This window comes from Xenopus laevis, chromosome 2L (assembly GCF_017654675.1).
Source record: "Xenopus laevis strain J_2021 chromosome 2L, Xenopus_laevis_v10.1, whole genome shotgun sequence".
Lineage (NCBI taxonomy): Eukaryota > Metazoa > Chordata > Amphibia > Anura > Pipidae > Xenopus > Xenopus laevis.
The window spans coordinates 156,397,952-156,470,040 of NC_054373.1; the positions used below are offsets into that span (position 1 = coordinate 156,397,952).

At 40.3% G+C, this 72,089-nt stretch overlaps 1 protein-coding gene across 2 annotated transcripts; it reads left to right on the plus strand.

Annotated features, from left to right (window-relative positions):
• Positions 1-32,960: 32,960 nt before the first annotated feature.
• On the plus strand, positions 32,961-51,793 carry krt80.L (keratin 80, type II L homeolog). Of its 2 annotated transcripts, XM_018247595.2 has the most exons (10): positions 32,961-33,077; positions 33,334-33,706; positions 35,222-35,430; positions 41,263-41,323; positions 44,024-44,119; positions 44,987-45,151; positions 47,075-47,200; positions 48,980-49,200; positions 50,566-50,606; positions 50,684-51,793. In XM_018247595.2, the coding sequence occupies exons 2-10, from the start codon at positions 33,443-33,445 to the stop codon at positions 50,728-50,730; spliced, it is 1,230 nt and encodes a 409-aa protein (XP_018103084.1). In that variant the 5' UTR covers positions 32,961-33,077; positions 33,334-33,442; the 3' UTR covers positions 50,731-51,793. The 2 variants fall into 2 exon arrangements, with proteins under 2 accessions (XP_018103084.1, XP_018103083.1); XM_018247594.2 differs by lacking the exon at positions 32,961-33,077 and having other exon boundaries at positions 33,117-33,706.
• Positions 51,794-72,089: the final 20,296 nt, after the last annotated feature.

The window sequence follows — 72,089 nt, forward strand, 5'->3', positions numbered from 1 at the left end:
CATCTTAAATATTTTAGCCCCCTCCTCTCCCAAACCTTGGTGAACTCAATATCCTACAGTTATGTTCACATGCACATTTTGGACACCAATGGTCAAAGGATATATGTCTAGCCATATCTACATTCTGTTATACCTTGTTATATGATATAGAATATCAAACAACAATTATCTATTGTCTTTCCAAGTTTGGACTGGGCTGGGGGACACAGAAAAAAATCCAGTGGGCCCTGCCGAGCCAGACACACTCCCGCTACCGTCCTATTGCCTCTCAAGTAAGCGCGGGGGAAGGGGTCAGGATGCAGCACTGTGAGTAGGACCCAATTACTGAGGTGGGGGCCCTGGGCTTACTTTCTTTGCATTAGTTATGCTCTGCTGGCAAAATGTTTGGCACTGTAGCCTGCATATTTTTTGAGACTGAGAGAGGCAGATCTGTTCTGTACCCCATCTTCATCCATTTGAATAAGATCGGCTTGCATGCAGTCACAGACATTTTCAGGCAGACATCCTCTCCACTTTGACGCGTATGACTTCATACAAGCAGAATCAGTTCAAATTCAGATGGGGCATGGAGTGGATCTGCTTCTCTCAGCCTGAAAAAATATGCAGGCTGAGAGCAGCGGCGTCAGTGCTCTGTGTACTCTTGACCTAAGTTTCTTTGCATGGGACAACCAGACATGAGTTTGCAGTGAATTTCCGCATTTCGCCGCCAGCTAAAAAATTTTGTGAAACTGCGGCAAAAAATTTACGGTGACAAAAAAAAAATTGGCGTTCGTCAAAATTGTTGCGGGCATAAAAATTGTCACGCATCAAAATTATTTGGACTCCCATTGACTTCAATGCGTTCGGACAAAATAGTCGTGTGTATAAAAATTGTTGCTCGCGTCAAAATTGTTGCGCATCAAAATTATTTTGACGACCATTGACTTCGATGCGTTTGGCAAATTTTTCACCCGTTTCGTGAATTTTTTTGCTGTTTGGGAAATTTTTCGGCAAAGCGAACAGATTAGCCCATCACTAGCTCTGTCCTCTAGTGAGGATCTTGGAGATAAGTATATAATCTGAATCAAATAGGCTTGGTGTAAGTAAGCTCTCAGTGTGATTTACAAAGATCTGAGACTGACTGCTTCCCTTTGTTTGTATGGCTGAGGAGTGTATTACGAGGGATGTCCAACCACTTGTCCAGTTATTGGGAAACGACAGATACAGTATGAAGCCACAGATTGAACACAGGTCCGGACTGAGAATTAAAATAGGCATTTCAGGTAAACAGAGGCCCTATCAGCCCACATAGAGGCTCAAACAGCCCCCACCAGCTCACTAAATACTGACTTTCTATGGGACCTTACAGCAGCCCCTCTGGCATTTGCCAGAACCCACAGATTGCCAGTCTGGGCCTGAATGAACACTAGTGTGCTTAAAAATATCTGGGAATGGTACTCATGATGGATAGTGTGTACAGTGTCACTAAGGTGGAACATGAATAGGACATTGACTAAACAATAATTGAAAAAAAGTCTCACCCCCTGTATGTAATACATGGCACTAAGTTTGCCGAGGTGCAGCAACCCATAGCGAGCAATAAGCTAATTGCTGTTAAATAGGTGACCAGTAGAGTTACCTGTGTATGTGTTTATAAATACTTGGGAAAGTCATAACAGAGCATAACGAATATAATAATGTTATGTAAACATCTCTTTTATAAAATTATTAATCAATCAATAAATCAATCAATAAGAGCTTAGATGGTTGTAATTCACAAGTGAGCGTCAGCTGTTCATGATTTGAAATTCCCAGTATTTCCAAAAAATGTCCCCTAGGGAGCACATGACTGGTGAGTATACTACACCAGCTACTGACTGAAGAGTTTCTCATACAATTGAATTAAATGGATTGCAGGCATCAAAATGCCACAGACTTGTTGTTAATACAGGCCCCGTAATGCTACAGGCTCTTATACAAGGAATTTCTATCATCCATGCTACCGAACCTTGATTTATAAACATGGCAAAACATTGCTTTTAACGTTGGTTACAGAAATACTGTAGTAAGAAAAAATGCAGAGTATGTGCTCCATTCTCTTCCGAGTATTATACAAGGTCCATACGCCACTATGTTGTCCCGCCTGTCCGTGCAGCACCTGTAGGGTGACATTCCTCTCATCTCTTTTACCTTTCAAAAAAATCCAACCTGTTAAGGTTTAAGTAGGCAGAAAAAAAAGTACTATATGAAAGGGCAGGGCACCTTCAATAAGCCAGTTATTTTGCTGCTGGCAAAAAACAAAAGCATTTGCATCTGATCAGATCCCGAATCTCCATTGCTACTGAATTACAGACTGTGCAGGTTTTTTCAGTGGAAATTTAGTTTATTCCATTCACAACCAGCCTATATACTTTGCATTACTGTAAATGAATCTTTATGTATTGATTTTCTTCCTTGTTTAAAGGAGAAGGAAAGCTCCAAGACAGTTTATTGCCAACAGATTAGCCACAATAGTGCAAGCTAGAACGCTATATTTATTCTGCAGAATGCTTTACCATACCTGAGTAACAGCGCTAGACACTGTCTCTGTTTGTTTAGGATAGAAGCTGCCATATAAGCATGGTATGACATCACTTCCTGCCTGAGTCTCTCCCTGCTCACTCATAGCTCTGAGCTCAGATTACAATAGGGATGGGAGGAGGGAGGGAGAGAGAAGCAAACTGAGCATGCTCAAGCCCTGCCCTGGAGGTTTATGCTGAAAACAGGAAGTCAGATACAGAAGCCCATGTGTAAACGATAGAAGGAAAGAAATGCTGTGTTTCTTTTGACAGAGGAATCAGAGCAGCATTACATGAGAGTTTACTGGTGTGTTTATATAGACCTTTCTGATAAAGCTTACTTACTTTTAGCCTTTCCTTCTCCTTTAAACATGGGCCTTTTTTGCAGGCCTTATAAATGCACACAATTTATTTGCCCCCTACCCATGAAAAAGAACTCATGGGACCTGTGCAAGTGCAGAATTCTATAGAACCTAAATCTCAAGTATTGTCACTACAGCTATATATAAATAAAGCACAAACTTGCATCTGGTTTTGGCCCAGCATTTCCCCTGCAGATAAGAAATGGTGCTCAGACTTTTCAAGTTTAAGCCCCCTTGGAAGGTACATTTTTGTGAAGGGTCCCCCTAAGTTACATTGGTGTATTATCCATCTCCAAGGTTATTTATTGCAGCAAATAAGTGTTCATGCCAAGTCTCACCTTAACTGAACTTCTAGCTGGGCTTTCAGGGGTATCTAGGACAGCAACCAGGCTTTGTTCCAAAATCTCTCCCTTAGGGCAGCGGCACACTGAGCATTTTGAATGCAAGCAGAGGGAAGCAGATCCGCTGACATCCACTCCTTGGTTTATCCCCATTGACAGGCATTGCATAGCTCTGTGTGAAGATACATTTAGTGGATTTTTGCCTGAAAATGTATACTTTTATGTCTCCACTCCAAAATCTGTTCAGTGTAGCTTCAAGCAAGCCAAACGCATGCCTGTCAATGAGGCCTTTGTACTAGCTTATCCAAGGTCCCTGGAGTTCCCCTTTTCTTCCGACTTGTAAAAACTCATTCTCGTCCAAGTATAAAGTCTGTGCAGTTTTTCAGTAAATTTGAGTCAAAGCTCAGGTAAATAAGCACATAGCAAAAAGGATATTATGGTGTAGTATGTTATATAACATGGAAAGCTTTTTTCTCAGTTCCAAATATCGCTACCCTGCAGCATTCTGGAAACCATAAAATATGTGTTGTGTAGTCAAACTATTTGAATGTGTTCTATAATTACACTGCTTAAGTTCAGCACGTGTAACTCTCAGGTGGGTACAGGCACAAGCGTTTTTTAGCATGCCGGGTTCAGACCCATGTGGCATTAGCCTAATTGCGTCTTAGACTAAGCTGCCCCAGCTACTGCTCTAGGCCCACTTAAAGGAGAAATATACCCTACAAATAAATATGGCTAAAAAAGCCATATTATATATAATGAACTTACTGCACGAGCCTAAAGTTTCAGCTTGTCAATAGCAGCAATGATCCAGGACTTTAAACTTATCACAGGGGGTCACCATCTTGGAAAGTGTCTGACACTCACATGCTCAGTGGGCTCTGAGCAGCTGTTAAGAAGCTAAGCTTAGGGGTCATCGCAATTTATCAAAGCAGAAAATGAGGTTGGTCTGTAATATAAGCTGATGCTACAGGGCTGATTATTAAATTCTGATGCTAGTTGCACTGGTTACTATGCTGCCATGTCATAATTGTCGGTATTAATTACTAATCAGCCTTTTACTGTGACATTTCTATTCTATGTGTACTGTATATTGTGAGTGGGTCCCTAAGCTCAGTAAGTGACAGCAGCACAGAGCATGTGCAGTGAATCAGCAGAAAAGAAGATGGGGAGCTACTGGGGCATCTTTGGAGACACAGATCTTTATTGCCTTGGGCTGGTACAGAAGCACAAAACATAATGTACAACATTTCTAGCCCACTTCTTCAGTTAAAGGAGAAGGAAACCCCCTGGGCGCAAAAAACCCTCCCCTGTGTTGCCCCCCCTCCCCCCTGGCCTACCTGTCCCGCCGGGCAAATGCCCCTAACTTGTTACTCACCCCTCTGCGCAGGTCCAGTCGACAGAGTTCACAGGCGCCATCTTTTCCCAAGCCGTCTTCTTCCTGCTTTGACTGGCGTTTTTGGTGCATGCGCAGTAGGAGCTTTTCACCGGTACGGATCTACTGCGCATGCGCCAAAAGTCACAAAGTGAAATCGGAAAATTTTGTGTCTTTTGGCGCATGCGCAGTAGATCCGTACCGGTGAAAAGCTCCTACTGCGCATGCACCAAAAACGACGGTCAAAGCAGACGGCTTGGGAAAAGATGGTGCCTGTGAACTCCGTGGACTGGACCTGCGCAGAGGGGTGAGTAACAAGTTAGGGGCATTTGCCTGATGGGACAGGTAGGCCAGGGGGGAGGAGGGAGGGGGGCAACACAGGGGAGGGGGGAGGGTTTTTGCGCCCAGGAAATTTCCTTCTCCTTTAAGCTTTAGTTCTCCTTAAAGGACCCAGCCTCCTGTTTACTGTTTAAAAATCTGCAACCCTTGAGCTGCTCTTGAGCTACCCACTATTAGCTGAAAGGCGTTGGAGGAGGATTCAGTGACTTTCAGTTTGCCAACGCCTACAAGGCTGTATGGTTTCCATCTTCCCATAGATTCTGCTCAGACATTAAACTATGACAAATATTCTAATCGATAAAAGTATACAGAAACTGATAGAGCAAATTTTGCTGAAATGTGTTGCAATTAATGATATTTCCTATCAATATAAAATATGGTAAATGTTATCAAATAAAGGTTCAAATTATAGATCTATTATCCCATTATCCTTATAATGAATAATAAGGGGTTAGCAAAATGGCAAAATGCTAAAAACAACACTTGTTCTAATGAATCACTGCAGGGAACCCTATCATTTGCTGTCTGCCATTCCTCATGGTCTGTGACCGAATGCTGAGCAAAACAGAGTGAGGGATAACGTGGGATAATGACTGGTTTGAACCGTCACTTGTTGGCAACAATTTCCTAAGAAGGACCAGTTTTACCTGCAAGTCTGGACATTTAGTGAGATATTTTAATGGATAACCATTAAAAAAAATCAGCCCATCCTTAACAGTTACTCAGAAACACAATTTTGGAATTCCTCATATTAAAAAAGTATGGAATTCTGGCATGTACCAATTACAGGTTAGAATGCATTTACACCAGAAATAGAATAACATCTAAACAATAAATCACAAAAATGGAATGTGGCGACCGTTGTTTATGTATTTCTCTACCTGCTGAAATAAATAAAGAAAAGATTTATGCTATTTCTATCAAAACATGTTTTTTTAGTTTTTTTATTGTTTTGCAATGTAGGGCAATGTTGTACCTTCCTAGGGACTTTTAGTAGAGATTGATCACCAGTTGTAACCTTTTGTTTGTTGTTTTTTTTTTGGTCTTTTTTGTCTGTGCGTAAATAGTTTTGACTGGAATAGGGCCAGTGTATAGCCTACATGTCCACAGGGCTAAAACAAGCCTCTTGCTCTCCAGAGCATTAGAATATTTACAATAAAATGTTTACAGCGCCAACTCACAGCTCCAAAAAACAACAGATAGTCTGAAACTGCCTCTGTATGAAACTAAGGTTGTACATCCAAATTACAAGGGCAGCAAGGCCTACCAACAAAGCCGTAATTGTCACTAACTAAACTACACAACTACAGGTATAGGAACCGTTATCAGGAATCCCGTTATCCAGAAAACTGCGACTTACGGAAGGGCCCATCTCCCATAGACTATCATTTATCCAAATAATCCAGTTTTCAGGTTGATTTCTTTAGTCAAAAGTCACATTTTCGATATTTGTTATACCCCGACCATGGAAATAGCTCAAATCCGAAAATACACCATCTTAAACCTGTCAACGCCATGTTGGAGTCAATGGCAGAGGTCCCTTGAACCATTTGGAGTTGTTTGCAGCCTTCATGATGTTCGAGTTTTTTTCGGAGGCTTTTGCCCGAAAACTTGATCAATCCAATTGATTCGATTTTTTGGGTTTTCGCAACTCGAACTCGCTGAATTGTTTTTTCTTAAATAAGGAACCATTCTAGTTGTGAGTTCATTCAAGGTATAAAAAATTCTAACAAAAGAATAGTGAAAGGATGCCATAGACTGCAGAGCTCTGCTGCGTTAGTGCTTTATTGTACACACCATAAAAAATTCTAACATTCAACCGTTGATAAATAACCCCCTTAATGTACATTAGTATTTTGAATAGTAGATTTTTTGCATCAGTATCACTAAATTATTTTATATTAGACTTAAGGTATGAAGATACAAATTGTGAAAAGATACGTTATCTGGAACCCCCCAGGTCCCAAGCATTCTGGATAACAGGTTCCATACCTCTGCTTCCTGTTAATGTTTTATTTTTCTCTTCATGTAAGCTTTTATTTTAGATTTGGTTTTGAGTCCACTACATACTAAGCCATGATTTGGTATTACTGAAGTTAAGGACCAACAATGCAATGTACAAGTTTTTGCTTGTAAACAGAAAGGGTCAAGGCAAGATTTACACAGAAAATGACAGGAGATTATTCCATATTTGTACTAAGACTGTTATTGCAGTTTGTATCATAGTCCTGTCTCTTCTGAAGCTAATGCTGAAATGATCAAAGCTAATAGAAGTCAAAATATCTGCCTTTATTCAATACAAAACAAACCCTCTATAGTTGAGATTTAACTCTGCAGCTATATGGGGGTTATTTAACAGTTTAGGTCCTAAAGTATTTTTATTCATACATAATAGGTCTTGAATTGTATTCAAGGCTACATCATAGAGGAAATGGGGAAATCAGCCTTTTTGTTCTTCTTTCACTATGTTGGATCACCCTAGACCTCATATTAAATGATATTTAGTGGTCCCAGCACTTGGTGGAAAGTGTGAGTAAAAAAGTGTTCCAGGGACAATATTGCTTGGATGGAAAAAGATTAAGATAGAAAGTCATCTATGCTCTCACATGTCATTTTAGACAGAAATCACATATTTTATCCATAATGCAGTGTTTTTTCCCCATAATTCCAGTGCTGCTCTAGAGCGCACATTCAAAACATTGTTTGCATCCAAGTCTGGAGCAACTACGTAGGGTTGGAACCCTGGAGCTACTGCCAGGGTGGTGCCTGTCAGGTCTGCACTAAGAATCAAAATAAACCCTGGCATTTCAGGTACACGGAGGCCCAAACAGACCAATTAATAGAGGCATATGGCAACAATGGTGGTAGTTTCAGGATTCCCCAGACTTAATGGCACATTTGTAAGTGATATATCTCAGGTCTGGAAAGGAAACCAAAATAGGCCCTGGCATTCCAAGTACATAGAGGCCCTTAAATCCTTAAATCTTAAATCAGCCCCTCTGGCATTTGCCAGAACTAGAGTTGCCACCTTTTTGAAAAATCTTTACCGGCCAGGGAAGGGGGCGTGTCCACGAGGTGGAGGATCGTTCTAAAAATGGGTGGGGTTGTGATGTCACGGGGCGACATAGTGCTGTCACTGGGGGCGTGGCCATTACATCAAGGGGCGGGCCAGAGTCGTGGCACGTGGAATAGGTAAGTATCTTTTAGCTATAGAGGGAAGAAAAGGGTGGGCTGAGGGTGCATCGGAGGCAGGCCGGGAGCAGTTTGAATGGTGATCACAAATTTACCGGCAGCTACATTGCTGGTAAATTTGTAATACCTGCCCTGGCCTGGGCTGGTTTTTTACCGGCTAGGCCGGTGAAATACCGGCCAGGTGGCAACCTTAGCCAGAACCCACAGATTGTCAGTCTGGGCCTGAGCCATTGTATAATATAACTGTGATAATCCTTTAACTGTGATAATCATTTAACCAGTGTTACACTATGATTTTATGCATAATAACTATAATTCCTTTTATAATTCCTTTAATGAAAGCTCTTATGTTTAAGTGGGAAACTGGGAAGCATGCAAGCCCTAACTAACGCATTTAATGATCCATTTATACGGTGCACAAGTTTTTGGAAGGGCCTGTCTTTTCCTTCCTCAAATGAAAAGCCTGGCTGTCCCTGCTTCAAAGTCTGTGCGGTTTATGTACCAATCAATTAACCTGTCATGGAAAAGACAATTTTATTTTCAGATGAGTAAAAGTAATTGTTGAGAGAGATACATTTTGTAGACAATGGCAACAGCTAAGTTGTGGTTTTGTATAAATGATATGCTAGGTAATAGCAGCACTTGGCCTGAGCATTCTGTACAGCATTCCTGCTTGGTAGGAACAGGGCGAGCAAGTTGGGCGACCGAGTTGTTATCTGTCAACCTTATCTACTAATTAGTGCATGTTGTCTATGCATACTATTGGAAAGTGCAGTTAAGTTAGTGTAATTATTATTTATTTACCAACAAAGGCAAGATAATTAACTTTCTTAGGATGACACAAAGAAATCCGGCATTTGCATTCAAAAAATGTGTGGATTCTAAGTGAAACTCAATTTCTCCACGCTGAATTTTCTTACTTCACTTGTTGTTCTGTCTCTATGAGGAGAGAAAAAAATCTGCCTGACTTGCAAGTTGCAGAAAATTGGAGTTTACAAAGGGTATGGCCCTCACACATTTAAATGAGATGCTATGTAGAGTAAATTAATTAATTAAGTAACTGGTAATAAATGTTGTATATATATTCATTTCCAACAAAATATTTGAACCTATTAATCAGAAAAATGCCTAATATAAAGACAAAACTTGCCAAATGTGACAAAAGGCGATTTAGATCCAACAGGGCAGTTACAGGCTATTATTCTGCTTATAAAGTCCATCTTTACTCCCAGCTTGAACCCCAGCTACTAGGGTGCTTCTGGGTCATATCTCAGACATGAAAATCCCAATGTGTCCTCACTGCCAGACTAGAATGCCAAAAATATGGGAAGCAGAAACAGAGCAAGCCAGGCCGATCGTTGAGATAGCATTTGAGATTAGTGATGGGCGAATTTGCGCTGTTTCGCTTTGCCGAAAAATTAGCGAAATTCGCGAAACGGCGAAAAATTCGCGAAACGGCGCCGGCGTCTCATTTTTGACGCCGGCGCCCGTTTTTTTGATGCCGGCGCCCGTTTTTGACGCCGCGAATTTACGCGGGCGTTTTGCGAATTTATTCGCTGGCGGTGAAACGCGAATTCACGCCTGGCGAATAAATTCGCCCATCACTATTTGAGATCAGATCACAGACCATTATTTAGCAAAATCAGGCAAGCGACAAGGATAGGGTAACCCTGAGCATTCTTCACTGAGATTTCATGGATTATTCACCCGGTACTCAGTACAGAGTGCAGCATCCAGGGGAGGCGATTCCTTAAAGGGATGCTGTCATCAGAAAACATGTTTTTTTCAAAACGCATCAGTTAATAGTGCTACACCAGCAGAATTCTGCACTGAAATCCATTTCTCAAAAGAGCAAACAGATTTTTTTATATTCAATTTTGAAATCTGACATGGGGCTAGACATTTTGTCAATTTCCCAGCTGCCCCTGGTCATGTGACTTGTGCCTGCACTTTAGGAGAGAAATGCTTTCTGGCAGGCTGATGTTTTTCCTTCTCAATGTAACTGAATGTGTCTCAGTGAGACATGGGTTTTTACTATTGAGTGTTGTTCTTACATCTACCAGGCAGCTGTTATCTTGTGTTAGGGAGCTGCTATCTGGTTACCTTCACATTGTTTTTTTGTTTGGCTGCTGGGGGGGAAAGTGGAGGGGGGTGATAACACTCCAGCTTACAGTACAGCAGTAAAGAGTGATTGAAGTTTATCAGAGCATAAGTCACATGACTTGGGGCAGCTGGGAAATAGACAAAATGTCTAGCCCCATGTCAGATTTCAAAATTGAATATAAAAAAAATCTGTTTGCTCTTTTGAGAAATGGATTTCGGTGCAGAATTCTGCTGGAGCAGCACTATTAACACTAAGGGGCTCACTCTTGTACTTACACTCTATGTGGTCTTTTATGACCCAACACATTTATGGTCACCTTCAGGTCAGGCTGGCACAGTTCTGGCAAGGATAATTGGAGGAGCAGATGATTCGTGCACCCATCAAAGTTCAGTCAAGTGGCTGTTTCCTGTTATCACTGACCATTTACCAATAATTGGTCATTTATGACTGATGATTATGGTATTAAGACAAGGGTAAGATAAGCAGAATTACAACAGTGATTAACTGCCCCAAGAAAGCAACTCAGGCACAATGAACCAACTCTAATTCCCTCATTAGACCACAACTACTAACAAATGTGTCAGTTACTTGGCATCCACTTGGCCAGTCACACAGACATTTTTGTACCTTTTGAAACCTTCCATTGACTGAAGTTCCATCAAATTAATTGTAGCTCAGTGGCCATTAAGGTTGTACATTTTATTGTGGACATACACATTTCCCATGTTTGCTACAGAGTGCAATGCATCAAACTCGTCTTGTGATAGACAGGGTTATCTATGCGATCATAACAAGTAATTGTAGAGTTGTTTCATATTGTAAATGTTTTGACACCCTTTGGGTCAACTCCATATTGAGCTAGAACTCTTTCTTTACGACACTACAAAGGGAAACACTAGAGGAGTAGTTTATTAGATAAGTTGGTCATTACCAATTTATACATGCACCGTCAAATGTAATTGCAGCCAAACTATTAATACCGGTTATCAATTATTGTCCTTTTCTATGACTTACTATCAAAGTATTCACTAATACAGGTATATGATCTATTATCCGGAACACCTGGGACCTGGGGTTTTCCAGATTATGATCTTTTTGTAATTTGTATCACCATCATTTAAATCATTTAAACATTAAATAAACCCAATTTTTTAGTGGTTATGCCACCAATATGGAGCTTAGATACCATCAAGTACAAGGTACCGTTTTATTAGAACAGAGAAAAGGAAAATCATTCATTAAAAATGAGAAGTATTTGCTTTATATGGGTTCTGACAGAGGTGGCCTTCCTGTAATTCAGTGCATTCCTGGATAGCAGGTTTCCAGATAAGGGATCCCATACCTGCAATATATTTCAGTTAAAACCAACTTTGTATTTCTTTTGCATGCAGCTTTGTGAGATTTTTTCGAATAAAGCTGCTTTTCAGGAAGAGATAGGAACTGGAGCCAATACTTATAACTATGGTTGGACTGGGATGGTAAAAAACAGGTGGGCACAGACTTCATATGCCCCACTGACCCAAGCCCACTCTCCCTAGACTCTGGAAACCCTTCCCTGCCCCCCCCTCCCCCTCATCACAGCGACAGGTAAAGAAGGTAAAAGAGACACGTCGCTGAGGATGGCCAGGAGACCAGTTGCCCTTGTGGGAAGGTCTGTGCAGAAGTTGGGAGGGGGGACTCGTGGGAGCCGGTGGGCTCAGGACACTCCAGTCCAACACTGCTTATCACTAATCCAACAGATAATATATATGTGTGTCCAACAATCTGCAATTACAGATAATACCTCTCTGCCATTCTTTTCTTCTTTATGTTTGGCATAAGCCATTATCCCCCTATATCACACTTTAGCAAATGGACTGCTTAGTGTATGTATATGTCTATGCCTAATAAAGCATATACCTGTAGTTCATTAGGAGTGAAGCAGGTTAACATTGAATTGGTTAATTTAGCTCATCTTCTCGTAAGTTAATACGACTTGGGTTTCTGCACCCATTTGTTGTGAACGTGGGACAATACTGTCAGTAAGTATATAATAGGACGGCAGACAGTATCAGATAGGTGTAGCAGTCAATACAAGCACACAGAGATTAGTAGGGGTGTGGTGCAGAAGGAATGAGAAGGGCTCACTCTGCTGGAAGCACAGTATCACTCAACAATATAAACACTAATAATGACTACAGTGTGTGCACCTGCTAGACACAACTAGGATAGCAGCATTTTTGATTGTAAGCTCTTTTGGAAAGGGCCCCTCTTTACTGTTAGTATTGATTACTGGTTATTTTGTATGTTTTCTTGTATGTTTAATGTATTGTACAACACTGCAGAATATGTTGGTGTTTTATAAATACATGTTAATAATGATAATATTAATTTGGAGAGCTTTGTCCACTGCTGCTTTCCATTAACCAAAGACTGTACACAGACCCAGTACCTCATGCAATTTGGCCATTTCTGTCTCAACTGTCTGATCACTGGTCTGTGCGGGGTTTAGGACCCACCTAAAGGACCTTTATATAACTGTATTATAGTGTGCCTTTTTACGAAGAAAGCTTTTTTCTGAAATAATAAGACAATGAGCATATAGTAAATGACTAATATGTTACATATTATAGGATTTACTCCTACAAATGTGTCAGCTGCAACACACCTCTTTCATTCAAGCATATATTACTCTCATTGTTGGGATATTCTTTGCTACAACATGGTCCTTTGTGCTGTCTGGCTGTTAAATAAGCTAGGCTCCGGTGTACAAGTCACTTGTGAGATTCCAGCAGCATCCTTCTACTGTATACAGTCTACTGTATACAATCTACTGTATACAATCTACTATATACAATCTACTGTATACAATCTACTGTATACAATCTACTATATACAATCTACTGTATACAATCTACTGTATACAATCTACTATATACAATCTACTGTATACAATCTATGTGTTTGTGGGGCGTTTGCTTCTCCTGTGAGTCAGGACAATGGAGTGTCGGGTGGGGGCCCCAGCTGGAGGGAGAGTGTTTTAAAATGTAAAGTTCCCAGATTCCTCTGAAGAAACTGAGAAGGGTATGAAGATCAGGGTAATTCCTAAATAAACAGCATTAGCCTTTACTTTGCAAAATTACGTTTGGTTTTATATATAGGAAAATACAATCTGATCCACAGCACTGGCCCGTATTAAAGGTAATTAAGGCAATTTGTGCAGAGGGCTACTAAATATGCCGCCTTTTATAGAAAATAGGGATCCCTGACCTTTTAAACCTGTGAGCAACATTCAGAAGTAAAAGGAGTTGGGGAGCTACACTAGCATGAAAAACGTTCTTGGGGTGCCAAATAAGTGCTGTGATTGGCCATTTGGTAGCCCCTATGTGGACTGTCAAACTACATTGAGGCTCTGTTTGGCAGTGCACCTGATTTTTATACAACCAAAACTTGCCTCCAAGCCTGGAATTCAAAAATAAGCACCTGCTTTGAGAGCAACATCCAAGGGGTTGGAGAGCAACATGTTACTCATGAGCTACTGGTTGGGGATCACTGTACTAGAGCAGGCTGCCTGCACAAATCCCTCCTGGTCTGGCCAGTCCTGTCATTTCATTTCATTATGAATTCCAGCTCATTTGTATATAGTTATACTGGCAGTACATTTCACTCAGTGCTTGCTTACCCAAAGGTTTATCTCCCAAATATTTGTAGTATTCTAAAAATAGCCATTAGTTGTTACTATATGTATATATACACTGTAGGTAGATAGATAGATAGATAGATAGATAGATAGATAGATGATAGATAGATAGATAGATCATTGATAGAATAGGTGATTGATAGATAGGTATATAGACATGATAGCTAGCTAGTGATCGAGACAGACAGACAGACAGACAGACAGATAAATAGATAGATGACTGATAGATATGTAGATGGACATGATGAAAGATACACAGATTTACCCCGTTTCACGGCGCAGAGCGAAGGAATCACAGGAGACGGTATTGCTCAAATATCTTGCGGCTTTATTTGGCACATCGAGTGGGATTCTAGCAGTGGGTTGGTGTGGAAAAAGGTTTTTCCACACCAACCCACTGCTAGAATCCCACTCGATGTGCCAAATAAAGCCGCAAGATATTTGAGCAATACCGTCTCCTGTGATTCCTTCGCTCTGCGCCGTGAAACGGGGTAAATCTGTGTATTGAAGTTACCTCCTCTACGAGGTGAGGAGGATCCCGCGAGAGCTGCGACTGAAGGTAGAGACGCTGCACAGTAAGGGTGAGCTCCGATTTAATATCTAAACCTGTCTTATGATGAAAGATAGACAGACAACTTGCGCAGGCGCATGCTTAGCCGGCGCCTCGCCGGCCAGGTTGCCTAGGGCGTCTGGCCAGTCTGGCCTGGCTTTAATAGATAGATAATTGATAGATGATTGATAGAATAAACAAATGATAAATATGTATATAGACATGATAGCTAGCTATATAGTGATCTTGACTGACAGAAAGAGAGACAGAGAGATAGATAGATAAATAGCTAGATGACTGATAGATATGTAGATGGACATGATAGCTAGATAGATAGCTAGATAGATAGATAGATAGATAGATAGATAATAGATAGATAGATAGATAGATAGATAGATAATAGATAGATAGATAGATAGATAGATAGATAGATAATAGATAGATAGATAGATAGATAGATAGATAGATGGATAGATAGATAGATAATAGATAGATAGATAGATAGATAGATAGATAGATGATAGATAGATAGATAGATAGATAGATAGATAGATAGATAGATAGTCAACCTCATTTAGGGTTGAGGGACGTTCACCCATCTTTGTTTTGTATGGGGTACAAGAAACAAGGTAACACAAGAGCATAGTATTCTGTCTGTCCCCCGTCACGATTTAAGGTCCAGTGTCAGTTTGTACATAATAGGGCACCTTCAAGATCTCTGTGCACCTTGCCTGTAAAATACTAAGTTGAACCCAATGACGCTCATCTTTCCATGACTGACCCATATATTTGAAAGGGAGAGCAGCCATACAAAGGATTTGCTTGCTGAATCCTCTATAATAAAAGAGCCCCTGGCAATTTGTTACTGAGAACCCAGACAGGACGCAAAACAAAATGGCAGGCCCAGTAGACTGGAGGCTGTAGTTTCCTATTTTAAATAACTGAAAACATTTTCATTAAAGTTATATGTTCATTCGGTTATATGAATAGTTTTGTGATCTTACATGTATGCCAATATAAAGAGCTTCATTTATGTTCCCAGGTAATCACTAGGGGTCATTTATTAACATTAGGCACCATGGCAGTATAAATGGAGCAGGGTCATGGAGTGGATTTGCTTTTCTCAGCCTGAAAAAATACACAGGCTCAGAGCTGCAGAGCCTATTTTTTTTTATTGAAAAATATACTTTTATTAGAAATATATATATATAATATAAATATATAAAAAATAAAAGTTTTCCGTATCAATGCTGTTTCGTGGCACAATACTGTATATCAGATAAAGCAACGAGGGTGAGGTGAGTGGGTGAGGGGTGGTGTAGGGAGGGGATAGTGGCGTTTGAATTGCCCAAAGCTTTATTTCCACTTAAACAGACAGCGAGGGGAGGATAAGGGGGAGGAGAGAGTCTTTAGTCCTCTTCTTCCTCAAGGCAGTCGCGGATGTTGTAGTCGCGCAGCAGACTGTGTATCAGCTTACGGTAGTCTTGAATGCTTGTTCTCTCTCTCTCCGAAGGATGAGGCGATTCCTAGAAAACCAGAGCCTATGCTCCGTGTGCCAATGTCCTTAACAATTACCAATGCCCATGTTTCTGTTATACTCATTCAAGTACACACAAACTGTTGGTTTTTACATAAAGAGATACTTTTGTCTTCAAGGAACAGTTCAGATTAAAAATAAAAACTGGGTAAATAGATAGGCTTTGCAAAATAAAAAGCACCAGAAAATCCACCAGTTCAGAGAGGTTTTACAATTTTCATGGTTTACTGTTTCCAGCTTCTTGTTACACCAACACTACTGGTTATGTTATTTGAGAAACCACAAAGAGGTGGGCACTCAAGTCAATCACAAAGGCAAGATGGACTTAAAAAATAATATTTATTTGAGAATATCTCTTACACGTTTTGTGCGCTGAAAGCCTTAAAGCAGAAAACGCGTAAGGCTTCACCTGGCCTTTGGGGATTCCTTCAGTATCCACCTATTTGTTATTTCCTATATGGATTTCAGCTGCCTTTGCTAAAGGGTAAGGCTGGTCACCTGAACCTGGACCACCGTCCCTTGGTTATATTTTTTGGAAACTGGAGTTTTTGAAAATGATAGGAAAGAGATGGAAAGAGTGTTTAACCTACCAGCAGGGGGAGCAGTGGGCTGAAGGGTTTTTAGAACAGATTAGGCATAAAAGGAGATGCCGTTCCCCTTTTCATTTGTATTGTTTCATTGTCTTATTTTTAGTCTTCAAAATTATAAATGCAGGAGATGGGGCTTAAATAAAGATTTTTGGAAAAGGACAAGAATGAGGCAGCTAAAAAGTAAAATGTAGTGTGAAAATGAAAATGTAATTAGTTTCCTTTTATGCACATAAGACACTTTCTCAATATAATCCATTAAAAATTATACAAGTATCAAGTTACTCTTCACTATCCCCATCTCATAAGTATCTCTTTCTACATGCAGCTTTGTGCATTTTGAAAGTCATTTTGAAAAGACAGTTGGCTGGAAGCACATACCAATTTAGGCTGTCAGGCACTGTCTGACTTTGACTCCTGCATGCAGAAAGACAGATTACTAAGAGCGAGATAGGGAAAAGTAACTTGATTATTTTAGAAATGGTATAAAACGTTTTAGTGACTATAATTGGAGAGTTCCTTAGTTCCATCATAATGGATCTCCAAATGCTTTGCAAAACGCAGATACTTTTATGAGACATTTCTATGAGTGCTACGCTACTCTGCCTACAACTAGGGCGAATTTATACATCAGGCGCAAATTCACGGCGAATCTCCGCGGGCGAATAAATTTGCAAAATCCCCGCAAAAATTTGCAGGCGAAAATTTGCTGGCGTCAAAATATACAATCGCCGCTGGTGACAATTCCGACGCCGGTGACAATTCTAGGCGCCCATTTAATGGGTGTCAGAATTGAATCCAGCGTCCGAATTGTCTCCGACGTCGGAATTGTTGCTGCGTCAAAAATATTTGGATGCCGGCGCCAAAATTCGCGTTTCACAAAATTTTCGCTGTTTCGCGAATTTCGCAGGAAATTCGCAATTTGATCGACGAATCGAAATAGGAGAAATTGGTCCATCACTACCTACAACAATGAAATGAATAAATGTAGATGGAGGCAGCTTTAATAGTGCATTTAGTGTACATGGGGTAAAACAAGACATTGATGTAAATGGATTTCTGCTGCAACATGGTGCAACCCCATTCTTTTTTCAGACCAAGAAATTCTAAATGTTGCTTTATTGTATTTACACCTGCACAAAATGTGCTCCTGTTACTAGTTCACAATTACTGGGGCGCACCTTTCCAGCTTTAATGCCCTAATGTTAGACAGCAGAGCTCACTTTTACTTAGTGTGGAATGTAGATGTGACATTTTAATAAACGTTTTGAGTTATGTTTAAATAAAGATCCTTCCAGAAGTCCTATTTACTATTGAGTTATACTGAAGTGTGTTTGCAGGTATGGGTGTGAGCCCTAACAAGGAGCTAGAGGCAAGTACACACCTGAAGCCATGCTGTACATGTGCTGCTTGCTCTGTAATGGACCCATGCTTGAGAAAGGGGTCACGCCCCGAAACGTTGCATCCGCAATAAACGAGCAAGGTTAAACCTGCTAGTAATACCCATGTTGTGCCGGTGTGTTCTGTGTCTACGCTGTTTTTGAGGTTGCCCAATTCCTCTATCATCGAGCACCTGGGATTCGTTTGATTCTGGACGGCCAGGGTGTGCGAGTGTAAGTTTTTCTTTTTTGCAGTTTTTCTTTTCTGTAATGGACCCTGCCATATTGCAAGGGCTCGTTTACATCCACAAGTTCAGTTACAGTCCTTGCAATCTCCCTGCAGTCATTAAGGGTTGGGTCAGACGAGCAGATTCGGGGAGATTTAGTCGCCTGGCGACTAATCTCCTCTTCTGCGTGGCGACAATCTCACGAGAAAACTTCGGGCGACTTCGGAAATCGAAGAGCCGCGAGTGCTTTAGCGCAGGCAATTCTTCATTCAAGCAGGCAGAAGGCAGTTCGGGGAGATTGTCGCCACGCAGAAGAGGCGATTAGTCGCCAGGTGACTAAATCTCCCCAAATCTGCCCATCTGCCCCAACCCTTAAGGTATTTGAGTCAAAATGTGCTCCTTGCACTTCTGTATAGTTGCAATTGTAAGCGTCACGCTCAGACTTTCCTGCCTTTAGTTCCAAATTGAATGCTGCTAAGCCTATTGATACAGGGGAACTTCACCTCCTGACCAGGTGATAGCACCAGGGTTCCCTTTTCGCCCATGATTAATAGGTGAAAACACACTTATGCCACAAAAATGGACACAGATGTCACTCACAAACTAAACACCGGAAACAGTGCCAGATGGACTTCTCTGCAATTGCATCCAATTTGCAAGGACATGTGCACACAAGTGCATAGTCTCCTTGCAACCCCAATGGCACTGGGAAAAAACATGGTGATTGCTATTGACTGCACTTTACTCACTGCACTTGCAGACACAAATGAGCCCTTATGTCATCTGCTTGAACATTATTGTGACATACATCTATAAATAAAGGCTTATTTACTACCCCAAGTGCAATGTCACTGTGAAAAGGTGTGTTAACCAAAATGCAGTGTTTACCAGTGTTCCATTGTAATAACTCTCTCTGCAATTTGTGAAATTTACCAATACGGATGCATCTAGTTCCACATTGGTATGTCATGGGCAAGTTTGTGTTCCCATCTCATGAGTACATGAGAATAAAATCTGCACATCTATGGCCAACTTTACTTTGTACAGCGACTTATCCAGTGCCAAAAAAAATCAGAATATCAGCATGGATTCCCTAGGTTAATTGAGAATATATATACTGCTTGTATATTTTAATCTTGAATGAGGCTGCTGTACTTTATGGAGAATGTTTCTGGAAAGGTTAATTAATATAGCGGTTCCCACTATGTTTACATTCAGATGTGAAAAACGAATTTGATTCTTTGAGAGAGCAGCACATATTTTCATGCTTTTCTCCTCCTCGCATCACCAAATTATATAACATATCCAGTTGCTACACTGTAATTAATGTTGATGGACTGGGAGGGTATCCAAGGAAACCCATCACTCTCTACATTAGCTGTTGATAACATGATTGTGTTTATGTATCAACATTCAACTCATATTACTATGTTAGGGGATTAAATGCTATAGGGGGGAATGGGGATCACCATACTTGATTATGCTTGATCCGCTCACTGAGCTTTGAGATGGTGGGGTAATAAATTAAATTTGAAGTGGTCCTTTGGATGCCTTTACATCAATACTATGTGTCTACAGTTAGTGTTAGTTTATCGTTTAGATGTTTTACGGATGCTCAGAAATGGGCCATTCTTTTTAGATGAGCCCCTACAGTCTGAACCTTTCCCTCTTCCTTTGTCTTAGTTGAATTTTGTTGACTGTTACCCCAACCTTCTTTGCTTCTAGTAAAATATAGTTACTATTACTACATAGCACACACCAGGTCTGGACTGAGATTCATAATAGGCCCAAACAGCCCCCCACAGGCCTGATTGTTTATGGCATCCAGTAACAGTAGCCCCACTGGTATTTGACAGAACCCACAGATTGCCAGTCTGGGCCTGGCACTTACCACATCTTATTTTCCAATACCCACTTCCATCTATTAGTTGCTCTTTATCCAATGTTTGCAGGATGTTTGTATCCATGTTGTAGCATCAGACTGGGGTGTCCGAGCCCACCGGGGCTGCAGCATCAGAGGCCTGCAAACCCCAGCTGCAACACCTCTCTACCCTCTTCCCCCCCTCCAGTGGTACCTTTTCTTCATGTGGCTGTGTTTGGAACGGGGGGTGGTCAGGAATTAGCACAAGCAAGCAGCATCTCATCCATCTGTGGGGAGTAGGTCTGGGTTGGCGGGGCCCATGAGAGTTAGGGCCCACAGGTTTTTTTCCCAGTGTCCCGGTGACCCAATCCAATCCTGGTGATCTATGTCTGACTAGTAAGTAGGTAATAGTAGGAATAGTGTAGGTATTCCCCTGCATTAAGCAAATTTTGCAGGGAAATTGGTGGCACCAGACCAACATTTTCATTATTTACCTGATGATTAAATCCCTATTGTGTATTTGGCAATGTACTTGCATAAAGTCTCTAATCTTTATCTCTATTTTGTATTATCTATTGTGCAGTTAGTAGAGTATCCTCAAAGGAACCCATGTCTGGTCTAGTCACAGACGACCCTTATAACCCACTAGTGCATTGTCCTTATTGATAATTCTCTATTTATCCTTATCATTCTGTTTAGGGCAGTGACAGACTGGGACATTAGTCACCAGCGACACCAGGTGACTAATCTCCACAAATGTCTTCCCGCTAGCAAGAATACGGATCGCCGGTGGATGGCATATGAATCACTTTGGATTGCCAAAGTCGCCCGAAGTTTCCTCGTGATGCAACTTCGGGTGAATTCGTATATGTACGCCATTCCGCCGGCGGAAGGCATTTGGGGAGATTAGTCGTCCAAAGTAGGGGAGATTTGTCGTTGGACTAATCTCCCCATCTGCCACCACCATCAAAGTGCATCACTTCTTTGTAATACTCTCCCCATTATAAACAAACCAATATATGACTCTACCGGCAATGACTTTCAAGCACTTGCTTATTTAAGATGGCCATAAAAGCTAAGTTACCATACTAGATGTCCCCTTTAACCCAGCAGTGTATCCTCCTTACTGGTAATTTTCAAAGTCATCTTTATTATTCTCATTATATGGGGGGTTATATAAGAGTAGTTTCCCCCTACATGAAATAAATCTATCTACGGCTTCCCCTGCAATGCCTGAATTAGCACATTCCAGCTTATATATTTGGGCAACCTCTATTGGCTTTACATTTCCACGTGTAGTTGTAGAATTACTATTTGGGACTCCTGACCTGCCTGTGGCTCTTTCCTGCTGTTTGGGAGCCCAGAATGAGAGTGAGAGTGAAAGAGAGACAGAGGCGTGGGAAATGCACCTCTATGCATCTGTACAAAACAAAGTTCATTCAATCAGCTTGGATTTTACAGAAGAAAACCTGACTCCACTACTAAAGGATAGTGTTTCAGAAAATTAGGTTTACATTTCTATTTTAATTATAAATCAGAAGTGGAAAGACTGAGTAAAGTCAATATACGTGAGGTCATACAGTAGATACATCTGTTGGGGGATCAGCTAGAGGAGAAATATCTAACTGGTGGCCTGTCGGCCAGATTTAAGATCCTTACCCTCTTTTCAATTTGATTGGGCCCTGGGAGTAAGCACCGTCCTATGTGAGGGACAAAATACGCATTGCTAACAGAAGTACTCCAATTATGGGTTCCAAGGGAACTTAAAAGATACAAAAGTGAGCTTTACAGGCTGAAAGGTGATTGGGTTTGTGGGGAATGGATGGAGTATGGTGGACCACCTAAGCCTTCCTCTGGATCAACTGGCAGATAGGTAGTTAATAAAAAGAAAAAGAAAAGAAAAAAAAAGGTTGAACTCGATGGACATGTGTCTTTTTTCAACTTTACTTACTATGTTACTATGTTACTATGTTACTAAGGGCCCAGATGTTCAATGGGCCCTGGGACCCTGGGGTGGGCCCTCTTTTCTGCAGGCACCATAATTTGACAACAGATTATATAGAGGGCACCTACATTATTTTCTCAACTTGGGGTGCAGGCCTGCAATCTGTTTCTAAAAAATATACAATTTTTCTAGCCCCACCAGCACTATACTGCTTGCACCAGTAGCTCCCCCAGTGTTGGTGCCATTCTGGAACGCAAGCTTAGTCCTCCAGCTTATACACATGTGTGTGACATTCAATGCATGTGCATAATGAGCAAGCAGGGAGGCTCTCTCTAATTAAACACATGCATGTGAGGGCTGCATATCACTGGCATTTTTTAGAAAAATATTATTGTTTCCCCCAACCAGAGTACAATCTCCATTAACTTGCTCCTCTGGTGGGGGAAACAATGGAATTGGAAGTGATCGGGTGATATAGATGTAGCACAGAGTGAATATTAAATTATAAAGAGCATATCTATGTAGGCTGCAGGTGGTGCTGCTTGCTTGTATGACTTACTGGACTCTTGCCTGGTATGGGTTGGGAATTGCAGATAATACTTTTTATAAGCGAAAAGCCCTCAAGGCAGACTTATCATCATTATTCAATGATTCAATGGCTTCTCTTTGTTCAGTGTATTCAGGTTTTCTGGAAGCTTGTGTAAACACTGGTGACATCATTCTCATCGTTTTCTAGGGCACTCTTTGTTATGGGCAGTTTACACACTGAATTTCTGTCTGCAATGGATTCTGCTGTTCTGATCCAATGTTTGGATCTTGGGAAATCATCTTTACAAAGCATTTTTACAAATATTGTACTAAGAAAGGATAATGTATAACCACTGTTAAATATTATGTTATTAGAAGTCACTAAAGAGTTCCACGATGAATGAACATGGCTGTAAACCAGATCATGGAACTAGTTGAAGTCCAGACCGGGGGAGGGGGGTCTGCTTCCTCTATAGGTTTAAAGAAATCCCTGTTCACAGCTGCGCAAGCTGGGGATGCAAGATGGTGGCAGGACAGGGGTCAGCAGCACCGGGACAGGCAACCTGACGAGTCGCAGAGCCAAATAGGCGTGCACATACATGAAAAGGAGGCACATACCCGCCAGAGCAGTGAGAGGGGACCAGATTAGGGGGTAGGAGGCAAAAAAGTGTGTGCCTGGCCCCCCCCCCCAGCTTTACAACCTAGGCTGCTACATACTCTGCCTACCCTTAGTTCTGGCCCTGGAGGGCAGGAGGTAGGATGGGTGGGCGAGAGGGCAGCAGGTGGCCAAGAGGGAAAGAAAGGGAAGGAGCGTGGATGGGCGGGTGGGTGAGAGGGAGGGAGGATGGGTGGGCGGGCGTATGTGCAAGAGAGAGGGAGCATGGGCTGCTAGTTCTGGTCGTGAGGCTGAAATGCATGCCGGGCCCCAGTGAAGTTCTTTTGCGGGGGGCCAGCGAGGTCTAGGTATACCACTGGAACTAGTGTTGCTGCCTAGCCAGTATTTTTCTGGCCTGGCTGGTAAAAATAATGTTTGATGCTAAAGTTATTAATAGGGAAGAAGGTTGAAAATATAAGATGGTTGGTATTTTTTCCGGAAAAGGTGGCAAACCATGGAACTCCAAAATCAGATTCAATATTACAAGTGAAACTATAGAGGAAGTAGACTCCTTGGTCGTTGGGAGCACACGGGCCCAGATTGCAGTCTCTACTTCCTATATAGTTGCAAATAAATTCCCCCTCCCAGCCATTCTCTTACCTATGGGTGGGGAGTGGGGGACGTGGGAAGCAAGCAGTAGGCAGGCAGGATTCTCTGTGCGCCAGACCCCTCCCCTTTTTGTGGGGGGAAGGAGTAGACTAGTTATTGTTAAGTCACCATTCAATAATCTTGTATTTTGGAGAATGGGGGCACATTAACATAAGTTTTTTATGTAGAGTGGTATTGTATGAAGGGGTTTGAGAACTATTTGCTTTATCAAGCACAAACCCTCCCCAGCACAACCCACCTTTAGCCTCACTAACCAGTACAATAGAAGTTGCCAGTAGGGGTCAGAAGGCAAGTGGATGAACTGAGGTGTATTTAACTGTGGGAGCGCAAAAGTAAATTCTTATATATTAATGATGACTACTGTTCATCCCCATTCTCAAGGAAATGCTTCATTAAAAGTGCAGTGCCTATTTACCAAAGATGTCTCCGGATGTAACTTATTCTGGATTGATTGTTGGGAAATAAAATGCTTTGCCAGCAGATGAAGCAGTTGTAATGGTCACAACAGTTGTGTCCAGAGGGAATGAGTATTATCCCACATGGTTTTTAAGGTTTAAAGTGTTTGCTTGTGTTTTTACTGATATTTACATAAGTTGTTAGTGTTTGGATAGCTCTCCTTATCAGCAATTGTTCATAGCAGTGAAGGGAATGAACGCTGCCATACTAGTTGTATAAGGGCTCTTACAGACGAGCGTTTTTCCCTGAGCTCCCCTGCATTAAATTTTTCTGCATTCAGCCGCAGGGGAGCGCAGGAATAGACGCATTACATTTTTTCCAATGGGGCTGTACTCACACAGGCGCGTGTAGGCGCGGAACGCAGGTTGAGACGCAACATGCTGCATTTTTCCTGCGTTCGGCGCCTACACGCGCCTGTGTGAGTACAGCCCCATTGGATATAATGTAATGCGTCTATTCCTGCGCTCCCCTGCGGCTGAACGCAGAAAAACGGAATGCAGGGGAGCACAGGGAAAAACGCTCATCTGTAAGAGCCCTAAATGTCCTTGTCTTTCCTTGGATTAACACTTTCTTTCCTTTTTTTCTATTCTTGCACAGAATGCAGAGAATGGGGAATAAATAGCATATGGCACACGAACGTTAATAGGAGTCTGGGAATTATTGAAGGTTGATGGTGGTAATTTATTGATTTTTCTAACTTCGGTGGTTGTTGATTTTGAAACTGATTTGGGAGACCAATTGTAGAACTTGATGGAAGAGGGGTTCTATTCTTTCTCTCACTGAATATTTAGCATAGTCAGTAACCCCAGGTAATAGAATAATGAATCGTCCATGGTGATATCTGTGGGGAGCTGGTCTGCCAATGACAGGACATTAGGGATATAGAGATGCATGTTGAGGTGTTTCTCAAAAAGATTTAATGGCTTCAATCCAGGCTATTAATTATCTTGGGAGACCAGGTGATTGAGTGAGAAGCCGGGAGTGGATACTGGGATTAAAGCCATGCACACACACAGCATCTTGAGAAACATGTGGGTCAAATTTACTAAGCGCCGAAGCTTCGTTACTTCGCAAATTCACTAACGAACGCTGGCGTAAATTCGATAGTGTTACTTCGCACCCTTACGCCTGGCGAATTTTCGCTACGCACGTAACTACGCACGTAACTACGCAAATTCACTAACGCGCGCAGTGTACTGAACGCTACCTTTTACGCTAGACTTCCTTCGCCACCTCAGACCAGGCGAAGCGCAATAGAGTAGATAGGGATTGCTTCAAAAAAAGTTCAAAATTTTTCTAAGTCCCAAAAAACGCTGGCGTTTTTTCTATATTATGGGTGATAGGCTGAAAAAGATCGAAAAATGTTTTGGGGCTCCCCTCCTTCCCCCCTACATTTCCTAACTCATGGCAACTTAACTATACAGTGGGCACATGTGTAGGGCAAAATAAACATTTTATTTTCTGTTTTGAAGGTTTCCCAGGTATTTGTAGTGATTCTACATATTCCTCCATTGAAATTTGAATTTGGCGCTGTATGCAAATTAACCATCACTAGCGTTACTTCGCTTCACTTAGCAAATCAACGCTAGTGCAACTTCGCAACCTTACGCTACCCCTGTGCGCAACTTCGGATTTTAGTGAATTTGCGGAGCGCTGGCGAAACTACGAATCTTAGTGAATTTGCCCCACAGTGTATCGCAGGTATCGGATTTATTATCCAGAATGCTTAGGTTTCTGGAAAAGGGGTTTTCCTGTCATTTGGATCTCCAGATAAATGGGACCACGATTCATGGTACATGAGTGCACATAAGGTACACATTGAATCATTAATTTGAATCATTAATTTGAATCATTAATTTGAATCATCTGCAAAACACGTGGTCTATGATGTCTACGGTGAAGCAGAGCTCCCCTACATTCTTCTTCACCTTACAGGGGTTCATTGTAAGTCATTTTCTGCCGTGTGGATAGAACAAAGTATGTTTCCTCTGTATGTACTGAAGGTAATTCTATATGTCAGAATCAGATCCAAACTGACATCCCAGCTATAAACAAGAACGACTTCTTTATCAGCCTACACTGCCTGGCAGTAAGAATGACCAGGACCTGGGGTATTGCGGATAATGGATCTTTCTGTAATTTGGATATCCATACCATATCTACATTAGTCTACTTAAAAAACATTTAAACATTAATTAAATCCAATAGGGTTGTTTTGTCCCCAATGAGGATTAATTATATCTTAGTTTGGATCAAGTACAAGGTACTGTTTTATTATTACAGAGAAAAGGGAAATCATTTTTCAAACTTTGAATTATTTTATTAAAATGCAGTATGTGGGAGATGCCCTTTCTGTAATTCAGAGCTTTCTGGATAATGGGTTGCTGGATAATAGAGTCTATCCCTGTACTGATAATTTCTTAGCAAAGAGGTAAGAATAATAGCCGAATCTCCTCCTTCGGGAAGTCAGTCCTTACATGGGAAAAGTAATTAGTTCCAAGGTGAAGGATTGTCCAGATAAAAGTCAGATAGGAAGCAGACTTTATTTAAATAAAAGCAGAAAATGGGGCAAGAAACTGCAACAGTTACAATCATGTAGGAAGAGCAAGGAGTCCACTCATCCCTCATCTCAAAATATGGTAGGAGAAACAGTGTTCTGGCACATTCCCAGTGAATATCAGTCATTTTTTTCTGGTACATTGCTGTCAAAAGTGGAGTGTGTCCTATTTAATGATCAGGCATTTCTTGTTGACACAGCTATGCACACTATCTACAGATGTAGCGCTGGCTATCAAATGATTGCCTAAGATATTGCAGACAGTAGTAATGAGCGAATCTGACCTGTTTCAGTTTGCCAAAAAATTCACAAAACTGCGAAAAAAAATTGCGAAACAACGAAAAATTTGCAAGTCAATGGGCGTTTTATACGCAAGCAAAAATTTTTCGCTCTCCAAATGCATTGGGGAGTTTTTCTTTTGATGACTTTTTGTCCAAATGCATTAAAGTCATTAGGCTTTTTTTTTCTTATGGTCACTCTTTTTGTCTCTGCAATATTTTTGTCAAAGAAGATTTAGATGGCACAATGTGGAATTTCTACTAGAAATCAAGGCTGGACAGATATGCTGAACTGCATTTTCATTGACTGATTTAAGGATGCTTATAACTGAAAATATTTTGATCCACCTAATTAAATAAAAGCCCTAGGATTCCCGTTTAGACCTTTAAGTTAGCTTTTAGTTTTTAATCGAATGGCTAATTCTAAGCAACTTTTAAATTGGTCTTAATTTTTTTTTAGCTTTCTGACTCTTTCCAGCTTTCAAATGGTCACTGACCCCATCTATAAACAAATGCTCTGTAAGGCTAAAAATATATCGTTATTGCTACTTTCATTACTCATATTTCTATTCAGGCCTCTCCTATTCATATTCCAGTCTCTTATTAAAAGCAATGCAAGGTTGCTAGGGTAATTTGAGCCCTGGCAACCAGATTGTGGAAATTGCAAACTGCAGAGCTGCTGAATAAATGATTTAAATGATTTCCCTTTTCTCTGTTATAATAAAACAGTACTGTGTACTTGATCCAAACTAAGATATAATTAATCCTTATTGGAAGCAAAACCAGCCTGTTGGATTTATTTAATGTTTACATGATTTTCTAGTAGACTTAAGGTATGAAGATCCAAATTACAGAAAGATCCTATATCTGGAAAACCTTAGGTCCCAACCATTCTGGATAACAGGTCCCATACCAGTATTATAATATACATATTTGACTAAAAAGAAATCCTTTCAGATTTCAGGAATCATCAGAGGTAAGGTTATTTCTGAGCAGGAACAGTCTGCTTTATTGATGCTGAAGAGTTGCAAATTGTATGTGTTCAATCAATGCAAGTTAAGGGACCTTTGATATTGCTACATAAGCAGCTCACTCCCCTTCATTGTGAAATGATGAACGTGCTTGTGAGTCATTCAATAAGCAGACTCAAATTCCAAAGCTTTGTGTCATCATGGATCTATATTTTTACCCTGTCGGGAAAGGAAACTGTTGGCATCTAGTCAGTTACAGAGTAGAGGTGGCCATACATGGGCAGATTAAACTGCCCGTATGTGGGGCTTCCGACGAGTCCTCCCAATCGATATCAGGCCAAAAATCAGGCAGATATTGATTGCGCAAGTTTGATTTTTTTCTGCGATCCAGGACCGCATTGGTTAGTTGATCCAGTCCTGCGACATGTCGGTGCCCTTCGCAGCATTGTAATCCGATTGTTTGGATTCACCCGATATCTCCCAGCCATTAGTGGGCATATCAGGTTAAGATCCGCTCTTTGGTGACATTGCCAAACGAGTAGATCTTATAGTGTCAACATATTCATTTTCCCTCCAATTTGCTAATATGGATTTAAATTTGCATTAGAAAATAAGAAGTGTGTCAAAGGTGTATGCACTGTTCAGTAAGTTGATTGAGATTTGGATAGACTTTTGCAGTCTGTACCCAAGTCTATGTAGAGGGTATGAAGAAAATGTGATGCATTAGTTCAAGAAGTGTCTCAATCTGCATTGCAGCAGCTGGATTTGCTTTTAAATGTCTGTATTGCCTCAACTGGGGCGAGTGATACAAGGAGAACTGAGCTGCCAACTCAAAGCACATTTAGATGGGCTGTGCACAATATTTGCTGAGTAATGTGCATTTTCTGGTGAGCCATCTGATACCTTATGCATATATTAGATATGTTCTGTAGATAGATTTATAAGCTTCTATAATTGTTATTGGCTCTCATTGACCATTGACTCATCACTGTGTTGTTGTTATTATTATTATTATTAATAATAACATATATAAGGATTGAGTTAGAATGTAATAATCAGCTGGGCTGCTCCAGATGCTTCCAGGTATTGGATTTACAAATGATTTGTACAGGCATGGAACCTGTTATCCAGAATGCCCTAGACTTGGCATTTTCTGGTTAACGGATCTTACCGTAATTTGGATCTCCATACCTTAGGTATATTTAAAAATAAATTAAACATTAAATAAACCCAATAAGGTTGTTTTATAAAGATTGTATCCTTTAATGCCTAGGGGTTTTTTTTTTGTTCAATCACTTTGAGTGTATGGAACCTGTTTCTATCTTCAAGTATAATAATTAGTAGATTGTTTATAGTATAGTGACCCATGTGGCCGACCACCAACAGTTCACCAATACTTACGCATATGTTGAGCAATACAGTCCAGAATCAGTTGCAACTCTGAATGCCATGGTTGGATCCTGCATCTTCTAACATTGCTCACCGACTCTTTGGGTGTTGCTTCCAGTGGCCTCAAAACAGGAGCTTATTTTTGAATTCCAGGCTTGGAGGCAGTTTTGGTTGTATAAAAACCAGATGTACTGCCAAACAGAGTCTCTTGTAGGCTGCCAGTCCACATAGGGGCTACCATATGGCAAATCATAGCACTTATTTGGCACCCCGTGGAACATTATTCATGCTTGTGTTGCTCCCCAACTCTGAATGTTGCTCATGGGTAGAAAAGGTTGGGAACCCCTAATTTAGATCTTACCTTCTTGTTAACACCTCATCTTAAGATTTTCTATAGACTGCTGAGTACTGCAGAATACAATAATGATGGGCGCGTACAGGAAATACAAATAAGCAATGTTTATTATCTGCCGTAGCATTGTACACCAGTCAAATGGCTGGAGATTAGGCGCTTACATTTCCCAGCTGGCCCGACTGCACCACAAGGCACAGTACAAAATATTCCCCATTACTCTTCTGACTGGTATTTGGAAACCTGATGTATTTGAGGATGTTTCATGAGTAAACTGTGCCCAGAGGACTAAAAAACACCTGGATCCCTGAAAATTATATGCACTTAACAGTTATAGTCAAGCCTGACAATGCCTTGTTGATGGGTGTCATGGCCTCGAGGTCATACCTTTCAGTGTCATTACTAAAAAGTGTTCTCTGCAGTCTATCAACAACCTACTGTACTCTGTATCTGCTGGTCAGCACCTTACTTCACATTGCACTTTCTGCTTCTCAACTGGACATCTATCTCTTATAGCTATGCTTAAGGACCTCTCCTGCTGTTTTACCAAGACTTGAATATTCTGCCGTCCTCAATGATAAAACCTAAAATTGAGAAGGCAGTTAGAGTTAGAAGGCAGAAATCAAACTAAAAATACAGTCAAAGTACCCCAATAAGAAAAGCATAAAGGCTTCGGCACAACATATTGCTTTGTTTGTTTACTTGGTTATTTAAAATCAAATACCATTTGGCAAAGAATGGAAGAAAAAGCTAAAAGATGAAAAACTTTTATCTTTTGTTCCCAACACTCTTTACTATCAACTGCTTTAGAGCTTTTTCCTTTAGTACAGGTATGGGACCTGTTATCCAGAATGCCTGGGACCGGGGTTTTTCCAGATAACAGATCTGTAATTTTGATCTTCATACTTTAAAAGGCAGATTTATCAAAGGTAGTGTTGTGTTTTCCTGAAAAATTCAGTCAAAAATGTTTGGTTATAAAAAATGCTTGAAGATTTTGGGGTTAAAAAAAACTCTGAAAATAGCTTGAATCTGAAAATACTTCAGCTAAAACCTGTCAAGGTCATGTAGACGCTAATGGCAGAGGTCCCTTCGAATCATTTGAAGATGTTAATAGCAGTGGTGTAAGCAAATTTATTTTAGGTCCCTCAAAATATCCAGAGGTTGTCATGTTTTATCAATACATATTGAAATTTCTCATTAAGTAGGGCCTTATGGGGCCCCTATAGCTCCTGAGCCCCCCTGCATCTGCAGGGTCTGCTTCCGCTGTAGTTACACCCCTGGTTAATAACCTTCATGATGTTTTCGGGATAACAGGTTTCCAGATAACGGATCCCATACCTGTATATACACACATATACAGTATCTGTAAGCTAAGCATTTTGTACAATAATCCTATTTAATGTTGTTGATCTAAATTTATATCTGTGTTGCTAGCTGTATGACAGGGAGAGAGACAGGAGCCTTATACGGTAACTCCTGCTGAAGGGATGGAATTTCCTAATTACTTGCCAAATGCTGTATGAGACAGAAAGAAACAAAGTATTTATTCAGTATTTAAATACCTCTCTTCTCCATACTATATTACTGGCCTCATTCCTGAGCATTATTCTGCAATTACTTTACACTGTGTTCATTTTATACTTTCTTCTAATTATTGTTGTTATTATTGTTATTATTTCATCTTCATGTATAAATTGTATAATTTTACAAAATGTTACAAAAAGTTGCATAGTATATATTAACAAGAGTAATTTCTTTCTAACATATACAGTATCTCTGTAAAAATAATTTAGGTCTGTACAACACAGTATAGGGTATAGGGGTGTCTCAACAAGGCTCTGGGTTTCAGAAATTGATTGCGTGTTTGGTCATTGTGAATGGAAAGTAGGAATGTGCCTCTAATATACCTTAAAGTGAAATACATCCTATTTTAAGCAGAGTTTCCTTAAGAGCTACATAAAGATAAAGATTAGCATGCCATGTGAAAAAACATACTAAACAAATACACTAGGGCTTATTTACAAACATAGGGCAGGGTGCAAATTGCAAAGACATGCACATGGCAACTGCTTTTGCTCTTAGAATGGAGTTGCTCCTCAATACAAATTGAGTAAGCTTTGCATACAGAAGGGGGGGAAGGTTGGCAGCACTTGACCATTGACTGGAATGCCCCTAGTTGCCATGCCATTGAGAATGTAGAAGCTGGGGGGATTCAAGGTGTTGGAGAGCCCTACAATTACAAACATTACAGGGGTGGTTCACCTTTAAGTTAATTCCTCATATGCTATAGAGCTGCCAATTCTAAGTAACTTTTCAATTATTATTTATTTTGTATCGTTTTTTTTTAATTATTTGCCATTTTCTTCTGACTCTTTCCAGGTTTCAAATTGGGGTCACTGACCCCATCTAAAATCAAATGCTCTGTAAGGCTGCACATTTATTGTCTTCATTATTTATTTTGTATAGTTTTTTAATTATTTGCCATTTTCTTCTGACTCTTTCCAGGTTTCAAATCTAAAAACAAATGCTCTGTAAGGCTGCACATTTATTGTTATTTTTATTACTCATCTTTTTATTCAGGCCCTCTCTTATTCATATTGCAGTCTCCTATTCAAATCACTGCATGGTTGCTAGGTTAAGTTGGATCCTAGCAACCAGGTTGCCGAACTTGCAAACTAAAGATCTGTTGAATAAAAAGCTAAATAACTCAAAAGCCACAAATAATAAAAACCAATGGCAAAGTGTCGCAGAATATCACTCTCAACATCACTGTACTTTGCACCATGTCATAGATTTTTGCAAGTGCTACAAGCGCAAGTGCTCTGTGTATGAGCCCCAAGATCAGGAATGAGAATATAGGCATTACTTATACTATATCCCTTTTACATCTTCCTACACCATCCCTTCCTATCTGACCCCCCATTTACCAAATGACCCTCTCATTGGCACCCCTTTTTATCTAGCTTGCCAGCTACAGTCTTTTGAAGTTTGACTCATTTCTGATTTGTAGGAAAAACTGCTTACACTCAAAATCTTTTAATCCACGGAGGCATCATATATCAAGCCATGAAGCTCAAATCACTGCCAATCATGTATCATCCAATAATAGTATAAGGTTGTGTTAATGCTTCATTTATTTCACATTTTTTTTGTATGCTTAATCTTCAGTTTACTCTGCAGCAGTAGAAATGGATTAGGATCTCTCCAGTTCCAACTGTAAGAAGAATTCCTATGAGAAGAATTAGAGTTCCTGCTGGGGCATGTTTGGTAACTGAGCTTAAACGCTTTTGAGTTGTGCTGTGTCTTTTGTATGTGCTGCAGTCTGGCTAACAAAGAGTGTGTGTGTATGTTTCCGCTGTTTCACATCAGTCTCTTTGGATTGGTCTGTGTACATACATTACATGTGTATGTTTAAGTTGTCTCATTGCTAAGGCACACGGCTGTATTAGTACACTACACTGCTTACACCCCGCTGTATTTTTTAAGGCAGCCGGTAATTGCAGCCTCACCCTCTATCATACAGGCACACCCAGCTTGTGCGCTTCCAGTTTGGAAAGACAGTTCTCCTCGGGATATTCACACGGCAAGAGAAACTTTCTAAATCTCACAGTGTATATGCTAAACCTGCCTTAATGGCTTCTTACTCTCAGAAATCCAGCCATGCTTTCTCTGTTTGGCAACAAGATGATTCGGTGGAGAGGGATGGAGAATTTGCCAGCCCCCCTCCATCAGTGAGGTGCCAGGTCATTTCTAGTTCTACAAATGGCAATCACTCAACTCTCTTAGAGGAAACTTTCGAATCCAAACTCAAAATAACCTCTGACGTCCATTCTTCATTGCACTCAGAGGAGGCGGAGACAAAGCTAAGAGCAGCACTGGCAACATTCAATGACAAGGTGAGTACTGGAATGAAACTACCTGTAAACTGGGAAACAATGGGGACACAAGTGTGGGCAATATGGGAACAACATATATTGTATTTACCACTAATATACTATATAACTTGGGTGCCCATATATATCTTTATATCAAAGCTCAAACATAGGGGCAGATTCACTAACGGGCGAATTTTCGCCAGCACCTTCACACCCATCGCGTACAAATACGCAATTTCCCGGGCGTCGGAGGATGGCAACTTTTTGCTAGCATTATTCAGCAGTGCGAGCATTTCATAGCGAAGATGCGCTAACATTCATTTGTGCCTAGCGAAACTTCGCAAGTGACCTTGCGCTTAGGTCAATTTACATAGGGCGGGAAATTTAAAGTTGTATGGACGTCTATATTATAAACGTTGCTGCAAATGGTTTAAGTTACTGTTTTTTATTACACAAGTACAGGGAACCTTAATAAAGACAAGAAAGTTAATATAATACCCTACATATGAGCCCACTGTAAAATTAATGTTCCTTATGTTATAAAATGTCTGGAGAAAACCGGTTCCCCAAAAAAAGTAAGTTAGGACTTTTTTTGTTTTAAAAAGTTTTATTGGGTTTTACAAAAGCAAGCAAGATATAACATTGGTCCATTGAAGGAGCCAATCCTGCTTTAAAAAAAGGAAAAGTCGCCAGTGTTTTTTGAACTTTAATGTATTTTCGGCTCACAGGATATGATGTCAGTGACAGAAGATTGAGGAAGATCTAGCTTCTTTTTAGCACTTTGTCAGGTCTGAGGTGGCAAAGTCAACTCTGGCGAAAGAGCTAACTTTCAGTAAAATCCGATAGTTCACTAGAGCGTAAAGTCGCCTGGCAATAAAGTGCAAATGACCGATAGCGACAGTCTGTTTCACTAGAGAATTGGCGCCTGCACCTGTTAGTAAATTGGCGATGTCCCTGCGGGTGGCAACACTGGCGAAAAATTGCTAGCGTTAGCCACTTCGCTCTTTAGTAAATCTGCCCCATAATAAGAAAGATGCATATTGAACACATGAATAAAGAATGGACAGTTGCCAACATCTATCTGAATGTATAAAATAATTATGTATGCTTATGCAATAGTTCTTATAAAGTGAGGTCAATTATGAATATTTTTCAAGAAAATGCTGTAACACAAGATGTTGTAAAGATTGCAAAGGTCTTGGAGATCAAGTCAGTAGTTTTAGCATGCAATATATCCCATCCAGCAGCACCGTAGAAAAGGTTTTTGCTGATGACTGATTTATAGAGATGGAAACTGTATGCAATTTTATGAAGGGGTGTGAAATGGGAAAAGATGAGAGTTCTTTAAAGAAGTCCCCATGGGATGTTACAGAGAGTCCTACAAGCAAGTTACAATGCATACATAAAACAGCTGGGTTGGAATCTAGAAGGTAGACGTGACATTTTGATAATAGCACGCCATGTACAGAGAAGACAGAGTAAAAGAGTAATGGTAATTAATTAGCTCATCTTTCAGTTCTAATTCATCCATTGTAGATTCAATATTTAGAGAAGCAGCGGGAAATTCTGGAGGGTCGTTGTTCAATGATTGAAACAGAAGAAACTACCCAAACTGATCTGGAGCCTCTGTACTTGTCTTACATCAGTCGTCTCCTGGGGGAAGTGAAAAATGTCACTCAGAACAACCACCAAACACAGAGGCAACTGCTGGGCATGATGGATTCGGTCAATGATGTGAAAGACAAGTTAGTTGGAGTGCTCGGGTGTATGTCTGTGTGTGGCTGGGCCCAGTTATATGTAAAATGTGTGATGTCATTCACTACTGCATGTATGAGAAATGTAGAACATTGCATAGAAATAACAAGCATTTTTATTCCAGCCCCAAACCTAGAACTAAATAAGCTGTTGGTTGGTATATGTTAATTGTATATACATACAATAGGTTTTGTGGTCATAAAATGAATCTAAAGCTGGCCAAACAGGCAGCAATAAAGTGAAACAAACAAATTTCAGTACATGGATGGTGGTCCACAGATTCCAACAGATATTCATGCACTTTGGATAGTGTTCAGTTCAGTTGCCGATGCACCATATCTACCAGTACATTGTATATTGGAAGTTTATTACTTGAACAGGAACCAGAGATCCTCTTCACTTCCTGCTGTTCCATTTAGGCTTTCTACAGGAATGATCAGAACAATAGACCATGTATGGCCCCTTCTAACCTATCTACCTACAGGCTGAAAAGTAGGATGGCCCATGGGATTGGTCCCTGTATGGCAGTCCAGTGTCAGTATTATTATGCTACTCCGTTTAAGCTCATTAGCAAAGTTCTTACACATGGAAACCAACGAAAAATGTATCACTTCTAACTGGACAGTGTCATAATGGATTTCTTTTAACTGGAATTATGGGCCCTGTTTTTAAAGTATTACTTTTTTGTTTAACTCATCGAGCCATTTTTATTAAAGTAGGAATTTCTTAGGAAGCTTCCATCAATATTAGTCAATGTAATAATGGAAATATCACTAAAGTAGCCAATTGTTACTGAAAATCTTCAATTTCAATGGCATTAGTAACAACTATGACAAAGTTTGGACAACTTTTGACTGCCAACAATAAAATAATGGTAAGAGGAACCATTTACAAAATGGAATAAACATTTAGATCAGAAGTTTTCTGAATGGGAAAGGAAAGTAGCAAAAACCGGAAAATGTAACCAAATGTGATGACTTTTACTTTAAAGGGATACTGTCATGGGACAAAATGAATCAGATAATAGTGCTGCTCCAGCAGAATTCTGCACTGAAATCCATTTCTCAAAAGAGGAAACAGATTTTTTTTATATTCAATTTTGAAATCTGACATGGGGCTAGACATTTTGTCTATTTCCCAGCTGCCCCAAGTCATGTGACTTGTGCTCTGATAAACTTCAATCACTCTTTACTGCTGTACTGCAAGTTGGAGTGATATCACCCCCCTCACCCCCCAGCAGCCAAACAAAAGAACAATGGGAAGGTAACCAGATAACAGCTCCCTAACACAAGATAACAGCTGCCTGGTAGATCTAACAACAACACTCAATAGTAAAAACCCAAGTCTCACTGAGACACATTCAGTTACATTGAGAAGGAAAAACAGCAGCCTGGCAGAAAGCATTTCTCTCCTAAAGTGCAAGCACAAGTCACATGACCAGGGGCAGCTGGGAAATTGACAAAATGTCTAGCCCCATGTCAGATTTCAAAATTGAATATAAAAAAATCTGTTTGCTCTTTTGAGAAATGGATTTCAGTCCAGAATTCTGCTGGAGTAGCACTAATAACTGATATGTTTTGAAAAAAACATGTTTTCCGATGACAGGATTCCTTTAATGATTTATAAATATTGCCCTACTGTATATCATCTCTTCTAGTCAGTCTACAAATATTAAAGTCTTGTCACCATGCTATGATATGACAACCCAGTAATTTGCGAGCAGCACATTGATTTATGGCCTTCGAGAGCCAAGTTTAGCAGCTTTGCTTTAATTGGCATTTGGGTTGGGTTTTATCAGCAAAGCCTTTACAGCTCATTGATTTTTCTGATAACTGTATATATATATATATATATATATATATATATATATATATATATATATATATATATATATGATACACCCATGGTTACAGTACATTAACAATATAATACAATCTAGTCTCTCCTGAATACCATCTTAGATCACAATCCCTTAGATGCCACTGTACCTTTTCAAAAAATAAAATATACTGTACCCTGTTTGGAAGTAAGGCTTGTTTTCATTTATAGTCCCCTGCAAGTGAGATAAACGGGCAACATTTTTCAGGATTTCTTGTCTGTATATTTGCATTTATAGATATCATGGAAGCAGCCATATTTCTTGGCCCAATCAAGGGATTACTCAGAGATAGAAGAGTACTACAATTTATAATCAAAGACATGGGCAGTAGATCTTGCCAGAGAATTTATTTAGATGTACCAGTTGCGGTTCATGTTTCTAAAGAGCTGGCCAGTAAATGCCACCTGTTAAGTGGCTGAGTTACTATAGGTAACTAGACCTGTATCAGACTTTTCACCTCTTATTCAATTACTGCCCCTCTGGAGTGAGAATGCACATCAGTAAGTGTCAGATCTGATATCTTTGAACATACTAGGCTGGATCTCAATGCAACAGTATAATAGGGGCCGATTCGCTAACTTCGAATGAAGGATTCAATTGTTTTTTGGGCTACTTCGACCTTCGACTACGACTTCGAATTGAACTATTCAAACTAAAAATCGTTCGACTAATCGACCATTCGATAGTCAAAGTACTGTCTCTTTAAGAAAAAACTTCGACCCCCTAGTTCGCCATCTAAAAGCTACCAAAGTCAATGTTAGCCTATGGGGAAGGTCCCCATAGGCTTTCCAAAGTTTTTTTGGTCGAAGGATAATCCTTCGATCGTTGGATTAAAATCCTTCGAATCGTTCGATTTGAAGGATTTAATCGTTCGATCGAAGGATTATTCCTTTGATCGTTCAATTGCACTATTTGCGCTAAAATCATTCGACTTCAATATTCGAAGTCGAAGGATTTTAATTCCCAGTCGAATATCGAGGGTTAATTAACCCTCGATATTCGACCATTTGTGAATCGGCCCCTAAGTGTCCATACCCACAATCAAGCTCCGTATGGCTAGAAGCTTTAGAGCTCACAATGCAGAACAGATTAGCAAGTCCTTTAGATGCATCTAAACACAACAATCATAGTAATATCAGCATTTATACATGCAGAACATGTCCATCCTCTAGTTCCTTCCCTTCTTCTACAGCCTTTTAGCTCAACTAAAAGCCCCTTCAGGTGACTGCTGTAATGTCCCAATGGCATAATGAAGTCTTGTCTGACTTTATCCTACAGTCTCTGGAGCTAAGAGTTGCTCATATTATCCAAGCAGTGGTAAATCCTTTTATTTTGTAACATTCCAGGTCTAATCTGATACTGAATTTAGATCATAATTTAATTTTGACAGAACTTCCATTGTGAGGCAGTTGGGTGTTCCACTATACCAGGGTTCACCAATAGTGATGGGCGAATCTGACCCATCACTAAAATTTGTGAAACAGTGAATATTCGCTGAAATGCTGACGAAATTGTCAACAAAATTTTCACCCACTGGAGTCTATGGCCATCATTTTCATGACGATACTTGGCGGAAAATAACTAAACAGTGATTTTTATATATTGCTTTCATCAATGATGTAGATCCCTGTCCTCAAAAACATCAGCCATGTCATCTCTTTTGGAGGCAGAATAAGTAATTACCAAAGTAATTAATAGCTAATAAGCCTGATGACACATGGTAGAGATACTGGATCTGGAAAGCATATATGTTATAATTACAACTATTTTCCAAAGTGATTCACCATATGTTGGTTATATATAGGGTAACATTCCATCTTGGAACAGCAAATTGCTGGGAGGTACTTCAAAATTTCCCAATGCAAATCAGCTTTGTCGACATTTATTATGATTAACTAGAGCCATGCCCGATGCAGTGGCTTGTTTTTTCAGAAGTGAATTTGGGAATCTATAGCAATTTTGTTGATTGGTACTGAGCACTTTGTTGCTCATTTATTTCAACCCTGATAATGTCATTAGAAGCAGTGGCGTAACTAGATATTACTGGGCCCCACAGCAAATTATTTTTCAGGCCCCCAAAATGTTTAGAGGTTGACTTGTTTCTCCAATATTTATTGAAATTGTATATGAATTAGGGCCTCATGGGGCCCCTATACCTCATGGGCCCCCCTGCAGCCACAGGGTCTGCTTCCTCTATAGTTACGCCCCTGATTAGAAGCTGCCCACATTACTGAATCAATGAAAATCTTGAAGGAAACAATGTCCTGCTCTTTGCATGAAGCAACCCCACTCCCGATGCAATGGTAAATCATTTAAGGAGGTAGAGAGGCAGGAACAGACAGTCTAGCTGCTTAGTGTTATTTATTGGCACTACATAAATAATAGTTTCAATAAATAACACTAAGCAGCTAGACTGCCTGTTCCTGCCTCTCTACCTCCTTAAATTATTTGCATATTACTGAATCATTTTGATTGTCAGTTATGCAAGCACTAATTATGACCCTTATTTGAGAAATAAGAGCTATGATGGAGGAGCTAAGGGTGGTTTGTTGTGGGGTCCCAAAAGAGGAACGTTTCAGACACATTTTTGATCACAAAAACAAAAAAGATTGGGAAATATGCATAATTCTGTAAGACTTTGCCCAGAGAGGGTTTTTCTTTTCTAAATGCAATGCACCCTTGTACCAGATCCTAAATAAACGCAGCTATGTACCATTACTCATTCTGATAGTGTGCCCAGAAGCCTATTTCATCATTTGATATAAGTATGTAGTCCAGAAGTGGAAGGAGGCACAAAGTGGAGTCAATTGGAAATGTTTCAACAGACACAGCAAAACATAAAGAATTTATATGCATTTAAATATACAGTAATATACCCCGGAAGTTTTTATATATGTTATACAAGATACTACTACAGGTGTAGGATCCATTATCTGGAAACTCATTATCCAGAAATTTATTAATTATGAGAAGGCCATCTCCCATAGACAAATAATTAAAATGTTTAAAAATTGTACCCTGTACTTTATTCCAACTAAGATATAATTAATCCTTACTTGGGGCAAAACAATTCTATTGGGTTTATTAAATGTTTAAATGATTTCTAGTAGACTTAAAATATGGTGATCCAAATTACAGAAAGACCCCCTTAGCCGGAACACCCCAGAAGCCGAGCATTCTGGTTAACAGGTCCCATAATAATATATTATATGGAGCTTCTCATTCCAGTAATGCAGGAAGATAACTGATATCTCCTGTGTATCTTGACAGCGCTATATAAATAAATGATGATGATGATGATGATACAATGATTGTAAATATAAATCTGATTCAAATGAAATTGTGCTGTCTCAATGCTCCTGTCAGTAGAACTGTTGCTGCCAAATATTGTTCCAATTATATTCTTAGAATCTGTCAATATCACTTTTAGCAGATTCAGGGGTTTGTCTTAGTGATGAGTTCTAAACCTCAGCCAGTCATCTCACACTTTCCTATGAAAAATATTTTCATTACAGGTATGGGACATGTTATCCAGAATGCTCGGGACCTGGGGTTTTCCGGATAACGGATCTTTCCATAATTTGGATCTCCATACCTTAAGTGTAATAAAAAATCATGTAAACAATAAATAAAACCAATAGGCTGGTTTTGTTTCCAATTAGGACTAATTATTAAAGTATATGTACTGTTTTATTATTACTGAGAAAAATGAAATCCTTTTTAAAAATTTAGATTATTTGGATACAATGGAGTCTATGGGACTCCATAGAGCTTTCCGAATAATGGATCCCATACCTGTATCACTTTAACTAATATGCAACGTTAGAGGGTATCCAAAGGGGTCGCTTACTTTGAACAGAGTTGATTCAGCTTTTAAAGAGTAGCTATTAGGCTTCTCATGTTATTTCTCTCGCTTACATTTGATAATTAAATACTTTAATAGGTTTGAAGATGAACTCTGCCGTCGCACAAATGTGGAATATTCTTTTGTAGAACTCAAAAAGGTAAGTGTCTGTATCCCATGTATCTATCTTTATGCCGCATTGATTTTTTTCCCCCTTGCCTAAACAGGAATCTTTCCAATTCAGTTTATTTAAAAATATGCAGAGTCAGCGGAGCTCACGGGGCCTTCTTCAGCCGATTCCGTAATCTTTGGGTCTTTTTCGTAAATTTTTGAGCATGCGCAGTTGTAGCGATCCGGGAAAATGCTCCAACTGCACATTTGCCAATGCTGAGCTTCCTTACTGAGATTACCAAAGTGGCTAAAGATGGTCCCCGTGAGCTCCGCTGCGCTGACTCTGCAACAAGGGGTAATTACCGGCTTAGAGGTATTTATTGTGTTAACTCCTGTGCGGGGGGGGGAGCAGGGAGGGGGGACTATGGGCGGTAGTGGGTTTAGTTCTCCTTTAAGTCTACTAAAAAATTATTTAAACAATAATCAATAGGATTGTTTTGCCTCCTATATAGCTTAGTAGGAATCATGTGCAAGATACTATTTTGGCATTACAGAGAAATAATTTTCAAAAATGTTACACAATTCATTAAAATAATGGACTCTATGGAAGATGGGCTGCACATAATTCAAAGCTTTCTGGGTGGCGGTTTCTGGATAATGGATCCCATATATGTCACACAAATGAGTTCCAAAAATATTATTAGTCACCTTCAGGGTTCATCTGCAATGGAACCTAGTTTATCTAAAATCCGTCTCAAGTGCATTCATTTAGTTCCATCAGATAAGGTCATATTATATCAAGAACACTGGGAGGCTTTATAAAGTTCCCCTGCAAACCAGTTCAACCAGTTACACTTGGCAAATGTGGTTCTTGAGGGCTAAACCTATCGGCAGTTGCTCATGCATGGAAGCCCTGGTGTTTATTTAGATTTTAACTAATTTCAACCACAGGGCCACAAGTTGGAATCAGAAGTAAACAGAAAGTGATCAGACATAGTTAAGGGAAAGTATTTACATTGTGAAAACATCAAGCCTTTCCAGTTGCCGTTTGCTCCTCCGTGTGCACTGTTAATCCCCAGTGTTTTATAATAAGGGTCACTAGCAGAGTGAAATATCATGGAAGCTTCTCATTGTTCAGCTGGCTTTAATAATGTCATAGTAAGTAAATATTCCAAAACAAAGAAAGAATTACTCCCTGGTTATGCAACAGAATACCCATATATCACAGCAAGTATGCTGAGCATGGATAAAATAAATGAAAAGACACAGAGCTAAAAATTAACATAAATCACCGGTTGATTGCTGTAAAGCCAGGCAGGAATGCCCATTGACTTCGGGAAAATTGCCCATTGACTTTAAGGTTACTGACACACAAGGAGATCAGTTGCCTACGATAAATCTTCAATACCACTAGCGGCAAATCATCTCCTGCCAAAATATCCTGCCTTGTGAGGAGATTTCAGGCTACTTGGGAAAAGCAAAGCGCTGTATATGATTTCCCATTGGCAATAGGGTAATACACTTGCAGGCGATTAGTCGAAGGCGATAGTCAAGTATTATCACAGGCAACTAATCTCCTTGTACCCTATTGCTTAAAAAAAGCCAATCAACCAATGTATTTACCAATGTATCTATTTATAATCAATCAATCTGTCTATTTATCTGTCCCTTTGAATTGTGTCTGTAAGTTACATTCCCAGTTAGTCTGTAAGTCCTGCGGGGTAGAGTCCTCAATGCTGAGGATCAATTACAAACCCCCTTCAAGTCGCTGAAAAGCTGAAGTTGGATTCTGGCTGTTTTATTAGACATCTGTTCACTCCAGCCTTTATACATTACATTTTTGACTAACTAACTATATTAGAAACATTTTTTATTTTGCACATACCATCTATTTACCCAGTTTTTATTTTCACACTGAACTGTTCCTTTAATACTTAACTATGGGGGTAATATAATCAATTGTCAAGTCTGAAACCAATAGCAAGCAGCTAAGGCAGCTCTTTTGAAAACAAATATCTCGTTGCTCTAGGTTACTAGATGTGAGCAAACAAGACATTCTATTACATCACCCCATATCTATCTATGCAGCATGCACACTGGAATGGTGACTATAGCAGAGGTTTAACGATGATTGTGAAATTGAATCTATGAATCAAGACAAGGTTTTTGGAAAAAGTAAAAACTAGATCTCATACCTCATGCTAAATCTCATACCTCTTAACTGTCCCGTTTTCAGCGGGACAGTCCCACTTTTGACAGCTCAACCCACAGTCCCGTGTTTGTACTTTCAGACAGCTGCAAGTAAAACAGTGAAGGTATGGGTTACTGCTCAGGAGCAAATTTGCCCAATGTTGATGAATGAGCACTAGTGGTGGGCGAATTAGGCTTTGCTTCGCTGGAAAATTTGCGAATTTCCCGCAAATGGCAAAAAATTAGTGAAACTGCGCTGTTTTTGGCGAAATTGCACCGGCATCCACCAAAAAAACGGACACCAGCGGTTTCGCGAATCACGGGAATTCGCGCCCGGCGAATACATTTGCCCATCACTAATGAGCACCTGTGTGTGTGCCTCGTACTGTGTATTATTCAGAACACAATTAACTGGGGGTTTAATGAAAGGGGCAACTATAGAAGAGTATGTAATTCTGCACTTTGCTCTTGTGCTTGTAAATAAACCCTCAAGTTTGGAACTGAGTGTAAATATGAGATGTGCAACACGCATTAAACATGCTTGTGTTTGTTTGTACAGGCAGTAGATGAACGCAGTTTGGAACGGACTGAACTGGAAACACGAAAGCAAGAGATAAGAGAGATGATAGATCTGATGAAAACAGTTTACGAGCAGGTGATGTAGTCTCAAGCTGATTCTTTCACATACATTTATATTAGGGATGCACTGGATCCACTTTTTGGGATTCGGCCGAATCCCCGAATCCTTAGTGAAAGATTCGGCCGAATCCTAATTTACATATGCAAATTAGGATTTGGATTCGGTTAGAATATGCACAAGGATTCGGCCGAATCCCGAACCGAATCCCTAATTTATATATTTATATATATATATATATATATATATTTCTATATATATATAAAGCATTATAGTATATAGATCCACACTGGGATTATAAAAAAGAAAGGTCTCTCTTTATGAGATTTTGATTTTTTTTACTTTATTTTAAAGTCCCAGTGTGTATCTACTGTATATACTATAATGCTGTTACATGAATTAGTAGATAGCACCTGAGCATTTGCCTGCCATTTTTGAGTACACCTCTCTGAAATATATATTTATATATATATTTGCAAAGATGAAGCCGCACTCGCAGGTCTTATGAAGAGGAAATCAAGTTTATTAGGCACGACTGACTTTTCAGCTGGAACACAATTGATTTCCTCTTCATAAGACCTGCGAGTGCGGCTTCATCTTTGCAAATTTATGTATCTTCTTTGAGAACAGCACCCAGGCATCCGTGACTACTATATCGTGAGTGCCGATACCTACCTCCATATATATATATATATATATATATATATATACTGTACATTGTCAGGGCTATTGTATTTTCAGTTCTATGGTTGAACCTCCACATGAGCCAACCAGCAATATTTCTGTCTCATCATTCTTTAAAGGAGACTCAATTATTTCAGTAATTACTAATTTCACCCCTCACACACACTCATTTGGTGTTTATTATTTGTGATAATCCTGTAGGAGCTTAAAGAATTGATGGAGGAATCAGGGGACATATCAGTGCTTGTAAACATGGGACAGAATTTTTCAATAAACCTAGACAAAGTAGTCCAAGAAGTAAAGGAACAATATGAGCGCATTGCATCATGGAGCCAAGAAGAAGCAAAGGCACTCTCCAGAAACAAGGTATATTGTGAATGCACTACAGGGGCCAATAGGGTAAATTACTGGGGGAAAAAAGAGTATTGATAACTTACAATCCTTCTGCTATGCAGGAAAATATATTTCTTTATATAAGCCTCTTATTCCCTTAAAAAAGTGCACCTTTGAGTTAACTTTTAGTACGATGTAGAGAGTGATATTCTGAAACAATTTGCAACTGGTTTTCGTGTTTTATTATGTGTGGTTTTTGAGTTATTTAGGGTTTTTTTCAGCAGATATCCAGTTTGCAATGTCAGCAATGTAGCAATAGCTGTACATTTGTAGCATTATAGAGCATTTGTTTTTAGATGGGGTCAGTGATCCCCCTTTGAAAGCTGTAAAGAATCAGAAGAAAAACTGAAAAAGGGGATGGAAAAGACTGGCCAGTTTGGGATCACTTACACTGGACAAGAGGCATATAACTATGTATAAATATATGAGGGCACAACACAATAAACTCTTTCATGCTGTATTGACAAGCAGGCCCTTCCAGCAGAAACAATCGCATCCATTCCGATTAGGTCCGGACTGGCAACCTGTGGGTTCTGACAAATGCCAGAGGGGCAGCTGTAAGGTCCCATAGACAATCACTATTTAGTGGGCTGGTGGATTACTATTTGGGCCTTTGAGTACTTGGAATGCCAGGGCCTATTTTGACTCCCAGTCCAATTAGAGGAAAGCAAGTTCTATCTTAATATGATGAAAATTTTTTTACAGTGAGAGCAATAAAGTTAGAATTCTCTCCCTGAAGTGGATGTATTGGCAGATACATTAGATAGTTTTAAGAATGGGTTTGATGACTTCTTAGCAAGGGAATAAAGAAAAATATTTCTCAAGATAAATGGTAGAGCTCTAGAAACTTGCCTGGAATAGTAATTAAAAAAGTGCCTTATAATTACCCAACCTAGAGAATACAAATCCTCAAATGTATGCTATTGTACTACTGGTATGGGACCCTTTATCCAGAATGCTCGTGACCTGGGGTTTTCCGGATAACGAGTCTTTCTGTAATTTGTATCTCCATACCTTAAGTCTACTAGAAAACCATTTAAAAATTAAATAAGCCCAATAGGCTGGTTTTGATTCCAATAAGGATTAAATATATAATAGTTTGGCTCAAGTACAAGATACTGTTTTATTATTACAGAGAAAAAAGGAAATCATTTTTTAAAATTTGGATTGTTTGGATAAGATGAAGTCTATGGGAGTTGGCCTTTCCATAATTCAGAGAGATCCAAATTACGGAATCATCCGGAATCAATCCCACGTCTCGATTCTGGATAACAGGTCATACTTGTATTTAGAGCCAGTTACTAGATTGTCTATGGATCATGGAAAAGCCAACTTTACACATGCAACTATTAATATGAAAGAAAAGTGATTATTTTATTTTCTAGCAGAAGCAATTCATGTGCAGAATCAGCTCCAACTGGTCAGTTGAAATGTGTGCCCTATCTAAGCATTCAAAACTGGCAGTTTTCGGTAATGGAGTGTGAATCTGGTGCACGCCAGTTTATCAACAAGTGAAAATAGAGCTCACCACAGTTCTCCAAAGGGACATGTATTTTTACTGTTTAATACTTTACTACAGGAATGGGTCCATTATCTGAAATCCCGTTATCCAGAAAGCTCTGAATTATGGGAAGCCCATAGAGTCCACTTTATCCAAATAAAAAAGTTTTGCAAATGATTTCCTTTTTCTCTGTGATAATAAAACAGTACCTTGTATTTGATCCAAACTAAGATATAATTAATCCTTATTGGAAGCAAAACCAGCCAATTGTGTTTGTTTAATGTTTACATGATTTTCTAATAGACTTAAGGTATGAAGATCGAAATGACAGAATTCACTAATTCCCCTGTGTTGCCTCCTGGTTATGTAACTGAACTGCACTGATCACTTTGCAGTTGGCAGAAGGAGTACAAAGGGCTGGCCGCTACGAGGTGGAACTAAAGAGCAGCCGCAGTGAGATCACCCATCTCAATAGCAAGATTCAGCGCCTTAGGTCAGAAATCCTAAGCATTCAAAACCAGGTGAGCATGTTAAAAGGTAACTGCAAATCCACCTGCTTGTTCGTTATTGTAAAGAAGATTGTGCAACAGCAGCTAATAACAACATGCTGCTAATCATGCAACCGAACCGTGGAACAATGCAAAATGTGCATCTTACTACCATTAAATATGGATTCTGCCATATGCAATTTTTACCTGTGACGATCTAACCATGAAGATTTATTTAGTCTAGGGTCACATGCAGGACAGCCAGGGGGGACAGGGGGGAGAGTTGTAGGGGGCCCGAGGGTAAGGGGGGCCCGGCCACGCCACACTTACTTGATTAGCCCCCATCTTTCTGAGAGCTGCTGACTTCGGGAAGGCATGGACGTTTGAGGGACCCTGGCCACCAATTTTCTCATAATGTGGGGGGGGGGGGCTGGCCACCAATTTTGACCACCAATTTTTTTTTCTCATGTGGGGTCCTAGCCACCAATATTTTTAATGGGGGGGCCCTGGCCACAAATGTTTTTTATGGGGGGGCCCTGACCACCAATATCTTTTTATTTTTTATTAACATGTGGGAACCCTAGCCACCAATATTTTTTTTTTTTTACTGTGTGGTGGGGGGCGGACCTGTAGGTGGGGCTTGCGTGGGTGCAGCCCAGGGGGCCCAGGAAATTTTGTCATATGGGGCCCTGCGATTTCTGATGGCGGTCCTGGTCACATGGTTGGGGGGGAAGAAAGCAATTACATTTTCTCTAAACAGAGCAGAGAATGGGTTTGGATGGATTTGAGGTGTCAGTTCACTGTCATATACTTTCATACAAGAATGATAATTCTGGGGAAAGGGGGACCGAATTTTCCGACACTTCTCCATCCCCTATTTGAACACAAACATCAATAATGCATTTGTGCAACAGCAGAATCAAAAGTTGCAGCCAGAAGCAACTCAACATACTTGCAAGGGCCCATCTACTAATCACATTCAAACTTTTTTCTAAAGAGAAAAGCAAAATAAATCCCCATAAGACCCATCCACTGAGCATTTGTGGTATTTGCTGTGCTCTGCATCTTGCAGCAGATTAAAACGAGCCTTGCACAGTATGTAACACCTGTATCTCAAAAACTCAGCGTTGTAAAAATGTACAATACAATTACAATATTTACAATTTATTCAAAAATATATATTAAAAAAATGTCTGCATTCGTTTCGTACCTCTGGTAGTTTTGAAAATGTACCATGCCCCGTGCTCCTCCACCTTACACGTTTCGTACCCTCTGATACTTTCTCATAAGTACCGGAGTGTACGAAACGCATGCAGAAATGTTTTTAATATATATTTTTGAATAAATTGTAAACAATGTTGAGTTACGGGAATTTTTTGGGATACTTGTGAAGTATGCCCTAAGAACCGCCACATTTCCTGTTAACTTGGGTCCCTAGACTGACCTTTTCAATTACCCTAAATATTAGGATCTTTCGTACGTAACACCTGCCATAATAGGGGGCTCTAAAGCAGGTTAGGTGGTCCCCAAAGGGATCATATGGATCCTTTTTACTTCGGTTTATCCTCTTGAGCAGCAGTGATTCATTAATCACTTACTAGTCTGATGTTAACACCATGTATTCCCGGCCTAACCAATAATAAATGCATTGGAGTAGGAAACTTGACTATCTGCCACTATATTTGTGCCTAAAAGTGACCTGATTCCTTACTGGGAAGCAGATTAAGCTACAACTCTTAAAAACAAATGACTGCTTTATTTCTTCAAGCATGGCCCATGCTAACCACCTGCTGTTTTCTCTGTTGGAATCAGAGCTCACAGTTAGAGCAAGAAGTGTCACTGGCAAAGACCAACAGCAACATGGCGCTTGCAGATGCCAATGCCAAGGTTACGGAAATCGAGGATGTGCTTCTTAAAGCAAAGCAGGACGTGGCCAAGCAACTGCGGGAATACCAGGAGCTACTACATGTGAAACTGGCTTTGGATATTGAGATCGCTGCATACAATTTACTTCTGGAGGGGGAAGAGAACAGGTGAAGGGATATATTATAAGGAAGGTGCAGCCAGATAGGGATAGAAGTAACACATATATGATTTCCAGCACATTAATTCATCAGTGATGCAATCAAAATAGACTCCCATAAGCAGAGTAACATCCATTTTATTGGCACTGATGTAATAATACAAGTACACCCTCTGCCGTTGTCTTTGTGCTGCAATGATGCAGATCCCATGACTTTTGGATAAATAAGGATATATCTATACACATGATGCTCAAGTTCTGGTAAGCAAGGGTCTGGAAGTGGGGGACACATATATTCCCCCCTCCAATAAATCACTGCATTTATTTGACAACTAATATTCAGGGTGGTGAATGCAGGATATTTTGGAGCACAGAAACCAGTGTAAATTTATAGAAAACAGGGCAGGGTACAAAGTGTAACAGACATGGTGGATTGTGTCCATTTTATGCACTTTGCACCCACTATAAACTTAGTAAAAGACCCCCTGAAATGTTTTTATGTTGCACAATCAGACCAGAGATTTATCTGATAAAACGGATTAGTTAGAAAACCCAACCTGCACTGACCCATTATGCAGAAAGGTTCAAATTTCAGGAAGGCCATCTCCCACAGAGGCCATTTTATGCAAATAATTCTAAGTTTTAAAAAATGATTTTCTTTGTAATAATAAAACAGTAGCTTGTACTTGAGGGTGGCTAACAAGCATGAATCCATATTGGTGGCACACCAATGCCATTGGGTTTATTTAATGCTTAAATTATTTTTAGCAGACCTAAGGTATGATTGTCCAAATTATAGGAAGATCCACAGGTTCCAAGAATTTCATATAACATATCCCATACCTGTACTACAATTTGGTTGCAGCCCATCCGTATGATAGCTATATATATATATATATATATACACACATACACACACACACACAGGTATGGGACCTGTTATCCAGAATGAAGGGGGCTTTCCGGATAACGGATCTTTTCGTAATTTGGATCTTCATACCTTAAGTCTACTAGAAAATCATATAGACATTATATAAACCCAATAGGTTGGTTTTACTTTCAATAAAAATTAATTATATTTTAGTTGGGATCAAGTACAAGGTACTGTTTTATTATTACAGAGAAAAAGGAAATCAGTTTTAAAAATTTGGATTATTTGGATAAAATGGAGTCTATGGGAGACGGCATTTCCGTAATTCGGAGCTTTCTGGGTAACGGGTTTCCGGATAATGGATTCCATACCTGTAAGTTTATATATATATATATATATATATATATATATATATATTTATGTGTGTGTAATTATGTGTGAGACCAGCGTTACTCAGATAACAAATGACAAATAACATTTTCTCTAAAACTGCCTCTTTTATAGGCTTCGGGTTCCTGCACCTTTAAATGTCCAACATGGAAATGGTGAGTTCACAGAAATACGTGATTATTTTTTTTCTTTATTTTTCTCCATCTCTCATATTATATTTTTATCTTTTCAGATGTTTCTGCCTTCAGTGAACCTTCCAGAATTAAGAAGTATTATTAAAAATGTGCAGAACTAAACTGCATACTGACATTGTTATTACTATGACAAAGTACAGGTATGGGATCTATTACTCACGTCGTCTCCCATAGAGTCTATTTTAAGCAAATCATTTTAATTTTTATAAATGGTTTTCTCTTTTTCACTGTAATAATAAAACAGTATTTGTTGGTAACTAAGCTGCATGAATCCATTTTGGTGGAAAAACAATCCTACTGGTGTTTTAAAAGTCAAGGAAAACCTAATCTGTAAAGGCACTTATCCAGGGTCAGACTGGGCCGGTGGAAAAGAAAAACTCTGTGGAAAAGAAAACGGTGGGCCCCGGTTCTCACGGGCCCCACCAACCCAGACCCACTCCCTATACGAATCATGTTGCTGCCGCCGACCTCCATTCTCCAGGCCAGTTGCTCTGCAAAAAAGCTCTGCAAAGCCATGTTTTTGCTTTTTATGCTGCATGGTTTTTTTCCAGGGATCCCTTATGTCACACTAAACTAGTACATGCACAATATTGTTCATTTATTGTACTGCACATGCACAAGTCCAGAGGCTCATGGGAATCCTGGGAAAACAGAGTAAGATGGTGACCCTGTGCTTAAATAGAAAGAACCCAGGGACAGTTTTTCCAAAAAAGAGTACCAGCCAGGGGGAAAGAGCAATTTAATTTACTGGGGTGAGGGAGGTTCTAACAAATCCCAAACATTCCAATGTATCAGCTGCTTCTCTAACACTGAAATGTTTTTAGCAGTCATATGGAATGGTGCATTGCAGATGGACACATGGGTGTCCACAGAATATTTTTCGGGGGGGGGGGCACGTGAGTTAATATCCCATCGCGTAGCATCCCACTGAAGATAAACCTATAATTGACAATGCAGAATAGAGTCCTGCAGCAGGTCTGGTACCCGCTGGTTACCCACAAAAACCTGCGGTACCCTGCGGGTTGCGGGTAGAAGTTCCGGTTGCGGTAATAGACGCAGGTTGGCGGTTCTTGCGGGTTTGCGGGTCTTACCAATAGTGATTTTTACTCCTTTTTTCTGATTACGCCTACTTCTGATGATGTCACTTCCGGTTTACACTGACAACACTTCCTGATTCTTGATGGTCAACGGGTCTGGGTTGCGGATAAGGTACTTGCGGGTTGGGTCGTGTAGCGGGTCCAAGAGGGTAAGAATGCGGGTTCAGGTCCAGGTTGTGGATAGCAGGTTTCGGGTACGGATCGGGTACGAGTTCCAAAAAATGGACCCGCACAGGACTCTAATGTAGAAGAAAACCTGGTTATGGCTTACTTTGCGGTGGGAAGTATAACAAATTGTTTATGTTGCTGGGAATTTAATTCACAATCAATTTCTTGGAACTAGCTTGAGAAGTCAAGGTGGGGCAACTGTTCCCACTTGCCCCCGTCTCTGGAAGTAGAGAAAAAAAGAAGCACTCTTACAACTTGATGCAACGTACCCAAAGTACCTCCAAATATTGTGTTGAGTACTAATCAAATGTTTCAGGGTCCTCCCACCCCCTTCATCAGTGATGTAGTACCCTACTCCAGACACCCAGGGAAGGACACCTTATCCAGGGAACCCCAGATGTCGAGCATTCCAGATAATCAATTTCATACAAATATGGATCTGCAAATGTTCCTGCAAAGGTCTCACACCAGGGGGCAAATTCACAAATGGGTTTGCTGTGAAAATTTCATTGAAAATGGCATTTTTTTTCCACGGGTGCAAATTTTTTTTCTATGTGAAATTCTGAGTACAGGACGTAATAGGTGATTGTGAGTTTTTATGGAATTTACTAAAGCGGTTTTCATTTTTTCTCAGGGTTCTCTCTCACCTGATCTTAAGTGGAGTAACCATTTTAACCCTATGGCAAGATTTCAGCGAGTTTTCTAGCATTCTATAACAAAATGGATTCGAAAACTTGCTAAAATTCTTCTTGCCCCCGAAATAATGTTTCTTTTAATGTCTGGGAAAGTCTCGCTCAGGGCAGAGTAGATTTTTGTTTGTTTCTCTTGCTTTTCAAAAAATCTGATGTGAATAATACCGGAAAACATTTTCTGCATGGCAACAGAATAGGAAACAAGGAAAGATTTGGAAAGTGTGTTTTTAATGATTGCTAGATTTTTAAGGGAAAAAATGGAGCCATCAATGTATTTTCTTTTTATTTTAATTTTGTTCTCTCTCTTTCTCTTTTGAAAGGGTTTGTTCACCTGTAAATTAACTTTTAATATGAGGTATAGCGTGATTTTCAGAGACAATTTGGTTTATTATTTGTGGTTTTTGAGTTATTTAACTTTTCATTCAGCAGCTCTCCAGTTTGTAATTTCAGCAGTCTAGTTGCTAGGGTCTAAAGTACCCTAGCAACCATGGACTGGTTTGAATACGAGACTGGAATATGAATAGGAGAGGAATGCACACTCTGTAAATGAATAAAAACTAATTTTATTCCATGCTAGTTACCCCACATGGCAACAGCATGTCTCCCTACGCGTTTCGACCTACAGAGGTCTTCATCAGGGGCACAAAAATAAAAAAAAAAGGCCTTTTGTATTCATTTACAGAGTGTGCATTCCTTATTTTCTGTTTTCATGCATGATTTTTTGGAAACTACAGATGGGTAGCTTCCTATAGGATTAGCACCTCGCATATATTTACTTTTTGTAGTTTTTGATTTTTTATTAGGGAGTGTGCGCCTTCTATTTTTGATGTTTTGTATGAATAGGAGAGGGACTGAATAGAAATAAAAGTAATATAAAGTAGCAATAACAATACATTTGTAGCCTTACAGAGCATTTGTTTTTTAGATGGGAAAAGTTGCTTAGAATTAGCCATTCTATAACATACTAAAAGTTAACTGAAAGGTGAACCTCCCCTTTAAATATAAGCTTTAAAAGAGGATATGATGTTATGTTTCATAAATATGTCATTTTATTAATGTAATATTATGTTTCATAATTATGTTTTACATAAAGTTGCCTTTTACTAAATCTTTTTTGTTTGATTGCTGACATATTGAGGAATAAACCCGTAAACACTTAACACAGGGGAATTTCTTGCTCTGCTGTAAGTTTTATTGTATCATTCTGAACAGGCAAATAGAAAACCTAGGAATGAGTCCCAGCTATTGCTTTCCAGTACTATGTATGGCCTGTTACATCTCACCATACCTTAAAAGGCACCTGTTGGGTAAAAATGTTATCCCCAACCAAAGGTGCAGGGAATAGAGCCCACATTCCGGTTGGAGATAACAGTAGTTTTTTTTTAAAAGCAAATGCCCCACGCCAGCGCTAGGCTACAAGCTTCCGGTCAAGCAGCCATGTCCGGTCATTCGCAGGCGTGACTGGACATGGCTGCTCCCTTCAGATGCGGGTAGCCTAGCGCTGGCGGGGGACATTTGCTTTTAAAAAAAAAAACTACTGTTATCTCCAACCGGAATACGGCACTATTAGCATTTTTACCCAACAGGTGCCCTTTAAAGAGAAAAGCACAGCCCTTTTCACTCCAAAGGTAAAAGGCCAAATACTTGCTCCATGCTCCAAGATTTACCACCTGGTCTATAGTATGTGAACTCAAAAAGGCATAAATGATTTACATTACATCCGGTCAGGCAATTTGGCTGCTTTCAAGCATACTGCCCAATAGTGTTGCTACCTTTGTGTGTCTTACGATCCGGTCAGTGTGGTGTTTATACAAAGGGCCTGTAGGTGTCACGGTGTTATACGTACTCTGTACATAGTACTTTCTAGACTGTTTAAAAGTATTAGAGTGAAGCTACTGTTGATGTGTAATGGCTGCATGAACCTGCTAATAAAGCACTGTTATACTCTACTCATCCTCAGCTACTAAAAGACAACAGTCAGGGGTGGGGCCATGACATCACAGGGGCGGGTCAATGATGGTGTGGGTGGGGCGTGCTACATCACATGGGAGATCCTGCCTGGTTTTCCTTATTTGGAAAACTGTGCAGACTGTATTGACCCGAGCAGCCCTTCTGAAAACCGGGCTGTTCAGGTCAAATCCGGACAGGTGGTCATCCTACTGCCCAACCATCTGGATAAGCATTCCAGATAAGGGATCCCATAAAAAATTATCCATTACACGTTTTTCTTATTGGCCCAAATGTTCTTCTAAGCCTTTCTCAGCTTTTAGTTAAGTTTATGTAGTGATGGGCAAATAAATTCGCCAGACACGCATATGTGGGGGATTTCCGCATTTTGCCGCAAGCAAATTAATTCGCGAAACTGTGGCGACAATTCGCCGGTGAAAAAAAATCCACTGCATCAAAAAAAATAGTTGTGCGTATAAAAATTGTCCTTTGCGTCAAAATGTACGTGCGTCAAAATTATTTTGACGCCCATTGACTTCAACGCGTTTCGAGATATTTTCGGCACAGATTCAACAATCACTAGTTCAGTGTTATAGAATGGCCAGTTCTAAGCAACTTTTCAATTGGTTTTCATTATTTATTTTTTTATGTGTTTTTTACTTATTTTACTTCTTCGGATTCTTTCCAGCTTTCAAATGGGGTCACTGACCCCATCTAAAATCAAATGCTCTGTAAGGCTATAGATGTATTGTTATTACTCACCTTTCTATTCAGTCCCTCTCCTATTCATATTCCAGTCTTTTATACAAATAAATGCATGGTTGCTAAGGTAATTTGGACCCTAGCAACCAGATTGCTGAAATTGCAAACTGGAGAGCTGCTGCTGAATAAAAAGCTAAATAACTAAAAAAACACAAATAATAAAAAAAAATTAAAACCGATAGGAAATTGCCATATATCTACATCATACAAAAAGTTAACTCAAAGAACAATCCCTTTAAAGTGAATATTTTTAGTGTAGCCGCTAACCATATGTAAACTGACCTACTCTCACTTCTGACCTTAAACTATTTCCACAATTAGCAAAATAACTGAAACAGCTTTAGAATGTCCAGGAGGCACGACTACTTTCCTACTGTGTATTACTTAGTATTAAGCACTAAGCTCTGCTTTGGTCAATGTATCATGGAACCCAAAACACATCAGAGAATGTGGGTTTAACAATGAATTGATTCATCTACATTTGCACAAATCCCCATTGCTCTGGTCCCGATGATGGAAATTTGCATAAATAAAGTGGAGGGGATAGGAGTGACGAACGGCAGTGGGCCTAGGGGCCCGTTACGTAAATCCGGCCCTGGCTCTCTGAGGCTACATTTTTATTGTTATTGTTACTTTTTATTACTTGTCTTTCTATGCAGGGCCTCTGCTATTCATATTCCCTTCGCTTGTTCAAACCACTGCCTGGTTGCTAGGGTAATTTGGACCCTTGCAAACAGATAACTGCTGAAATACCAAACCAGAGAGCTGCTGAACAAAAAGCTAAATTACTGATTAACCATAAAAAATGAAGACCACATTTTATTAGAATATCAAGGTCTACATCATACTAAAAGATAATTTAAAGGTGAACCACCCTTTTAAGTTGGCTTTAAGAACAGATATATTTAGGGGCCCATTCACTAAGTTCGAGTGAAGGAATAGAGGAAGAATAGTTCGAATTTCGAATGTTTTTTTTTGGCTACTTTGACCATCGAATTGGCTACTTCGACCTTCGAATCGAACGATTCGAACTAAAAATCGTTCGACTCTTCGACCCCCTAGTTCACCACCTAAAACCCCATAGGCTTGCCAATAATTTTCTGATCGAAGGATAATCCTTGGATCGATGGATTAAAACGAATTGCGCAAAAGCCTTCGACTTCGATATTCGAAGTCTGGGGCCTGGGGCCCACCAGGAAACCTCATCTCAAGGACCCCCCAGGACAGAATAGCACCCACAAATAAATATCCAAACAAATAAAAGTTCCGAACTGGAGAGTTGAACAAGAAGCTAAATAATAGAAAAAAAACTTCAAATAATAAAAACATTAAGACCAATTGCAAAATGTTTCCGAATATAATTTCTACATCATAGTAGTTAATCTTAAAACAAACAATCCCCTTTAAGTGTATCAGCCATTGCAACTTCACCTGGCAGGGAATTCCACAGCTTCAATTTATTTTTGTTGGGTCCATTCACTTATCACTACAGTGAAACTTAATTATAAAAGGTAAAAAAAAATCTTTCATAAAATGTTGAGTGATTTGTTAGAAAAGCCTGCTGTAATCACTTCCTGCCTGCTTATCTCCACGCTAGTAACATATCGGACACTGATTTATTTATTTAAATATTAAAATAAATATAAAAAAATAAGACAAGGTCCGTTTTCTTTTTAAAATAAAACAAAAACTTGACAGATTCAATCAGTGTCAGTACCTGATGCTGCAGCAGTGGACAAATGGAGGAGTTTGGCTCTGGCTCCACCAATGTAATGGGAGGGCCTAGAGCGTACCAATGCCGGGGCCCATCAGATTTTTACCCGGTGCCCCTGCAGGCCAGTCCGACCCTGTATTTTCCCATATGTCTAACATACCACTCAGTATACAATATATCTCTACATTTGTCTCCAGTTCCCTCAATGTATTTATCACTACTCCACCCCAGTCCATTCAGTTCATATTTCCCTGCCTCTCCAGAATTCTTTTCAGTTGATAATTCCATATTCCTCCCAAATCCCACCCAATCCCTTCTATGTATGATTCACTGCCTGCACACAATCCCTTCTATATATCATTGCATGCCAATCCTCAAAGCGACATTTGCAATCTAAGTAGAAGGAATTTCACTGGCACTCAGGTTAATTCAAGCAGGGACGAACCCTTGCTAAGTTTATTTTGCACCTTCGCAAAATAAACTTATCAAGGGTTCATCCCTGCTTGAATTAACCTGAGTGCCAGTGAAATTCCTTCTACTTACGAGTTGTTGTGGTTGCCGAGGCCTCCTTCACAGAGCACCAGATATTCGCTTTCTGGAAGGCCAGGGTGTGCAAGCGCAGTGACTTTTTTTAGTATTTGCACCTAACTGGGATTTTACCAGCCCGGCCAATAAAAACAATGCTGTGTGCCAATATTATTAACATTGAAGAAAGATGACAAAGATAAGAAGCCAAGAGTAAAACCAGTTGGGCGGGAGGCAGGAAAGTCAGATAAATATGAACTTGTAGGTCAATATGTGATCAGAGCACAATACATAAAATAAAGCCAGCCTGGGGTTAGGGGAGTATATTTGTTGAGTACTCTTCTTACTGCAGAAAAACCAGATCAAAGGTACCAGGTCCTTTTTTTGCTGGAAGCTTTATCTGCTCAGGTTTTTATGCTGAATGCTCAGATACAGTTTTGTATGTAGAGTATACTATAAACAGGGAGGTTGCCAAGCAAAAAAGCAAAGGGGGGGGGGTATTAGGGAGTCACATTCCTTGCTGAGCAGGTAATGCCACCTGTATGAGAAAATAAAGTAGAACAGATCTGAAGGTTTTTCTTTCTCTCCCACTCACTTGTGAGAAGGGGGGAGGCGAGTTTGCGTGTAAGTAAGAGACAGTCTGTGTACTCTCCTCTGCCTGTGAAAGGGCTGATAATTAGCTGACGGCCAATGAGAAGAATACAAGTGTAATTTATTCAGTCTGCTTAAAGCCAGGGAGGGACAGAACACATTTTACACAGAATTACAGGATGATCAAAGTAGACGACGCAGTTTCCAACTGCTGCACCCATATACACGCAGAGTATTACTGTAACATGGGGAGTTATATCAGACATATGTCTGGCTAAACATGGAACATGTATTTCTTCATTTATCTAGTATGAAGCGTACAGTGCCCAGTTTGTGCTATAATAATACTAAGCGTGGGAGTATATGTATACTCACTGTAGTATGCAGACGTGTCTCTCTAATAAACTGCAGCTCATTCATCATTTTGGCTAAGCCAGTATGAACATCAAGCCTATGGCATTACTGGGGAGATGCTTCATGACTTGTACAGGGAAGGCAAATGTAGTCTATCCAACTGTGCCACGGCGATAGTGGAAAAACCACTGTGGTCAAAAAACTTGGAGGAATGCAATAAAAGGTACAGGTATGGGACCTGTTATCCAGAATGCTTGAGACCTGGGGGAAAATTCCCTAACTTGCGAAAATCCGCCAGCGACGGCTTCACAGCCATCACAACACTTCGCCAGGCGTAAATTCGCTAGGACAACAGCAATTCACTAAAGTGCAAAGTTGGGTCCAGGGCGCTGAACAACAGCGAATTTTTGCTAGCGTAACTAAAGTTGAATGGACGTATATGTTGCAGCAAATACATTACATTACACAAGTCCAGAGAACCTTAATAAATAAAATAGAGTTGTTATAATGCCCTACACATGAGCCCACTGTATAGTCTATGCTCCATATGTTAGAAAAGGGAGGGGGGGACCCGGTTACCCAAAAACAATTTTACGGACCTTTGCAGGCTATCACTCAGAAAAAAGGAAAAGACACAAGCGTTTTTGTGACTTAGAAAAATTTTGCACTAAAAATTGAAGTCCAATGCACTCCATTATACTTCGCCTGGTCTGAACTGGCGAAGGCAAGTCTGGCGAATGAGGTAATGTTCAGCACAATCCGCATTTCAGTGAATTTGCGGAGTTATGTCCATTCGCCAGAGCAAAAATTCGTTAGAGTTCGAAGCAACGCTACTGTCTATCTCCTTCGCTAGTGAAGTGATGCCTGCGCCCATTAGGAAATCGGCAAACTTCGAAAATTATGTCACACTGACAAATTTTCGCTAGCACTAGTCAATACGCTCTTTAGGGTGTGCGGTAGGAGAATTACATTGTTTTAACAGGTGTAACATAAAAAGCAACATGTGGATTTCTCTTCTATAGGTCACTAGACTTAGACTGAACCTTTTAGTTGTTAAAAAATGGAGTATCAAAATATGGACAGAGTCGGCATTGTTTAAAGGTCCAGAATTGTTTCCTGATGCTTGTTGTTTTGATGGAGGGATGATGGAATTTGGTCAAGATCATGGGGCACCACCTTAATTCTCTTTGCCATATGTTTCCAGTGCACAAAGGAATAAACCACAGCAGATATAGAAATGGATGTTTTCCCACAGTGGCTACAGGCTGCTCAGTGGTGCCATGATTAGCATGTGCCATGTGGGTGAGTCACACAGGATTGAGGGTTGTTGGGTGATTTCCAGCAGCCAAAAGGGAGGGGCATCATAGTAAAAGCACGTTACTTTGCCATAAAGCACACAACAATGATGCATTGTATTTACATTCATATAAAACACCTCTGGCTTTAAAATCATTAAGAAATGGAAAAAGTCAAGGTATAATTAAGCTGTCACATAGACATGATCTAAAGAAGATAACTGATTGCAAGTGGTTTCCTCCCTATTCTGTAGGAAAACAAATGGAACAATACGAGGAGTTTATAGTACAGGTATGGGATCAGTTATCTGGAAACCCGCTATTCAGAAAGCTCTGCATTACGGGATGACCATCTCCCATAGACTCCATTTTATCCAAATGATCCCAATTTCTTTCTTTCTCTGTAATAATAAAATAGAGCATTGTACTAAGATATAATTAATCCTTATTGGAAGCAAAACCAGCCTATTGGGTTTATTCAATATTTCAATGATTTTCTAGTAAGGTATGAAGATCCAAATTACGGATCTATTATCTGTTGAGCATTCTGGATAACAAGTCCCATACCTGTACTGCGTATTGTTACTGCAGGTGGTTAATGCACCACCGGAACATTAGAAATGAGCTTGGGAAGAGGGTTGGGCAGGTAATTGGTAATTTTACTTTCTACTTAAAAGGCATTCTTTCTCTGCTTTTTATCTCCTGTGTAGCACATGGGAAATAATATACGGCACTAGCCCCTGAGGCTGCACACAAGCTGATTAGACACAGAAGAGAGAGCAAACTTCTTGGAATTTCCATGCAAATTAATAATAGTCAGGAACCACTAAAGGTGGCCATAGACGTAACAATTCCAATCTTTCTTGGAAAAGATCCTTTCAAGAAAGATTGTTAATTTCAATACACATGTGTAGAGCTAAATTGTCAGATATACAGGTACTGTAGATATACAGGTAGAAACAATTCTTCCTGTATCTGACGATTCAGTACTAGGGTGCCTTCAAAAATCTTACGTCCAGCCCGATCGTCGAGCCAACCGATATCCAAGTCTTCTGCCAATATCGTTGGGCTCTTTTCCCACCATACACGCACCGAATATCGGACGAAAATTAGTTTTGTACGATATTATCTGTGCGTCTATTGCCACCTTTAGACATACAGTCAGTTCAATGCATTTAACTTTACTTATAAAGAGGAGTAGAGGAGACCTCTAAAGGCTGTACTACTCATTATTGCTTTGGGTTGGCACAGACAACCCTTGTTATGGAACCGTGATTGTTGATTGAAAAATTTTTCCCGCATGTAGCGCAGCAATTTTTTTTGACCACACCCCTTTCTGTGGCCACACCCCGTAATTACCATGTTTGTTTTACAAAATTTGGCAGGTTATGAAAGTTTGAAAATATTTCTCCTTATCTAAACTGTGTTTTTGTGTCTCAAAATTGTTACAAAGTATCTTATTTGCACCTGTTAGGTGTTCTGGTCTCTCTGCTAAAAGCCAATTAAGTGAGAAACTTTGTTTCTTTTTCTGGCTGTTCAGTGCAGAGAAAAGAGGGACTTTCCAGTACAAATGAGGGACTGCGGGTTGAGCTGTCAAAAGAGGGACTGTCCCTCCGAAAAAGGGACAGTTGGGAGGTATGCTCACAGGAGGGAAGGGCAACAGAATGCGTGGGCATTTGGGGACTCTTTTAATATACTAGAGGCATCAGTTATGATTGGGGGCAAGTGCATAGGCAAAAAAAGAAAAAAATGGTATATTGCACAGGCTTTTTCCTTCAGTATGGTGCCTGCTGCAAACCTGTGCAAACTATAGAATAAGTTGCATGCTTAAGTATATGGAATGCAAATTATACCTAGGATATTCTAGGCATCACACAGGCTGACCATGGCCATATACAGTATTTATACGTTCCTCAGCTTCATGTGATTTGGTACATGCAATCAAATAGTGTGCATGGTTTGTGCAATCTTCTAGTATTTCTACAGTTTTTGGATGTAACACACACAGAGCTCTCATGTGCATCTGTGCTGCATGTTATGCCTAGCTCCTGTGGCGCTATGGGGGCAGTGCTGCTAAAAAAAATATAGGTGCAAAAGCTTTGTATATGGTGGTTTTACATGTTCACATGGGTGTTGGACTGGGATGCCGGGGACCACCAGAAAACCTTAGACTATGGATGTCAAGCCTGGGTTAATAAGTCCAGATGTGAGGAGACAAGGAGTGATCAATAGTCCCAGATTTAGCCGGAAGCGGGGTACCAAGGAATAAGCAGAAGAATCGTCAGGGACAGGCCGAGGTCGAGGCGGGCAGGATTCGAGCGTAACCGGAAACAAGCTGGGTCGGGGGCAGGCAGAAGGCAAGCAAAGTCCAGAAACAGGCAGGGGTCAAGCAGGAAGAAGTCAATCAGAAGTCCGAGGAAACAAGCCGAAGGTCAAAGCCGAAATCAGAAATCAAGTCACATCCAGGAGCTAGGATTATAACCAAGCAAGGATCCTTTCCCAGAGCGTCTTTTTAAAGTAATGTTTTGGTGCCAAACGTGAGGACGCTAGCGTCATTACGCCGCACGCCGTTGCGTCAGCGGACGTTTCGTCGCCCGCGTCCACCCCGGCGCGCGACAGTTTTCGACGCGCTTGCGTCCGCGTCCATGTTGACGCTCGTGCACGAATGGGCCTTACATTGCCCCCCCCTGAGGGGTGGCCTCTGGACACCTCTGGATGGTTTCTCAGGATATTTCTTGTGGAAAGCTTTGATGAGCCTAGGAGCATGGATGTTTCCTACCGGTTCCCAAGAATTCTCTTCAACCGAAAACCCCTTCCACTTGACCAGATACTGCAATTTCCCCCAACGAAGCCGAGAATCCAAAATTTGTTCCACTTCAAACTCGATCCCTTCTTGACAAACAACAGGAGGAGCAGGAACAGGATGCTGGCAGGAGAAAGGACTAGAATGAAATTTCTTAAATAAGGAGGCATGGAAAACTGGATGGATCTTCATGGACCCTGGAAGTTCTAGTTCAAACGTAACTGGATTAATACATCTTTTAATTGGAAAAGGCCCAACAAATCTAGGGGCAAACTTCTTTGATGGATGAGGAAGGCGAAGATTGGTAGAGGCTAACCATACCTTGTCTCCTATTTGGAAGTTTGGATCTGCTCCCCGTCTTCGATCTGAAAAAACTTTAAATTGGAGTTGAACCTTGCGGATCATGTGTTGAAGCACCTCCACATTCTCCCTCAGAAATGTAAGTCTATCCTGGACCAAAGGAAGAGATACTTCTGGAAAAAGGCCAGGAAACATGGTAGGATGAACTGCAAAATTAGAAAAGAAGGGCGTCTGTTTCGTAGATGAATGAATGGTATTGTTGTAAGAAAATTCAGCCAGGGGAAGAATTGACACCCAATTGTCTTGCAAATAAGAAGAAAAAGACCGAATGTATTGTTCTAAAGTTTGATTAGTTCTCTCTGTTTGTCCGTTAGTCTGAGGATGGTATGCAGAGGATTTCATTAACACTATTCCCAGAGCTTTACAGAGAGCAGACCAGAATTTGGATGTAAATTGTGTGCCTCTATCCGAGATGATTTCTCGAGGCAGTCCATGAAGCCGTACAATCTCTTTGATGAAAACATCCGCAGTCTCAGAAGCCGAAGGGAGATGAGAGAGAGGAACGAAATGAGCCATCTTTGTGAGACGATCCACCACCACAAAAATAGTATTATGTTTATTGGAAAGAGGAAGTTCCACAATAAAATCCATGGAAATTGAACTCCAAGGTGCCTCTGGAGGTGGTAGAGGTTTCAAAAGACCCATTGGTTTGAGGTGAGAAATCTTAGACCTGGCACAATTTTCACATGAACGAACGTAAGAAATGCAGTCTTTCACTACCGATGGCCACCAAAAAAACCGTCTCACCAAATCTAACGTCTTCCTTATTCCAGAGTGACCTGCTAAAGGATGATCGTGCATAAAACTCAATGCTTCAGCCCGAAGTGAAGGAGGAACCACGATTCGTTGATTAAACAAGAGGACACCATCCTTTACATGTAACCACTTAGAATCAGGGTAATCTTCAACAGACTGCTGGGTGTCCTCCACCTTTTTGAGAAAAGAGGCTTGAAGAAGCAGAAAGTTTCCTGAATGAAGAATGGTAGCTGGAGGAGTTGTTGATTCTACTTCAGAAAATTGCCGGGAAAGTGCGTCAGCCTTCACATTCTTAGAACTGGGTTTATACGTAATGTGAAACTGAAACCTTGAGAAAAACAGGGCCCAACGAGCTTGGCGAGGATTTAAACGTTTGGCTGACCTTAAGTACTCAAGATTCTTGTGATCCGTAAAAATTTAAATTGGATGTAGCGCACCTTCCAATAAGTGTCTCCATTCCTCTAGAGCATACTTAATGGCCAATAACTCTCGATCACCCACACCATAATTTCTTTCAGTGGGACTGAGCTTCTTAGAAAAAAAAGCAACTGGGTGAACACTGTCCTTAATTCCAGACCTTTGAGAAATAATTGCCCCAACCGCATCTTCAGAGGCGTCGACTTCAAGTAAAAAAGGCTTAGAAGGTTCAGGATGAATAAGAATTGGAGCGGAGATAAAAAGTGTCTTTAATTTCTCAAAAGCTTCTTGTGACTCCGAAGACCAAAAAAATTTTCTCTTGAGGCTGGTTAAGTCCGTGATTGGTTTGATTATAGCAGAAAAATTTTTAATGAACCTTCTATAAAAATTAGCGAAGCCCACGAATCTTTGCACCCCCTTACGATCCTTGGGAGGCGGCCACTTAAGAATTGCATCCACCTTGTTTACATCCATACAGACCCCAGAAGCAGACACAACGAAACCCAGGAATTCAATGGATGACTTTTCAAACTCACATTTAGAGGCCTTCGCATAAAGCTTATGTTTCCTTAAGCGTAACAGGACCTCTTTGACGTGTATACGATGTTCTTCCAGAGAAGAAGAGAAAATTAAAATATCGTCCAAGTAAACGATAACAAATTGATCAAGGAGATCGCGGAAAATATCGTTTACGAAATGTTGGAATGTAGCAGGGGCATTGCAGAGACCAAATGGCATCACCGTATATTCGAAATGCCCATAACGTGAACGAAAAGCTGTCTTCCACTCATCTCCCTTGCGAATTCGAATCAAATTGTAGACCCCTCTCAAATCCAACTTTGAAAAAATCTTAGCTTGACTCAACCTTTGGAAAAGTTCTGAAATAAGTGGTAAGGGGTATCGATTCTTGACTGTGATTTTGTTAAGATCTCTGAAGTCAATGCAGGGTCTTAAGGAATGATCCTTTTTCTCCACAAAGAATATTCCTGAACCAGCGGGAGATGTAGAAGCTCGGATAAACCCCTTCTCCAAATTCTCGTCAATATATTTCTTCAAAGTTTGAAGTTCAGGCTCAGAAAGCGGATAGATTCTGCCAAACGGGATAGGAGCACCAGGGAGAAGATCTATAGGACAATCGTAGTCCCTATGAGGAGGAAGAGAATCAGCTCCCTTTTCATCGAAGACATCAAAAAACTCGTGATAAACAGGAGGGACTGCTTGAATTTCACCTTTATCCAGAAGAATGAACTCTTTCAAGGGAAGATTTGATTGACAGTTTTGAAGACAAAAAGAAGAGTTAAATATCAGAGAACCGGTGTACCAGTCAATAGAAGGATTATGAAGTTTCAACCAAGGCAGACCTAGGATCACAGGAAACAACAAGGAATCCATCACATCAAACTTTATTTCTTCATAATGTTTAACATGGGAAGCAACAAAAAGTGGAGTCTCATGAAGAATTGAGCCCGAAGACATCAAGGAACCATCCGCCAGTTTAATACCGAGTGGCTGGGACTTGGGAAGTAACGGAAGATTATGCAGTGTAGCAAAAGTCTTGTTCATGAAGCAACCACAAGCCCCAGAGTCCACAATGGCGTCAACCTCAATCTTTCTTGGCCCCATCTGTAACGAAAGACGAATAGTCACAAAAGAATTCGTTGGAATTGAAGAATTATAAACTGAAGACGATTTAGCGGATGTACTACCCTTAGGACGAGTTGGGCAGCCTCGAAGGAAGTGACCGGATTGGCCACAATACAAGCACAGATTTAAACGTCTGCGACGAAGTCTCTCCTCAGCTGTCAAAGCTCCCCGGGCCACACCAATCTGCATAGGTTCAGACTCTGAAGAGATAACGGAGGGGGCTGGTTGATGGATGGGAGGCGGAGCTACCGGAATGACCATGAAGGAGACGGTGAAAAATTAACTGGCACCTTCTCCCGCTGCCTCTCTCGCAGTCTTCGGTCAATTTGAACCGCCAGCCGAAACAACTCTTCCAAGGTATCTGGAATACCTACTCGAGCCAACTCATCTCTAAGACTGTCAGACAGCCCAATGCGGAATTGTCTCTTTAGAGCCCTGTCATTCCATTCCGTGTCTGGGGCCCAACTCCGAAATTCGGCAATATAATCCTCCACCGGTCTCTGTTTCTGGCGAAGGGCCCCCAAGGCAATTTCTGCTGTGTCAATGCGGTGAGGATCCTCATAGATTGCACCCAAAGCCTGAATGAAAGTTTCAGTAGTAGCTAGGATAGGACTGTCCTGTTCCATCAAGCGGTGGGCCCACGCTTGGGGTTGTCCTTGTAGAAGGGTAATCATTGTTCCCACCCGAGCCTGCTGAGTAGCATACGTATTAGGCTTTAGCGTAAACAGGAGTTTGCACCCATTAATGAAAGTCCTGTAGGTGCTTCTATCCCCCGAAAACTTGTCGGGTAACGCCACTTTGGGTTCAGAGGAAGATCCAGAACCGGCCCCAGAATCCTCAGGAGACAAGAAGTAAGGACCCGAAGCAGGACGTGAATGAGTCACTGGTTCTTGCAGAGCTTGTAGCTGATCTTGCATAACTTGATAGCCGCCTTGTAACTCATGGACAGCTTGAGCTAGACCTGCGATCTGCTGGGAAATAGTCTTCAGCACCGACCTCTCCTCCTTGGACTCCATCTTAGGCTTGGTTATACTGTCAAGCCTGGGTTAATAAGTCCAGATGTGAGGAGACAAGGAGTGATCAATAGTCCCAGATTTAGCCGGAAGCGGGGTACCAAGGAATAAGCAGAAGAATCGTCAGGGACAGGCCGAGGTCGAGGCGGGCAGGATTCGAGCGTAACCGGAAACAAGCTGGGTCGGGGGCAGGCAGAAGGCAAGCGAAGTCCAGAAACAGGCAGGGGTCAAGCAGGAAGAAGTCAATCAGAAGTCCGAGGAAACAAGCCGAAGGTCAAAGCCGAAATCAGAAATCAAGTCACATCCAGGAGCTAGGATTATAACCAAGCAAGGATCCTTTCCCAGAGCGTCTTTTTAAAGTAATGTTTTGGCGCCAAACGTGAGGACGCTAGCGTCATTACGCGGCACGCCGTTGCGTCAGCGGACGTTTCGTCGCCCGCGTCCACCCCGGCGCGCGACAGTTTTCGACACGCTTGCGTCCGCGTCCATGTTGACGCTCGTGCACGAATGGGCCTTACAATGGACTTACTCTTCAAACTATTTTTCTTTCTCTACTCACTCCAACCTATTTATTTATTAAGTCTCTTTTCTTTACATACAATAATCTATTATTTCACCTATTTAGCCTCTTTCTTCCCATACAAAATAGGAAAAGCCATGAAATAGGCTACATGGTTAGAAGCAGGAGGGCCCACTGACACCTGGCCCCACTGGGAGTTTTCCTGGTATCCCGGTGGGCTAGTCCGACACTGCATGGGTGCGTGTTTTTGCACCTAGCAGTTGTGTCTCAATACAAAGGGAAGCCTTAGATGTCCAAACTGCTCTGCTGGCTGGTGTAATCCAAGCTGTGAACGTTCATTTCTGCACCAACAACAACAGGCATTGCAAAATAGAATTTGTCATTTTGAAGTGGGTATTTTTTCTCTCTTTTCTGCTGAAAAAATGTACTTTCCCCCTGAGGGACGGCTACTTGGGTGCTGCCATACCTTCCCTCTGCTACAGGGGCAAGGATAGGCTCAGAATGCACCTTTCCCCAAATAATAATGAACAATTCATCCTGATTTGAATCTATTCCTGCAGAATGATTTTTCTATAATTTAGGGGCTTATTGGTGACTTGCCCTTTTCTGCCCTGATTGACGGTTCATTATTGTTCCTGGCGTGTTTCAATGACTTCTAATTCTATAAATCCCTTGTCAGGTTGAATCTTGTGCCTGTCCTGGCCTTTCACTCTCTCATTCATCTTTACATAACCTCTGGCTCACCCTGTATGTGCCCAGCCTTGTTTCTCTCCTGTATCTGCTTCCTTGTGTGTCTTGCACTGTAGGCCATCTGTGTGTGTAAACCCAAAATTAAAATGCTGCCTTGTAAAAAAAAAAATGTATAATTCTAAGGAACATTGCACTATAGATTAGCTGCAAAATATTAATGTTTTTTCAATTATTGGTCGATATTATAGCTGCTATTGGAAGCAGTGTCAATGTAGCAGCAGCAGGTGAATAAGTTTGCAAAGCTGACTTTGCTAAATTGTTTCAGTATATAATGAGCAGTACGGTAAGAGACAGCCAGCAGCAATAATATTTACAAATGTCAAAACACAATTTCATTTTATTAGACCAAAATTGGATTTTTGGCTTTCCACCCAAGGGCCACTGACATATTCTTGACTTTAATTAACTGAGTTTTTGTTTGAACTGTAATTGTTGGGAGCCTAACCCCGGCCTTAAGCCGTCCTTCTAGGTCGGCAATAGCTTGCATTGACCAGATTCCTCTCCAGCTTTCCATTATGCTTGTTTTCCCTGTATCTGCCAGACTCTTGTTTTGAATCTTCCAGCCCTTTAGAGGAGATATGACTGGTAAAACCAGAGGGTTCAGCCCCTGTGGGGAGACTGGAAGAACAGGTGATATCCTGGGAGCTTATCCTATGTTTACCATCATTTTTGTGCTGTATGAAATGGGGACATTAATGGTAATATGAGATAATGTTCAGCCATCTGATTTTATGAAGTCTCTGATTATTCAACAGTCACAGGGGCTTTTACTGCAAAATACAGAAAAAATCTCTTGTATGCACAAGTCAATTAAAGGGGTGGGTCACCTTTCAGTTAACTTTTAGTATGTTATAGAATGGCTAATGCTAAGCAACTTTTCAATTGGACTTCATTTTTTCTTTTTCATAGTTTTTGAATTATTTGCTTCTACTTAAACTTCTAAATTTGCCCTATTTTTGAAAGTACATGTAAGGAATCTGTTAGCCGGAAACCCATTATCCAGAAAGCTCCGAATTACGGAAAAGTCATCTTCCATAGACTCCATTTTATTCAAATAATCTACATTTTAAAATGTATTTTCTCTGTAATAATAAAACATTCCCAACTAAGATATAATTAATCCTTATTGGAAGCAAAACCAGCCTATTGGGTTGATTTAATGTTTTCATGATTTTCTATTAGACTTAAGGTATGTAGATCCAAATTACAGGAAGATCTGTTATATGGAAATCCCCAGGTCCCGAGCATTTTGAAAAACAGGTCTCATGCCTGTATTATTATCTCTGCTTGAAGTTCTAGCCATTCTAAAAGCAGATATTGCCTGGCAGACTGGCCACAAGTTTCCTTCTTACACATCATTGGCCCCAAACCACATTATAACAGGATCGACTCCTTAAATATTATTATAGACTGTCTAGAGATATACCATAAATATATTGCATAATAAGTAGCTTTCTGCAGCAAACTCAATCTTGCTGTAGAATAAGAGAGTTACAGTAACCCTTAAATTTCAGGACTCATCAGTGAGTAGTGGTAACATGAATTCCACTCATGCAATAAAAATTAACGGGATGAAACCTGTTATCCAGAATGCTCAGGACCTGGGGTTTACCGGATAACAGATCTTTTTGTAATCTGGATCTATATATTTTAAGTCTACTAGGAACATCACATAAACATTAAATAAACCCAATAGGCTGGTTTTGCCTCCAATAAGGATTATTTATATCTTAGTTTGAATCAAGTACAAGGAACTATTTTATTATTACAGAGAAAAATGAAATCATTTTTAAAAATTTGGATTATGGGGATAAAATGCAGTCTATGGGAGGCCTTTCCGTAATTTGCAGCTTTTTAGACATTGGGTTTCCGGATAACAGATCCCATACCTCTATTAGTGCAGCAAAGTGAGAGGATAGGCTGTAAATGTGCAGTAGGCACTGAGAGGAGAGATTAATTCTCTTTTAGTTTGGATCAAGTGCATGGTACTGTTTTATTATTACAGAGAAAAAGCAAACCATTTTTAAAAATTTGGATTATTTGGATAAAATGCAGTCTATAGAAGGCTTTTCCGTAATTTGCAGCTTTCTGGATATTGGGTTTCCGGATAACGGATCCCATACCTATAATAGTGCAGCAAAGTGAGAGGATAAGCTGTAAATGTGCAGTTCAGTGAAGAGCCAGCCCTCACAAATAAATCATTAATATGCCTGGGTGCAGAGTCAAAATTGGGTATATGTCCATAGAAAGTGATCCGCACTCACAGGTCTTAAAAATTCAACATTATTTATTTTATAAAAGGTAAGGACTGATGTTTCGGCCTATGCTAAGACCTTTGAGACCTGTGAGTGCGGATCATTTTCTATGTATATAAATATTTGGGTTGTCCATAAATCATATCAGTCTCTTTACCTATTGGAGCTCACAATATAAAGTTGGATATATACACAGGCAGATGTATGGCACTATCCTAAGGTCTCCCATTAAATATCTGGCCAAAACCACCAAATGAGTGAATGTGTATGGCCATTGAGTTGAAGGTAATGAACAGCCACACTATGGTATTAAATCACTAGAAGTCAATTAACCTACCTAAATGTCTTTGGAGTGTGGAAGAAAATCAATGTGAGACAACATATAGGGAGATATCTAATAAAACTCGACTATATTGAGAAACTCAAATATTAAAATATTTATCGGATTGTCGGACAAAAACCAGTGCGGATAACAATGTCAGGAAACATCTTCAGGGACATCTTCTGTTGTCTTCTACTTGGGTTTTTTTAATCTCTAAAAATGTGAGGGTTAATAAATGAGCCCCATTAACTCAATGTAGCTAGGGCTTTGCTCAGAATTCAACCCAACACCCCAGTGCTGCAAGGCAGCCAAAGTTCCACCATGATGTTTTCTAAGAAAAAATAATTTCCTGGTAGTCCTGTGTCTTTACTTTCTTTCAGTAATAAAGATCAGGCAAAGGAAGGTAGATCTACAAATACAGATGGTATCTCTTTTCCACTTCTCCTCCATGTAAATGCTAAAGGTTATAGTTATTTTAGTGCGTGTGTGTATATGTGTGTGTGTGTGTAAAAGAAAACCATGAGCCCTGTTTCAGATTACATGGTAGCATAGAAACCAGTGTGTTCAGCATCTAAATAATTTAATATTCATCTCTGTAGCATCAGCTACTATAATGACCGCTAAGCTAAGTTTGTCAACAGCAGCTCAGAGCACACTGAGCATGTGCAGTGCCACTGGCACACACACGATCCAAGATGGGGAGCTCCTGTAGACAACAGTGAAGGAATGGATAGTGATACAGAGCTGGTGATCCTCTAGTAGAGATAGCTTAGTATATTAAATACATAATTTCTAGCCATATTGAAATAGTTTAACATAAATACTACTGCTATACAGGGTTGGACTGGACCGGTCGGACAGAACCCGGTGGGCACTGGCTCCAGACCCGCTCCCTGCACTGCCTATTACTGCTTATTACCCTCCCTCTCGGAAACTGAAGCACACACGCTCGCTCTTGCGGGGGGGGGGACTGAAGGAGGTTGCGGCTGGGGGCCCAGGGGATGGTGTGGAGCCCCTGAGGCTGCAGGCCCGGTGGGCCCTGGGCTCCCCAGTCCAAAGCTGCCACTACAACATAGGATAATATAGGAGAATGGCAGACAATACCACTGGCAGCAAAGGCTACAGGATTGAGACTTAGAAGTGAATCCTCGTGTGAGTAGCACACTCATGCTCACTGTTAGGTGGCACCATTAGTTGCTCCTTTGATAGGTTTTTCCCTTGATGAACACTTGTGTCTGCTTTATTAAGAAAATAAGGCTAGACTAACTTCATGAGAAGAAAATTAATACTGTCGGAGCAAGAACCAGGACAGGCTCATTCAAAGGCTGATCAAGAAGAAGTCTTTAGTTGGTAACACCTAAAGGAAGCCCACTAACAGGGAAATTATTATACATAGTAACACAGTAACATAGTAAGTAAGGTTGAAAAAAGACACATGTCCATCGAGTTCAACCTTTTT

Bases quoted from the DNA above. Each gene is read 5' to 3' on its own strand.
- krt80.L (XM_018247595.2), top strand. From the start codon at position 33,443: ATGGCTTCTTACTCTCAGAAATCCAGCCATGCTTTCTCTGTTTGGCAA. The intron at 44,120-44,986 runs GTGATGTAGTCT...ATAATCCTGTAG, and splicing joins TGAAAACAGTTTACGAGCAG to GAGCTTAAAGAATTGATGGA. The intron at 50,607-50,683 runs GTGAGTTCACAG...TTATCTTTTCAG, and splicing joins AAATGTCCAACATGGAAATG to ATGTTTCTGCCTTCAGTGAA.